Genomic DNA, 72,089 nt, shown 5'->3' on the forward strand with positions numbered 1-72,089 from the left:
CACATATTTATACTATATTAAAAGCTTTTGATTATTAACAATTTTCAGACAAAAGGGTAAAAACATAACCTAAAAGAGGTCAAATTTCAAAAAAAAAAATAATAATAAATCACTGCATTTAATGAAAACGAATCCACTCCATGACAGAAAGGGAAAAGGTGGAGCCAAAACAGGAAATTACATACAGCTATGCCGATTATGGTGAAAGTGTTTGTTCAGACGCCACTTAAGTGCACAGGTTCAGACAATTTTGTGTGGCTACTATACATAGTTAACAATATCATTCCTATACAACAGCATGGTGGGATTTCTTAGGCAGCAGTTGAACAGTCAGTTGTCAGAGGTGTGTTCCTGGTGCCTACAATATGTGCTCTATGAACAAACAGTGATGTGGCCATACAGTAGTGAAGGCTGGCCTGCCTGTGCCGATCCCAATACACTCAAAGTCTGCTCAGTGCAATGAGTGAATGTATGTGTATTTGGAATTTTAGTATAACGAGCAACACACACAAACACACACACACACACACACACACACACACACACACACACACACACACAGTGTAGGCCCATACTCAGTTCCGCAGCGAGTGTTTCTAACCAAGCTGTTGTGTGCAAGCTGTCGTTTATTGTTATGCATGAAATTCTCTTGTAGCTCTTTTCTCTTTTCGATGCTTTGTTGCTATGATACTGAGCTGAAACGGGTGAGGATACTGGCGCAGAGTTCTCCGGCTCCTCAAAATAGCATCACACAGAGAGCCTCTGATCTCTGAACGTGTCGACACAGATCTTCGGCAGATTCCTGCATCTGATCGTCACTACACAATCATTTCCTTCTCTCTGAGTCTCGGCTTCGCTTTATGGCGTTGAATTCAGATTAGGTGTAATGGAAGTAACCAACAGGGCTGGGAACAGCCAACTCACTCGACACGTCACAGTCTTACGTACGTTGGGAGAAGCTATTTTATTTATTTATTTATTTATTTATTTATTTTTTTTTATTATCACTTTCTTTGGCCTATTTTTTATTTAGTATTATTGAATTTATGTATTTTCAAATTTCAAAAAAAATATTTTGTGCACTTGCATTTTTTTTGCTCCTTCGACCGAACTTCATTTTATTTATTATTTTAAACCAGACCAACGAGTGAAGGCCATTTATTACCTTTGATTTCTGCATCCTTCGTATTTTGATTCTTAACATTTTAATAATGTTTTTATTAGAATTTGTCCTTTGAATGGATTAAATTTTGTTGCTCTTTGTTGTCTGTCATTGCATTATAGCGGTCTTGCATAAGTCTTAGTCAGTCTGGTCTCCCACGTAGGTGTGTGTGTGTGTGTGTTCCCACTTCTGATGCATGTTATGCAATCGCTTGGTCACTCTCAGCCTCGTGAGTAATTGCAGATCTTTGGAGATGTTGATTAAAGGCAACATGTTAGCGCTTCATCGTTTCTGAGGCATCAATAGAAAAACAGATCAAATAGAAATAGAAAAATACTCACAGGAGAGTTCAAAGTTTGTGTAGTTTATATACACTATATATATATATATATATATATATATATATATATATATATATATATATATAGAGAGAGAGAGAGAGAGAGAGAGAGAGAGAGAGAGAGTGAGTATTTTTTATTACATATTTTTAGACAAAACAAAAAAGCTTAAAATCGCACCCTGCAGAACACCATTGAAATTCATTGATTTGGTGCACTTTAAAAACAGGCCCCGCTCCTATCACATTAGTATTTCCCCTGGACTCCATGGGCTTTGATCTGACTGTGCCACCTTTCCCTTTTCACATAAAATGTGATCACTTGCATGACAAATCTGAGGTGCTGGTTTTTGTTTCTTTATTTGTGTTTTTTTTTGTTTTTTTTTGGCTTTCATATTTTTTTATTTACCTGTTTATTTTTAAAACATAATTAATTTCAGAATTATAATATTATAATTGTAGCAAATAAGAATTTGGCTTAAAAATTGTATTAATAATTTTTTTTTCACCTTGGATAATGATTGGCTAAGGTCATGAATTATCAATTAATATTTCTTTTCTTTTCTTTTCTTTTCTTTTCTTTTCTTTTCTTTTCTTTTCTTTTCTTTTCTTTTCTCATATCTTTTACAGTCTCTTTACCAAGTACTGGAGATGAAAGATCTGTGCTTTTGTTTGATTCGATACATTTGATAGATATTTACATTGAGATTACGGATCAGAGCATGGAACTTTTTAAAACATCACCCTGGAATTTGCAAAGAAGTACAGAGATGAGGCAGGAATCTTTACCAGAGTGATGAAAAATCTAAAACGTGGAGAAAGAAAGGATCATGATCCAAAACATACACGCTAATCACTGAAGCATGGTGGTGGTAGTGCATGGATCTTAAATAATCATGGAACTCATGATGGTTGGAGCTGAAAGAAAAACACACTGCCATAAACTATCGATAAAGAACTTTATCAGGGGGAAAAAGTGGAGGGATTTGACCGATCATGTCCATTAGCAGACCTTAACCTGAGGTTAATAACAAATAAGTTGTAGTAAGTTGTATTCAGGTTAATAACAAACTAATACTGGAAGATGTTCTGGCACCAGCCTGGAAAAGTAAACATTTTTGTGACAATTGGCGGGTTGCCAGATTAAAATAGCTATTTCAATCAAGGGTCATGTAACCAATTCAGACTATCCATTCCAATACTTTTCCACATCCCAAAAAATGGACGTTCTGACAGAAAAAGCTCTGTCATTTTGATCTATCGTTTTGAAATTTTTTTTTTTGTCATATTCATCTTTTAATCACATTTATCGTATATATCATTTCATTGTTTAGGAGTTGCCAGTTTATCTTCCATATAAGAAAAACCAAAGTGTGAGTTGTGAGATATGTGATGGATTTTTATGTGTGACTTCCTCATAGGACTTTCCTCGAAAGCGCTCTGTTACACGTTACCAATGACCCAGTGATATTTTTCACATTACTCAGAGGACTAGAGCTTCTAATCATCTCCGTAATTCATTCGGGCCTGCCTCGAGGACATCTTTAATGCATCCGGATGCTTGCAGTGACCCGTGCTTTGGCGTAATGATCTGTGTGTTATAGGTGCAGCGTCGCTAGTTTGGTAATTAGGCTTTATTATGGCACAATGTGTGGGTTAAAAGCGCTTATCAAGTGGAGCTTAGCTTAACGGCGACTACTACACACACCTAATCAGTGTTGGGCTTTATTCCGTGTATGCATTATTGCACATGAATGATGCTAAAGCAACTGACTCATTAGCCTTATTTGTTAGCACCGTTAGCGTTATAAAATTGCTGCTGCTTCCTGAATTCTATGGCTAATGTTTAGGAATTCTGAAAATAGCATGCTAATTATTAGACTCGTCAGTGCATGTTAGCTAATTAATGAAGTTAAACACCAGCAACATAACTGGCTAATATATGACTAATTACTATTTAATTAAGAGCAAAAATAATGCATCCAAACCCTGAGTTGTGACAGTTTGTGTAATTTCAAAATATTTTATTACATTTTTTACAGAAAATGCCTATGATCCTAACATGGCTATTTATTGTTTGTCTTTTTTTTTTTTAATTTATTGCAATTTTGTGGGTACTGTCAGATACTCAAAGAATGGATGCAAATGCAGGTTTCTTTTATCAGATCGCTTCACAGACTTATTAGCTGGACACAATAGAAGAAACAGCAAAAAATTGTTTCAATTAATGTGTAATTATAACCTTTTGAACTCTCCATTTTCTTCCTGTTAAGTGTTGTAAGTTTATTGAATTTCATTGCTTGTTTTTGTAGTCCAAGGTAAACTGCAGTAGAATAGATCACCCAGTCATTTGGATGTGTTTCATCGTGTCGTATCTAATTTGATTCATTCAAGTCACATCCAAGACTCTGTTCAAGACCTAGCTAATCTTATGCTAATGTGAATCTGCCAAATACCGTAAATGTAATCCGGCTAGAAATGTGTAATGTGTGACTTGAATGCTGCAACTTTGTTCTTGTCCCGTTGTTCCTCCGATATTGTTTGCCATCTTACCTTCTAATCCGTTTTGAAAGCTCTAAAAGCCACGGACATCGGCAAGATCAGCTTCAGCGTTCAGGAAATAAAAGAATTAATTAACACTCTTCCATTTTCACCCGCGTTCCACTTCATGGTGGTTTTAATTGCTGTGTTTTACCACTAATGGAGTGTGTTCCTCTTCTGATGTGTGTGTCTTTGTGTGTGTATGTGTTAATTATTAAAAAGCTTGTCGCACTGTGTATGAGTGGCACGGATGACTTTTGCAGCTGTACATGGAAGTAAAGTTCGATAAGTGTACTCATTTAGAATCCGTCAGATCTGTGGAGAGGTGACGATGTGACGGAGAAAGGAAAGAAAAAGAGTCCTATTAATATACTTTCTCCTGATTTATGAGCAGTGGAGTACATTGAGTATGTAACTGTTTGACTGTGGTCATTATCTAAAGCACTTTAGACCCAAACAGAAGCGGGCTTAGACTTGCTCCCTGTGGAACTCCAGCAAAATGAAAGCAATTGATCTGAACTCATCTTTTCATTCCCTCTTTTCATTAACTCATGTCCCTTAATCACTTCTTTTCTCAGACCCTGCATGCAATCCATCAGTTTTTTGTACCTTGTTGACTTTTTTTCCTTCGTGGCTCAGAATTGTGTATGAGCGATTAAACAGGAACATATGCTTTTGCCATGGGAATTTAAACAATTCAAGTTAAAAGAATATGGTTCCTTGGCAACAAGGGGAAATTATAGACACAGTGAAGAAGCTAACTGCGGTCTGAGGTTAACAATTTACCTAGAACATAACTGTTAATTCCTTGAAAGGGAAATATGACAGAACCATTTGGAATTTCTCTCAGACATAATATATAAAAAGAAGCCTTCATAAGTCTATGAGTAAGAGGGCAGCCAATCAGAAGGCTCAAGAGAGCACGGTCAATTATACTTTTCTATGGGTAAATGTGTTAAGGTTTGATAGATAAAAGCTTTTTAACTAATAGCCCTTTGACCTAGCTTGAGTGCCTCTAATCAGGTCAATGTATATTTCTAAGGTACCAAATCCAGATGCTATATATTTTTGTGATATTGTCAACTTTGATACTTATGTGGATGCTACCAACTGAAAACTTGTATAATTTTTATTGTCTTAATAAAAATAAAGGTAAGAGGTTGGGCAATCATGTCTGCCAAGAAGGCCTTACACAAATTTAGGGATCCTAGTGATATAAGAGACCAAATTTTCAAGAGATATAAGTATCCAGTGAGTCCGAGTATACAAGAGTTCCAAGCATACAAGGGTAATAAGCATCCACAGAATCTGAACATCCAAGAGTTCCAAGCATACAAGGGTGCCACACATACAACAAATATAAAGATCTAAGGAGTTTGAGCAGAGTCCATGCATCCTAGGGGTAAAAGCTTAGAAGTGTTCCAAGCAAGCAAGCCATGCATGCAAGTGCTCCAACCATTAAAGGGGTTCCAACAAAACATGGGATCCAAGCATCCAAGGGGTCTGAGCATACAGGGGGTCTAAGCATACAAGGGTTCAAAGCGAGCAAGTGGTCCAAGCATGCAAGGGGTCTGAGCGTACAATAGGTCTAAGCTTGCAGGGTATCTAAGCATACAAGCGGTTAAAGTAAACAAGTGGTCAAAGCATTCAAGGGGTCTGAGCATACAAGGGGTGTAAGCATGGAAGTTCAGAATGCTCAGAATGCAAGCGGTCCAAGCATGTAAGTGGTCCAAGCATATAAGAAGTTGAGTAAAAGGAAGTGAATGAAGAGTGGAATGATTGCAATGTTAATGTTAGCTTCCTAGGTTGAAAGGTCAGAATAGCTAAATGTGTTACTGTTAAAGAGAACTAAAGAAGCTAGATCATCATGAAAACAGACACTAACACTTTAGTTATGTTGTCCAATTGACTCCCGCCTATCTTCCACATGAGCTTTTCAGTTCTAATTAGTCACGGTTTTTGCCACTAACAGCTTGCTGGTTTTTTGTGAGGCATTGCTTGCTTGAAATGGCCATCAGAATGGGGAAAAAGCGAGTTTATTCTTTTTGATGAAGTTGATATGAGAGCTAGCCAGCTCACTAATGGTTTGTAACTCCATGATTCTTTCCAAATAAAGCAGACAGCTCAGTTGAGGCTTGGCAGAGACAACAGGAAGTCGACTGAGTAATGTTCTGTTCCTGTCAAACCCACATCATCAGCTGACGAGGAAATGATTGATTCCCTCCTGTCTCCAGGCTGATGATGGAACCCAGAGCGTTATTATTATGCGAGGGAACACTTATGGAAAGATAATCAGTATAATGGCTGACATGTTGCTTGTGAACGTTTAGAAAGGAACAGGTGATGCATGTCTTTAATCTTATTGGCTGTATAAAGATGGTCAAAGGAATTGAAGCAGGCTATAGGCAAGAATTCAACAAACTTGCTGTTGGGAGTCTCTTACAATTGTCAGATCTTTGATTATTATACTAATTAATTTAACAGACTGTGGAGAAGTTTTGCTGCCTGAAGACACATCTTTACTGAGAGCTCTTGAATATAAGTACCGAAACACTACCAGCACTGGGTGTGAGTGGTTGTCAGAGGGTAAATGTACTCTTTTAGCATTATCCAGATGGGTCACCAAGACCATAGTCATCACCTCTGTAACCACATCTAAAAAAAGGTCACTGTAACTGATCAGATATCAGCTCTTACTGAAATATCTCTTGAATCAATCAAACAACAGTTCCCATTCACAATAAAACTGTAACCAATCGTATTGCAGTTCCAACCAGTCCATGGCTCCAGCTCCTATCAGTCTCACTTAAAATGCAACTGTAACAAGTCAGACCAGAGAAATATACCAAGCTTCCTCCAGTTTCTTTCACAAGAAAATTAAAAAAATAGTGCATGCTGTAGTTTAAAAAAATGGCAATAAAACAACTTTATTAAATTGATTAAATTAACCATAAATAACATGACATGAAAAATGTGAATTCAAATAAAATTAATATGATAAATAACTTACAAATGTATAATTTTAAATTATAATATTAAGTAGTACATTTCTTCAACCTTTAGTAAAATTTCTTTTAGCCCCATCCGCAACGATGATGTAATTAAAAACAAACAAAATAAAAAATAAAAGTAAAAATTAAGAGTAATTCTGGGATTTAATGCCTTCTAATAATCTGTAAGAATTGCTTTGTTCTTTTGGTTTCGTGGTTTTTATAAATCCATACTCACAGGTCTGGGCTGTTAATAACGTTTCTATTTGTTAGACTGTAGAAAAATGCGTTGTTTGTCCATTATATGGCTTAAATTGGACACTTTTTATGGATTAGATTGGAATTGATTAGATCTTTGCTGTAAAGGCTTCCAGTTTCAGTGTCAGAAATGTCAGTTCAAAATCAATACTAGACTGTTAGTGTCCAATACAATGTTTGGAGAGATACAGGTCTCTTTTGGTCTCTTTTCTTTTCATTAGTTACTAGTGGGCAATCCAAAATTTCACGCTCTATCATTAGCTAGCCTTTTCTCTATGTTTATTGTTAGTTGCCTGGCAACACTTCAATTTTGTTTCTTTCAAGAAGCCTGTCAAGAGAATGAGATCCAAGGTTGTGAGAAATGTAAAAAAAAAAAAAAAAAAATTAAATAAAAAAATAAATAAATAAAAAATACCCAGTCTGTTGGAATCCATTCAGGGAAATGGTTCCTATGGTTGCTAAGGTAACAAATATCTCCTCCATTTATGGATCATTTTAAATGATTTAGTAATTAGCCCACTATTAGTCACTATTCTGCTTGCGTGGAGTTTACATGATCTCCCAGTGCTTCAGCGTTTTTTTACAGGTACCCAGTTTTGTTCCATTAATCTAAAGCCATCTAATGTAGGATGATTGGCATCTCTAAATTGTCCCTTGTGTTTTATTGTACCCTGAAATGGACTGGCAATCTGTCAGAGGTGTTTCCCACCTTGTGTCTCCAGTCCCCTTGGATAGGCCCTCTGTGACCCTGTATAGTGATGAGATCTACAGAGAATGAATGGATAGTTGTGTTACTCTATGACATGGCCTAAACCTCTATGTCTATTTATGCTCTCCGATGGCTGCTCCCCTCCCTCCTCCTGCTTTAATAAACCCCTTACAGGATATTAAACTCTGGACAACATCAAACATCATGCGGGTAAATAACCAGGCTGCCGTTTCCAAGGTTGGAGGTCCTTGATGAAACCTTGGAACCATCATAAATATGGCGTCATCTAAGTATTTTAAAGTTTGTTCAGAACTTTTGATGCAAAGTGCATAAGCAACATGTATATCAGTAAATGTCCTGTACTGGTTTCCAGAGCATCTCCAAATCCCATCAAGTCACATCTCACCACTGATTATTTTTCTGTAACAGCACAACACTGAGCGTTAATGAGTGTGGATGAGTCTCAGAGCTTACAAAGCTGGGTGGACTGCTGGGAGCCTGAAGGATAAATATTTCGGAGTCCCTGCAGTAGCTTCCCTCCTATCCTCTTGCAGATAATCCACCCCGGGAGAGAGACAGACAGCAAACCAGCCAGAGAGCGAGATAAAGATTAGCGATCAGACAATAATCGTTTCAGAAAGATGATTTGCCACCCGTCGCTGCGTCTGCTCAGAAAAACGAAAGCTTGTTCGTCCCGGTGCGATGGTGGAACAAAAGACTCTGATAAGATCTTTATAAATATGAGAAAGTAAACGAGGCTGATGGAAGGAGAACTTTTTTGTTGTTGTTGTTTTTTCCTCGAATGAAGGTTTAACAGGCATGATGATAGAAATATATCAGATTTGATCACATGAAAGCCTGAAGGAAGGTGAATGCACTCTGTGACTGAAAGAAAGGAAAGTTAGAGAAAAAGGTGTTTTTACTACATCATCATAGGACACCTGGTATTTTGAGATTAACTATTTTTTTTTTTATTTATATATACAATGATAAGAATGCGAGTAGTCAATGAGAAATTGTTGATCTCCTGAGATTTCCACCAATGTGAACGACTCATCCATCTCTACATTAATGTTTGTTCTGTGATACTTGGAGTGGCTATTTGAATTTCCGTCCACTTCCTGTTTGCTCAAAGCAGTGGAGAAGTTCTCGTCTAACCCTCTCTGATCAACAAGTTTTTCCACCCACAGGACCACTGCTCACTGGATATTATTTATTTATTTGTTAATTTTTTTCCACACCACTTTTTGAGACATATGCGTTGGAAAATCTCCAGAGATCAGATGACCTTGACCCAGAAAGCAAATTTCCTTGAAAATTATTTCTTGTACTTGGTTTTTAAGTAGTGCAAGCTGATTTGCTTTTTTTTTTTTAATCTAGGAGCATTACAATTAATTTCATGAAAAAATTCAATATTAAGTGAGTTTTTATACAACTTATTTTTTTTTTACTTTAGCTAACATGCATTTAATAAGAGAAGAAAGCAAATAAATAAATAAACATTATTTTGCAGATTTTTTTTGACTAGCTTAACTTTTGCAAAACATTTTTCTAGATGTTTTACTACACATTTATATAATAAACACACACACACACACACACACACACACACACACACACACACACACACACACATTTTTTTCTCCATCAAATTGTTTTCTTTTTGAACTTTTTATAGCTTTAGCAAAAAACTACATTTTTAACTAATATTTTTTTAACTTCTAATAGTTCATTTATTCAGAATAATAGAATTCTGTATCTTTTTTAGTAGTATTTTAGTAGTATCAATAAATCTTTTTAACTAAGTAAATACTGTCTTTTTTTTAACATATTCTGATTAGCTGAACTAGCTAGTTTTATAAATTTAATTCATTTAATTCTGATAGCGCTTTTAAACAATGGATATTTTCTTTCAGCAGCTTTACAGAAGAATGGAAACATTTTAAAGTTTAAAAATTAAATTACTATTTATCTCTAACATATACCAATAATGAGCAAGCTGGAGGCAATGGTGACAAGGAGAAACTCCCTGAGATGATATGAGGAAGAAACCTTGAGAGGAACCAGACTCAGAAATGAACCTCATCCTCATTTGAGTGACACTGGACAGGAAATAATGTAAATTATTATATCTTATAAATTTATTATAAGGACCTTATATAAGGTCCTTTCTACAACAGTTTGTAGTTGAATGGAATTGTGGAACCAAGATCTCCTGTGAAACTAACAGGTCAAGGTCATTTACTTAGCACTTATCCTTCCTGAAGAAGTCTTCAAATGTTTACTGATGAAAACTCGAGCACAAAGCTGATCAACTCAACGGCACTTCAAAGATGGTGTGATAGTCTCCAAGTGGTTCTATCACCACTAATCCCATTAGTCATGGACTGTTCATGCTGATGAATCCCAGCACCAAGCGACGAGACTCCAACCAGGAGTAGGGTGTCAGGATGGATCTGGTAGGTCCACAATACTGGGAACTTGTGAGTAGCATGTATAGTTAGACAGAGAGAGAGAGAGACAGACAGAGAGAGAGAGAGAGAGAGAGAGAGAGAGAGAGAGAGAGAGAGAGAGAGAGATATGCTTGTAATCATTCATCAGATTTGACTAGCTTAGTTTTAGCTAATGAAAAAAAAATATATAATAGTAAACAATTTATTATATACTACAAATATTTCATATATATATATGAAATGTTTTTTTTTTTTCTTTTCATCAGGAAAGCACACAAGAAAAGAGTTAGAGGATCTTTCCATCAAAGCACAAACACTTCTACTGCCTCATCGTTTTGCCACATTAGCCCCGATAACGGGGTCAAACAACACAAATGGAACCCATTAAAGCACCATGAAAGTCATTAATAATGATTAAGAGGCTTGCTAACATTTGCCCCATGTGTTAAGGCCCATGTTGGAGGAGGAAAAATAGCAGGAAATGATTTTTTTTCTGTCATGTTAAGAGATCATTGGGTCTAAAAGAGGGAGAAGAGAGAAGCAGGTGAGAGAGGTTTTCATGGTAAAGCTTCCAGCTCACGGCAAAATACATACCAGTTCATATGACTTTTAAGTGTATTAGTCTTTACTATTACTATTCTATTAGCTTGGGTAGCTGTTATTTAGACCAGTGATTGTTGTCCGAAATTTCAATTAAAATTAATAAATAAATAACTAGCCTTAATTAGCTTTAGCAGTTTGTTTAAATATTTGTTACTTTGACTACCTTAATCTTAAACTGGCTTATTCCAGTATATTTTTTTTTTTTTCAATTTTCATTTAGTTTAGTTTAAATATTGTGAAATATTGGGGAAGGGTTGTGATACTAAGGGGCAGTGGGCAGTGCAGTGGTGGCTCAACTGGTTAATGCTCTGGGTTGTTGATCGGAGGATCGGAGTCCAAGGGGTTCAAGGCGTTCAAGGCCCAGCACAGCCAAGCTGCCACTGCTGGGCCCTTGAGCAAGGCCCTCAGCCCTCCCTGCTCCAGGGGTGCTCTATCATAGCTGCCCCTGCATTCTGACCCCAACCTCCTCAGTTGGGGTATGTGAAGAAAAGAATTCCACTGTGCTGTAATGTATACTGTTTGTGGCGATAATAAAGGCTTCTTAAGGCTTCTAAAATAAACCCAGAGACTGAAGTTGTTGTTCTTGTTGCAAATCAACATGATTCTGGACAGACGTTTGGAAAGTCGAGGACAGATTGCAGTGTGAGAAAAAAAGAAATAAACAGATTAACTAGATGGGGAAGACAATTCGAGACAGAGCGATAGATGAGTGTTGGAAAAAATAGAAACAGTGTTTGGAACAAATGATTTTCAATACAGTGTGACATGAAAATTCCTAGTGCAGGAGTCGGCAACCTTAAACACTCAAAGAGCCATTTGGACCTGTTTCCCACAGAAAAAAAAAACACAGGGAGCCAAAAAACCCTTTTGACATCTAAAATGAAGATAACTGCATATATAATTTTTTACCTTTATAGAAAAAACTGTAGTGTGTTGCATTTATGAAATCAATGAACTGCTACCGAGTAAACAAAATTTTATTTCTTCATGCAAACAAAAATATTTTTAACAGTTTGAACTAACCTTAACAAAAAAAGACTCTGGGTTGAAGGTTACTTTCAAATAAAATGTTCAATGTCTAATTGAGTCCTCTTCTTATTCACGACATCAAAATTTTAACTTGCTGGCTGCAGAAAACCAAAAATGCGTCTGCTTCTGTGTGTCGGATTTCGCAAGTCGGCAGTTATGACGCATATTTTGAGCAACAAAAAAATTAAACACGGTTTATTTTAATGTTACAAGAGCATCATAATCTTAGAATTTCATTTTTTATATAACTATCTAACTGAAATAAAATAAATTTCAATTAAATATATATATTTTCCAAATCTACAGGGAGCCGCATCAGAGGGATAAAAGAGCCACTTGCGGCTCCGGAGCCGAGGGGTTGCCGACCCCTGTCCTAGTGCAAAGAGTTTCTCCTAATGATGAAATGTAGGTGTTTCCCCTTAAAAGAGCTCATAAGGTCAAAAAATGTTAGGAGTAGTGAGGAGGACTTTTAAGAGGCTTATGAGCTTCTTTATCAGAGAAGAAAATGGCCAAAAGGAGAAGAGGAAGAAGAAATGTATTGTATACAATATTTAATAATGATAGTGAGCTAATAAGATGATGCAGATTAGATTATTTTTGTGACCAATCATACAATATATACACATTCTCCTGCTATGTCATTTATAGATACTCTAACATCTCTAAAACAGAGCCGAAATACCATAGCGGCAGAAATGATATAATTTGTCTCTATGACATTTCTGCTCTGTCAGAGATGTTTACATTTATATATAAATTACATTTATAACATTTATAACATTCAGATGTTAGAACATCTCTAATATGATTGCTCATGAATGTAATCCCTACACGATATAGACTTAAGTATCTTAACATAGAGACAAAGTGAAGGTTTATAATATTAGACCAGATTTTCAAAACACTCCTATTTTTTATACCTAGTAACAGGTTAAGCCCCGCCTCCTCTCTAAGATAAAATTTACTGTATTTTCTTTGTTCAGAGTTGCTCTGAGATTGGTCCTGAATCACTCTCTTAAGTTAAGATTCCTAGTGAGAATTTTTTAAGCTAAATCTGAGATTATGCTTACAATCTTTGAGGGCTCTGATTTGAAGGTTTGAGTGTTTCAGAAACCTTTTTTTAAAACAATTCAATTCAATTCAAGTTTATTTGTATAGCGCTTTTTACAATGGACATTGTCTCAAAGCAGCTTTACAGAACATAAACATAGAACAGAAGGTAAACATAAGGAATAATATAAAGAATTAATATAATAAAAAATCGAGATATATAGTTCACAGTGTGTATGTATGTATGTATGTATGTATGTATGTATGTATGTATGTATGTATGTATATGTATTTATCCCCAATGAGCAAGTCTGAGGTGACTCAGGCAGCAGTGGCAAGGAAAAACTCCCTTAAATTGGTAAAGGAAGAAACCTTAAGAGGAACCAGACTCAGAGGGGAGCCCATCCTCATATGGGTGACACTGGAGGGTGTGATTATAAATATACAGGCAAACAAATGTTGTATTGGTGTAAGGATCACATGGAATTCAGATCTCCTCTTAGTATCCCAGAGTCCAACTGGAGCTGGTAGATCTGTAGATGTCTCAGGATTCTCACAGAGTCGGCCTCATCTCAGGGAGGTCCGAGATCTTCATCGCAAGGAAGGCCATTTTAGATCAAAAGCATAAGCATGAGCATCTGAACTTCTGTCCTTTTGTACCAATGTCACAAATTTGCTCCATTATTAACAAATACCCACAAATCACACAAAATCTTGAACATTATAGCTTATTTAAGATTTTAAAAGTTTCTTTTTTCTTTAATGGCTCAATTTCTTTAAAAAGTTCTGTTCATTTCCAGTTCTAAGTGAAAAAAAAATCAACCAACCAACCAAACAAAAAAACAATCAGAATCACAATTTTGTATATAATTTAAAATTAAAATTGAAACTAAAACATGCGGTTTTCAAATTGAAAACAAATAAAGCAAGTGATTGCTATTTCAAAACAAATAGAAAATATGAACAGAGAATCTGCTTTCACATTTCTATTAGTCTACTCATTTGACTCACATATTCTAAGAAACTTTGAAATTCATGTTTGTAAAGTAAAAAATTGTAAAATTTTAAAGTAAAAAATTTCTATATTCAACAATACATTTTTTAACTTCTATTTTTCTATTTTTAACTCAGTTTGCTGGAAAGGTCTCGCAGCAGTGGCACCTTGTCAAGAGGTGGGATATATCAGGGTTATAAAGCTCTAAGTGACATTTTTTTAAGGGCCAAATTGTAATGGTCTCAACTTTTGTCTCATGGTATCATTCAGCAGGATAATGCACCTCAAAAATTGTTGAGGAATGGTCTGAAGAACCGGGGTTGACTTGGCAACAAAATTCCCTGGATCTCAATCTGATCAAACGACCGAGGGACGTGTTTGACAAACAATCTGATCCATAGAAGCTTCATCTCCTAGCTTACAGGATTTAAAGGATCTGATGCTAAAGTCTTGGTGCCTTCAGGGGTCTTGGGAGACCGTGCCTTGACTGGTCAGAGCAAGTGGTTTAATGTTCTGGCTCTACATATTTAAATATATATAATTAATAATATCAAATTGAGTTTAGTTAAAATGTATTGAAATAAATAATTTTCATATTTTTGCTATTATTACTGTGAGAGAGGGAAAGCACCAAGCTTTACCTCTGCTTACTTCACAGAAGGACTTTTATAAAAGAAAAAAGAAAAAGAGGATTTAGATAGATGAGTTTACAGCACGCACTCCTCCGTGGCTCAGGAGGCGAATGCTCAATTTCTCCTCGGTTTGCGTGCGTGCATTTTCACGGCCCTCTCCAATAAAGCAAGTCGATCCAGCAGGGAAATCAAATGTGAAATGGTACAACCTTTGGTGTGGAGATGAAGCAAGCATATTGTTGTACCTAATTGATTTGAGCCTCAAAGGCTGAAGATGATGGAGAAAGGAAAAGGAAAGAAGAGATGAAGAGAATAATACATTACATCTTTTTGATCTGAATGGACCATGAGGGGGAAATTGGGTACTTTTTATGATGTTCGTAATAATCAGTGACCAAAAATAATGCTTACAAGATTACTTTACTAAATTATCAGAAGAAAGCATCAACTTCATGGTTAGATATATTTATTTATTTATGGATATTAATTTATTTTATCTTGGACAATAAAAAATATGTTTTAGCTCAGAATATACCGTACAAATGTAGAACAAAACAATAAACAAATATATTAAAATGTTTTGTTTTAGAATTTTTTTTTTTTTTTTTTTTTAAATCACATATTTCAGTTATTTTGTACAGTATCATTCATAAAGTTTTCGGTGTAGCAACAAAAGCTCAAAACAAATTTTCCTGAAAAATATATTTTCTTTCTTTCTTTCTTTCTTTCTTTCTTTCTTTCTTTCTTTCTTTCTTTCTTTCTTTCTTTATTTTTTTTTAACTCAAAAACAATTTGAATTCTAATTCATGGTATTTATAGTTTTCATTTCCTTGCCCAATTTTCTGCATCTCTGTATATATGAGCACTCTTATAGGGCCTTCCTGTCTTCTTATAAGGTAATCACCACAGGGTTGTACAGTACAATGTGTCACAGTTTTCTTTTTTGTTGTTGTGTTTTTTTTTTACTTATTTCTCCTTTAAGGTCAGAGCTTTGAGGTCCACTGATAAAACAATGCTGTCTTTCTATTTAAATTATAAGTAAAAGTTATTTATTATCACTTGGTGCTTTCTCTGTCAGGGAAGCTGTTGTGAGGTTTTTTAGGGTTTTTCAAGAACATTGTGAAGAACATAGAGGTTTCTGAAGACATCTGGTGTTTGCATGCTCTCCTAAGCTTCTGTCTGTGTTTGTAATATTTTTCATTCGGTATAATAAATCCTTAATATGATATCATGTTATCTTTTATGAAGTTAAACAGCTTGTTAAATGAACTATCCTACATCCATGTTTCACTTTCATCATAAAATTTTCTGCTACAGTTCCACCTTCAAACTATTGGAAGCCTTAGAGGTTTTGATATTTCCAGTAATGAGACTGACATTTATTACTTTTATAATAGAAGACTTTAGGTGCCTACTGTGATGGCGGAACATACACCACTGCACGCAATCCACACAAACCCGCTGTGCTGAAGAGACAGCTGCGTTTCAGCACCAAGGCCAGCGCAGCTGAGTGTGGCTGCAAGGCGGGGCAGCCAAAACCAATCCGGCAGACCAATCAGGAGCGCCTTCAAACTCCTCACCATCTGGGAGAAGATTTCTGGATAAATCCAGGCTCAGCAGTAGGGAAGGTAAGCTTTCAAGTTCCAGGTGGAAGTGAAGCTCTTCTTGTGTCTTTGACTATATTTTAAGTGTCAAAAATCTTTTCTTAATTCTTTTCATTCTACTACATTAAAGAATGAACAGCACTATTTTCCTTAGGCTTCTCGACTCCCAAATTAAAAAAAAAAAAAAAGAAGTGCACTTCATTTACGCAGACAATGTATTAGACAGTCCAAACTTAATAATGGACATTTATATCTGGTTGTGCTATCACCCTCGTGTTAGATATTCAAGAAGAGTTTACCGCAGGTTGTTTCCAGCACTCTGTGATCACCCAGTAATCGTTATTTTGAAAGTCCGCACTCGAGAACATCAGGACATCCAGCCTCATGCTTGGACACCATGAACCTGTGCTGTGTTTCTGCTTATCCTCAGAGACTCAAAGAGATTCTGTCCTGATGCACCATTACTCAGTCACCGCTCTGCCACTGACCTGTAGGACATTCGGGTCGTAATGTTGCTTGGAATTTGTTCCTGTTTTATCACGTTTTGTTGATCCATCACTCTGCACTGATTTTGATCTGTAATTACTTCAGCCTTCTCCCACACTCTTGTTCCACCATGTCTTTTTATTTGCTTTCTTTTTTTTTTTTTCTTTTGTCTTTTTATTTGCTTTCCTTGGAGATGTACCTCTCCTTGCTTCTTATCTGAAATACACAATACAAATACACAATAACCTTAAATTAGACATCAGCCAAGGCATGTCATCCTGTTGTTCCCTAAAGTTTGTTTGTTTTTTTATTTATTTATTTGTTTATTTATTTGTTTATTTATTTATTTTAAGGTAGTACTGAGTATTTTATTCCCATTCTGTTTGCATATACAAATCTGATTATGACATTTTTGGTGAGTTTCATGAAGTATTTGTAAATAAATAAGTAAGTAAATAAATAAATAAATAAATAAATAAATTCAGATATAATAGTAAATATAAGATTTCAATAATATAGATTTTAGAAATATTAATTAAAGAAATCCAAGGCTTGGGAAGAATATTATATGCAATTAATAAATATAAAAGTAATTGTTAGTAATGTTGTTACTAACAAAAAATGTCTGATATAGTTTTAACAATTAAATGATAATTATGTTTCTTGTTTTTATGTTAACAATTATTTTTTGAAAATGAGATAAAACATTTTTTTATTTCATTTTGTGTATTTATTTATTTTTTATTTATTACTGTTGCTATGTGCCATGTGCTACATTTCTAGCTAGCTATTTAGAAACATAAACAAACAAACCAAAAAAAAAAATCTGCTTTAAAACACAAACATGAAATTACCTTTTAGTGTAGAATTGATATCATGTTGTTAACTGGTATTTTAATTATATAATTTAATTTTATTTTGATTCCAGCTATTAATATCAGAAGCTAATACATTTTGTTTTCTCGCTATCCATGTTTGTTTAACACACGGCAACCTTTTATGCTATGAAGATTATAAACACACTAAAGATTATTGAGGTAATTAAGGCATGTTCACAAACTCCATATTTAGAAATGCACTTGTTTTGATTGTAAATTTATCTTTTTGCTTAAAAAAAACATAGTGTTTGGGATAATCCCTTCTAAAAAATGTCTCGTTTTTTTCTGGGAAAAAAGCCAATACAAAAATAACTCCCACTCAGCCATGTATGAATACGTAACCGCTTATGACTCAACAATAATCAGGGCAGCACTTCAGGCTAAATGTTAAACCTTTCCTTTAAAAAGGTTCATATAGGGTGAAAGCGAAAAGCTGCAACTTCAAAGAGACTTGATTTCTGCTGAAGCTCTAAAGCGTGAGAAGAAGCTATAAGACGATGGATGTGGAGGTAATCTCAGCACGGAAAAGTCTATGAAAATCCACACGCTGTCAGCATCTTCCTGCTGCTTTAGGAGAGCAGAAATTTGTCAGTGTTTGGGAAAAGGGCTGGTTGTGTGTGTGTGTGTGTGTGTGTGTGTGTGTGTGTGTGTGTGTGTGTGTGTGTGTGTGTGTGTAAAGACATTTCCTCTAGGAATGATTTTTCATGTTGTATAAATAAAGATATATCGTATATTTAGACATATGGATATGTTTATGGGTTCTGTCAACATATCACAGTGTCTAGTATCCTTTATGTTTTCAGACCAACATCTGTTTGATATCTGGAAGATTAAGCAAAGTAATTATGAAAAACTCCTAGCTTAGTTTATAACAACTCCAGGATTACTCCAAGTTTCCTGTGACTTTGTGTAAGACAGATCATGAAAATGGTAGAGAAGATGGATGGATGGATGGATGGATGGATGGATGGATGGATGGATGGATGGATGAATGTATGGATGGATGGATGGCTAGCTGGATGGATGAATGGATGGATGGATGGATGGATGGATGGATGGATGGATGGATGGATGGATGGATGGATGGATGGATGGATGGATCAGATGACTGGCTGGCTGGCTGGCTGGATGGATGGATGGATGGATGGATGGATGGATGGATGGATGGATGGATGGATGCACGGATGGAACTACAAAACTGATAACTGTAGATGAACTAATACACAGATCTGAACATACAGATCATAACTAGACTAAAGTTATGGACAGTGAATAGATGAATGGATCATTGGTACAATGATAGCTCTTTATTATAATGGATGGATGGGTGGATGGAAGGATAGGTGGATGGACATCTGGATGGATCTTAGATAAATTGATAAATCTATTCATTCTAATAAATAGTTGGATTGAAGAATGGATGGGTGGATGGATGGATGATGGAAGGAAGGAAGGAAGGAAGGAAGGAAGGAAGGAAGGAAGTATACAAATACAAATATACAGACAGAAGGATAGACTGATAAAACTGTATAGATAAATATTAGCTAATAAATATATGAATGTTGGATGGATGATGACTAATAGAATAGGATAGATGGATGGTGTGTCTTGGATGGATGATAGACGTTATATAGAGGAATGGATCATTTATTATCCATCACCCCTCCACAAACACATCCATCCATCCAATGATACATCTACCCACCCCATGCATCCATCCATCCATATATCCATCCATCCATTTATAAATCCATTCATTAATCCATCCATCGTTATGATTGATCTGTCCATCATTTATGTAGTTATCCATCAGGTTCTTCACGATCAGAGGAACAGTTCTTTTTAGTGTGCTCAAACTTCTGCTTCTCCCTGATGTCCTGTTGAACTTCTTGTTTTTTCCACCACTTGTTTCTGATGAGTTCTGAGTTGTGATTTTGTAACCCTTCTGTGTTTAACGACTGCTTTTCCCTCATGAAACTTTTTTTTTTATAGTTGGACAGCTTCATGATGGATTGCTTCATTAAGCTGAGAGGCGATGAGTGAGCGCCTTCATTGTGTTTGTCCTCGGTGGACGGAGGAGAAAAATTGATTGCTCTTTTAAGGCAACGCTTTTGTCCCCTCTGGGGAAATGTCTCTACGTCGTCCCAGCATCGTTCCGCCACAGTAGTGTAACCTGGAGGTTCTCACCGTGTCTTCCTGCATTGATTTGTATCATACTGGCGGGACATTACACCTTTATTTGCATACTTGGATGCGAGGAAGGTTGCGCTTGCCGAATCCCTCACAGCTCGGTAGAGTGTGATTTTAGAGCGAGACAATAATGGCATCGGATTTGGCCCTGAGCTTTTCTGTGTTTCTGAACAAATAAAGAACAAAATGGTTCTCTCACAGGGGCCTGGTATTTGTTTCCTCTTTCCTATTTCCAGTCTGATCACCATGCTGTTCTGTCTCTGCCTTAACCACACCCCCAGACTGCTGGTTCCTCCTGTTTCTTGTTATTATTTTGGTCCATCGCTATGGAACTTCCCTTCTTCTTTTGAAGGACATTGTTTACTGCTGATGTAAGACTGCATCTACCTGTCTCTCATTTCACTACAGGGTTCCTCAGGTGTTCTTTGGATGCATTACGGTTTGATCGAAACTGATTCAGCTTGGAAGGCTTGATGCCTGATGCTTGAAGCTATTCCAGGATGTAAAGACAAACTGAAAGAATTGAATTTAAAAGAAGAACCAGAAGACAAAATCACACCTAACTGTGCTTGTACACATTCTTTTTTCTTCTTTGTTCTTTGATGTTGTTATATGTTATTTTGGATCTTGTCCATATTTGTCTTTTTCTTCTTGTTAATTCATCAACATCATCATCATCATCTAGTTCTTCTTCCTCTTCTTCTTTTTCCTTCATGTTGTTTATCTTTACTGTCTTGCCCATCTTTGTCTTCTACTACTCCTTGTTCTTATTCATCATCTTCATTTTTGTTAACTGCAAACTTCTGATTTTACTTTTTCTAGTCCTTCATCCACATCTTGTTCCTCTTTGACTTCTACCACATCTAGTCATCTTCTGGTTCTTTTTAAATACTGATATTCTTTTTCTTCTGCTTCTTCTTCTACTAAATTTCAAAGATTTCATAGCTGATCTGCTCTTCTTTGTTGTGTTCTCCTTCTTCATGCTCTTCTTCCACCTACTCTACATAATGTTTTTCTTCTACAAAGTGTTGCTGTTTGTCCTCTTTCTTTTTCTTCTTCTTGGGCTTTATTGTAATTCTAGCTGACTTGTGTATTTCTATTATCAAAGCAACTTCTAAACAAATCAATGAAGTTGGAAATGAATGAGCTGTTTTTCTAGAAGCTCTAATAACATCATTCAGTTTTGTTGGGTCTTGTGAAAAGACCTGAATAACACCTGGACTACACAGCTGATTGTGAAGGTCAGATCACAAGCCACAAACGTGTTGTGTTCATTATCAAAGCCAGCGGCATTCTCGCTGCACCCAGGCCATCTAACTGGTGGGACATCTGATTTAATATAGCTGAGAATGTTGCACGGTGTCACAACCGGTTATGGAAGGAGACAGACCCGTACGCAGGATAGCTTCAAATGAAGGGGGTTTAATAAATAAAGAAGACATAGACAAAAATGACGATAAATGAAACAATACAACTGACGACATTTAACAGGGTCTAGACATGACGAGGGGTACACGCAACTAATGATTTCGCGCTGCCATCGGCAACGCGGCTCACTTAAATATAAAAGACAATGAAGACACAATGAGGAGCAGGTGTGGTGACAGGGAGGAGCAGACGAAGGCGGGGCAGACACGTGACGAGGAACGACAACAATAGCACATGACCAAAAGTCCGGGCTAAGTCCTGACACACGGCTTGTGCTTTTGTGGCACGTGATCACTACAGTATATGACATTTAGAAAAGCTGAGAGAGCACAGAAGCAGTAAGTCATTACATTTTATTAACTACTTTCCTTTGTGAATTGTTGTATTATGATGAATGGCACCATTTATTCTATTTGCTCTCTTCTTTTGCTTTTTTACATTATTATTTATTTTATACTTTAATTGAGGCAAGTGACACTGTAATTAACTTGAATGATTGATTTTAGACTGAGTTTTTCTGTAATTGCATATATTTTATTTAATTACTTATTTATTTATTTATTTTTAAGTGATATGCCACTGTCATTTTAATTAATTAATTAATTACACATTTTATTAATGACTTTGATTAATTCTCTGTATTATTGTTTATTATTATTCTTTTATTATTCTTGCAAAGTGCTGGCTTTTTCAAAGTAATTGGCTTTATTTTTAAAGCCAATTACTTTTTTGTGATTAATTCTCCTCCTTCCTCCCTTCCTCCATTCTTTCATTCATTCATTCATTTATTCATTCATTTATTTTAATTATCCTTTGTTTATATTTTTAGGTGTCTTTTTAATTATGCAGGGTTGTTAAATGTGGAATGTAATTATTATTTTTAAACTAATTTTAGGATTTTTTTTTTTAATCAACCAAATAGTTATGTTTTCAAGTCAAAATATTTTTATGACATATGTAAGCAATTCTTAGTGACACTGTGATTTCTATTTTATTATATTGCTAGCATATTTATTTATTTATTTATTTATTTATTTATTTATTTATATTTTTAATTATATAGAAATGAACACTTTCTCTAAGCACAAAATGTTCTGCAGCGACTTAAGAACTGATTTTGAAGATTGATGATCTTCTTGTTTTAAGTGATCATTTTACGTCTCACGCAGAACCTCAGTGCTTGAGGAAGCAGAGGCTTGTTTCTGAGAAGATAAACTCACCGTGTTCCTGCACCATGCAGATGATTCCCCGTCTGACGAGATTTGTTTGGCTTCAAACTGAGACTTACAGACATCATGGTGAGCGCGAGTGAACCTCCATATTCGCCACATGTCACACTTCCTGCTGAGGCAGTGTGATGGAGTTGGAGCTTTGTGAGACACCTCACTTTTTTTTTTTTCATGCAAGAGAAATTCAGGACAATTTAACCGTCATGTAGGAAGAGAAAGAATAAAAAAAAAAAAAAAAAAAACAGGAAGTGGAACAAACTGCTGGAGGGCAAAAGGCAGTGATTAGCCCTAATAAGCCTCAGGACTGGAAAGCAATCATCATCAGTTTTTGTTTTATGTTTGTTTGTGTTGTTTTATTTATTTATTTATTTATTTTTTCACACAAGCCTCACTGATTGCCATCAGGACTCGAGAGTGATTGCTTGATTTAAAAGAAATTCTGCAGTTTGTGCACATCACTCGAGAAAACCTGACCAAGATGGCGAGTATTAAAACTCTAAAATATAAATAAATAAAAAAATCAGTCGTGGCTGCATGCTCGTGCTCTGTTATTCCTTTGATCTGTCAACATTAATCATGTTCCAGTTGCACCTTCAGAGATGATACAATCCCCATATGTCAAAACACGTCATCTGATGAAGAACGTGTCAGTAGAGTCAGGTTTAATTCAAGCTTTAGATACAGCACACAACTTTTAAAATCCAGACAATTTAGGAGGAAAATGACAAAAATTTCCTACAGGTATTGCTGCAGGCGCAAATGGATGCCACGGTTATTTTCTACATCTTGGGTTGATTTTCCATTCTCCACATTTTCATTGACTGATGGTGAATCTAAACTTCTTTAACTGGTTAAGCAGTTTCTTATGTTGAGTAGGTTCTATAAATAAATAAATGAATGAATGCATGAATGAATGAATGAATGAATGAATGAATGAATGAATGAATGAATGAATGTGTGAATGAAGGAACAAACATACAAACTAATTAATTAATTAATTAATTGATTAATTAATTAATACTATTTATTTATTTATTTATTTATTTATTTATTTATTTATTTATTTATTTGTCTATTTATCTAATTGTTTAATTCTATAACGGCAATATAACTTGTTTATATATTTTTTATAATAATAATAATTATTATTATTTTGTTTTATTTTATTTATTTATTTTTTTGCAGGGGATTATTCCTGGGGGTGCTTTTTTTTCATTCTTTAATCCTATTCTTTTTTTTCTTTTCTTTAAATACACACCCCTTATAGCTTATTTTAGCATTATTGCATTTTTTTTTTTTTTTAATTAGATTTGTAATATACAATTTTTTTAATTATTTATTTCTTAGTTAATTAATTGTGATGTTTTCTGTCTGTTTTTCTAGTGGGTGCTATAATTTTGAGGATAAAACCTTGAGAAGGAGCGTAAGAGTCAAGCAAGCTAATACGTTTCAAAAGTAATAAAGACTCGCTCTCGGTGTGTGTTATTGAATTTTACTGATGCAGAAATTCATTCAGTCTGCAATCCAAAATAACCTTTCGCCCTAAAACACATTGTTTTATTGTAAACACTGAGACCAGTGTTTCATTTCCAATCTCATGTTATGTAACAGGTTCTTACACATTGCTTTAGGAAACTATAATTTTACACCTTATGAACTTCTATCTAGTGGAACAGGGGGATTTTTTTTCGCCTGCTTCTTGCACAATGAGTTTCTTCGTTTTTTTTTTTTTCTCCATCCACCAAGGGCAAAATGTTACATATAACAATACATAGAATAAATCCAAATGAATTTCCTTCTCTGTGATACAAATTTTTAAACTGTATATTTAAAACATTGTGCTTACTGTATATACTGCAGTTTATTTGAAAAGCTGCTATTGTTCCAAGCTCTTTCCTTCTTTTATCACATTCACTGAGCACTTTATTACTATATTTAGTACACCTACACATTCACGCAGTTATCTAACCAGCCAATCATGTGGCAGCAGTGAAATGCATCAAATCACGCAGATACGCACCAGCAGCTTCGGGTAATGTTCACATCAACCATAAAAATAGGGGAAAATACGATCTCAGTGATTTTGACTGTGGCATGATTGATGGGCTGGTTTGGGTATTTCTATAACTACTGGTCTCCTAGGATTTTCTCACAGAACCATCTCTTGAGTTTACTCTAGAATAGTGCAATAAAAGAAAAAACCTCTAGTGAGCTGTGGACGGAAACGCCTTGTTGATGACAGAGGTAGAATGGATAATGGCCTGACTGGTACAAGCTAAGAGAAAGGCTAGTGATAAACACTCTGTACAATTGTGGTGAGAAGAAAAGCACATCAAAGATTGAGGTAAATGGGACCATCTTGCTTTTCACTTGTCTTAACCCAGCACAAAAATCTAAGGCTTCAGTAAGCAGTTGGACCTTTGAACAGTGGAAAATACGTAGCCCGGTTTGACGCATCTGGATTTATGTTAAGCGAAACAGATGTCTCAGGTTTTGACGCCACTTAAACGAATCCATTGACCAAACCTGCCACGTGTCAACAATCCAGGCTGGCGAAGGTGGTGTTATGATGTGGGGAATGTTTTCTTCACACACTTTTAAAAAGTAACAGCCAAGTATTGAGTATTGTTACTGATCATGTGCTTCCCTTCAGAACCACAACTCACATATCTCCTTATGGCTACATCCAGCATGATGTTGCACCAAGTAAAAGTCATCTCAAAATGGTTTCATGAACATGACTATGTTCTTCAGTGGCCTTCCTACTCACCGGATCTGAATCATCTCAATACGGACCGGAAAAAGTGTTGTATTAATATGGTGTTCCTAATAAATTGTCCTGGTGAGAACAAATGTTACACTTTAAGCCTGTGTGTGGCTGGTTGTTGAGATTTATGTATATTTTACTCACCGAATAACTGCAAGTTAAAGAATGTGCGAAAATAAAAGATAGACAGAGAGAGAGAGAGAGAGAGAGAGAGAGAGAGTCAGTGATAGGCATATACTGTATAATGAAGGGTGATCAAAGGTAAACTCAAGCAGAGCCAAGAGTGGATAAAATATTTATTTTGTTCCTCTGATGCATAGTAAATATTTTTCCTAGCTGAGGCATCTCCAAAAATAAAAAACTCTAAGAATAAAAAAAATGCAAAAATTTAATTGAATAATTGAAATGTCAAAATGCAAACCCATCTAAATAATTCCAAATAATTAAGTTTCTAAGCTAATTATTCCTTTTTATTTTAATATTTTAGGTTTGGCATTAAATGCATCACAGATTTTTTTTCTTTGCTTATTTATTTCTGCATGAAATGGTTTTAAAAGTAAAACATATTGAACCAAAGTCATGTTATTGAGCCTTACTGTTTAAGGCATAGGGCACAGGGAACATGAAAGGGCACTTCATTTTCTATTATTTGTGAAGGCTTTTAAGCGCACCATTAATGGACACCATTAGAGGACAATTTCACATAAGGATGGATGTTATCTGAAAGAGCAGTTTACAATTTGCTCTTCTGACTGGTTAATGTTTTTGTCTCTCTAAACATTATCAAGGACAAATTTCTATCATAAATAAAACTCTGAAAATATATAGCAGCAGACATACAATGAAAGACAATGTTATGTACAGTATAGTTATAGACAGACTATAGCATTGGAATGGAGATTGGGACTGGTATAGGAGATGGAATGCTATAACTGGACATTTACATTTGACCTTACATCCACAGACAACAAGGGCTTCACTACCTGTGTATGGTCTGATGTGTCCAGTGACGCGCTGAAGGACTGTTTTGAAACAACTATGTGAGAGGAATTGTGTAATCCTCATAGGGAGGATTTCAACAGACTGTATTAAGACTGTATTAAGGACTATATCAACTTCTGTGTGGAGAATACTGTACCTACCTACTGTACGGTGTTTTCCCAACAACAAACCATGGATCAACCCTGATATAAAGACTCTTCTTAAAGAGAAGAAGATGGTTTTTAAATCAGGAAACAAGAAAGAGCTGAAAACTGTCCAGAGAGAACTGAGAAAGAAGATCTAGGAAAGAAAGGCATGCTATGTCAGTGGTGTGTGGAAGGGGCTTAAAACCATCACTGGTCATAAGGAGCCCAGCTCTCAGGCTGAGGGTGACCAGATGTGGGTGAATGATCTAAATCTATTCTTTAACAGATTTGATCAAGCCACCCTTCCCTGCCCCCATCCAGTCCCCTCTGCTGCAACCCCGCTCCTCTGCTTCCACAGCAAGCTGTTTCAGCCACATCTCTCTCGGCACTGCTATCAGCTCACAGCCTACACACAACCTAACACCCCACCTCACCCCCCGCCAATTCCCTCCAGCCCCTTACAGAAGCCCGGGTGAGAATGGAGCTCAGGAAGATCAAAGTGAGGAAGGCTGCGGGTCCAGACGGCATCAGCTACAAGCTCCTAAAGACATGTGCAGACCAGCTGTGCAGCACATTGCTGTACATATTTGACCTGAGCCTGAAGCTGGGGAAGGTGCCACAGCTATGGAAAACATCCTGCGTGGTGCCTGTACCAAAGACATCGCACCCAAAAGACCATGGGGACTACCGACCAGTAGCACTGACCTTGCATCTGATGAAGACATTGGAGAGGCTGGTGCTAACTCATCTGTGACCTCTGGTGAGCCCATCAATGGATCCACTTCAGCTTGCCTACCAACCTGGCATTGGAGTGGAAGACGTTGTCATCTCCCTCCTAAATCTGGCTATTTCGCACCTGGAAAAGGGATCAGAGTGAGAGACATGTTTTTTGACTTCTCGAGTGCTTTTAACACCATCCAACCTGTGCTCCTGAGGTATAAGATGGTGTACATGGATGTGGACCATCATCTGTGTGCTTGGATATTGGACTACCTCACAGACCGACCACAGTACATGAGGACTCGTGACTGTGAGTCTGACATGGTTGTCTGCAACACTGGAGCCCCGCAGGGAACGGTTCTGGCCCCGTTCCTCTTCACCATCTACACTGCAGACTTCATGTTCAGTTCAGCAACCTGTTACCTACAGAAGTTCTCTGATGACTCTGCTATCGTCGGTCTGATCACAGATGATGATGTCAGGGAGTACAGAGGACTGATCCAGAACTTTGTGGGCTGGTGGCAAGGGAGCTGCCTCCAGTTAAATGCGGGGAAAACCAAAGAACTGGTGGTGGATTTCTGTAGGCACAAACAAAATTCATTACCACCAGTGAACATTCAGGGAAAGGACATTGTGGGAGTGGACTCTTACAAATACCCGGGTGTTCATCTGAACAGCAAACTGGACTGGACAGACAATACTGAGGCAATCTACAAGAAAGGGCAGAGCAGACTCTTTCTGCTGAGGAGACTAAGGTCTTTTGGAGTGCAGGGAGAGCTACTGAAGACCTTTTTTGACTCTGTGGTGGCCTCAGCCGTATTCTATGGTGTGGTATGCTGGTGCAGCAGCATCTTTACTGCAGAAAGGAAGAGACTGGACAAGCTGATCAGGAAGGTCAACTCAGTCCTGTGGATTCCTCTGGACACTGTACAGGAGGTGGGAGAAAGGAGGATGATAGCAAAACTATCATCATTGCTGGAGAACGACTCTCACCCCCTGTATGAAACGGTTTCAGCTCTGAGCAGCTCCTTCAGTGACAGACTGTTACATACTGTGTTACAGACTGTTACATTACAAGTGTCTGAAAGACCGATACAGAGAGTTGTTTCTCCCTGCTGCTATTAGACTGTACAATCAAAGCTGCTCCCAGTGAACCAGTAACCATAATACACACTGTTATTACTGTTTAACTGCAATAATAAACAATAACAAAGTATTTTAAACATGTGCAATAACAGAAATTTTGAAAAATGTGCAATATTACCTATGTGCAATATGTCTTTCAGTGTAACCACTACTCTTTTTATATATTTTGTGTTTTACAGTATATACTGTATATTATATTATGTCCCTATTCTTTTTATATATTTTGCTGATGTAACAGAGAAATTTCCCCATTGTGAGACGAGTAAAGGTATATCTTATCTTATCGTACCTAACTTCTTGATTGGGGTTGTATCTCTCATAGTCCAGAGTTCCCACAGGAAATAGACCTCAGATGGTTGTAGGGATACCCACCAGTTCCAGGTTAATGGCCTCAAAGTTAACATTTTTCCAAGCAGACAAGAGGATTGCCTACATAAGTTTTCAATTCTCCAGAAGGAAAGCTCTAATGGCTGCTTGTCCACATGCCCTGCATAGCATCTCAGAGTATTCAGCTTTCTTGTACACAATGGAACAGGTCCTTGAGAGGGTATCTCCTATAACTCCATAGTGGTTCTGAGCAGATTCAACATTTGGAGCGCCGTGATTAATGGGACTAGGGGATCTTAGTGTTTAAGGCAGAAGGTCAAATCTCAGGCCCACTATTGGGTCCTTGAGCAAGGCCCTTAATTTCTCAGTTGTACTGTATAAAGATGATATAAAACGTAAGTCACTCTGGACAAGGATGTCTGCCAAATGCCGTGAATGTCTTCTAGAAGGGAATAGCATTAGAATCTTAAATGATGATGAAGTTTTCAGACTTCTGTGGAAGCAATGAATTGTCGATAATATAAGGTTGCTATTAATTAAGACAATGATCAGTTTTGTGATAATCATCAACAGGCCATAGGTTTTGGACACTCAGGTGATGAGCAAAGCAGAACTGTCCATTTGATATGTTGTATTAGGTGCAGAGGACCCTGGCCAGATTTAAACCCAGGAGAGTCTCTGGTTGCCTTAGAGAGCCTGGTAAAAACTTCAGAGAGAGAAAAATGTACAGTGTCAGAAAAATTGGAATAATTGGTGTGTATTTGCAGAAAGTTATTGGAGAAGTTTGGTGAGGCCATATGAAATGACTTTTAGAAGGCCCCAGAGATGTTCTGGCAAATCATTTTGTGCTTCAGGAGGGGAAGAAAACACCATGCACAAGCTTTCTTAAAAATTTGATGACTACTCAATAGTCAACTCCAAAAAGTTATAGTGAGATGCATAGCCTGAACTGGCAAACCGGTATGGTGGCCCTTATTTAAAAATCCCAGCATTTCAGGAACAGTCTGTACTTGGGATCTGGACAGGAGACTGTATCCAATCAATAAAAAATGCGAGTTCCACACAGGTTTTTGCTCATGCACAACATCCTGAAGAGTTGTGGGAGTATACTAATCCAGTCTACCTTTGCCTTGTGCATTAAAAAAAAAAAAAAAAAAAAACTTTTGTTGTGAGAGGGGCTGGAAGAGCATGGAGAACCTGGATTAGGACTTTGTGTGATGCATTTTTTAAGTATAGGGTACTAAGGATTGAGAGGTGTCTAGTATGGGGAGCTGGAAGTAACATGCAGATAATGTTCTGGCAGCATATGAAATGGATTGATGTGCTTGGGGCACGAAGGCTAGCCCATCTAGTACAATCCCATAGATGTGCTACTGTAGCATAAATATGTAATAGAAAGGAGTCACAGCACACAGTGCTTCACAAGATGATGTCTATGGGGCTGTGTAGCCAATGTTCTGCCCATGCTGACCCATGTGCACCACCTAAAGTAGCCTCAATGTGCACAGAAGCATCAAAACCAGACCATGGAGCAATAGAAGAAGATGGCCTGGAATAATTATGTTTTCTTACACAGCATGTGTTAATGTGCCAGAAATCACTTAACTGGGGAAGAGAAGAGGCACCAGGATGCACTAAGGGAAGAAGGCAAGCTAGCTGAGGCAGTACTCTATCCAGGTCACCAGGTCCCAGTTGAGCATATGTGGCATTAACAAACAACCCCGATCTATGTAGGCCCCAGCTCACAACTTACAGGACTTACAGGATCTACAGCTAATGTCTTGATGCCAGATACCACAGCACATCTTCAAATGTCTTGTAGAGTCCGCACCTCAAGGAGTCAGAGCTGTTTTGGTGGCATACGGAAAACATCTACATGATATTAATATCTGTAATGTTGTTCTACCTGGTCTCTGTGCTTGTTCTGTCATTTGTGTGTTGTCTGACTACTGTCTGTCTATTACTTTAAATCAAAGCTCTGTTCTCCAGTTTTGTAGGTCTTTGTACTTCCTGGTTTTGACCTTCATTACCTGATTTACGATTATGAATTTACCTTGTTTAATGTTGTCTGCCTGTTGTTTGACCCCTGCCAGAAACTTGGAATAAGATTTATCAGGGACTTGCCCTAATAAATCTAACATTAATCTTTGCACACACTTGAGGTAGAAATAAACATATAAGCTTAGGGGGCATTGTTTATCTACACAAGTATTTAAAAGTAAAATGAAAGTGTTCACTTGGAATTTATCTAGGGAATCCGCAAGCTGTTAGAGAGAGAGAGAGAGAGAGAGAGAGAGAGAGAGAGATGTAATAAAAGGTTTGGGTTACAGAGTCTTGGTTATTGTTGTCTCCTTTTTCCTCTCACCTGCACAGCTCTTTCATTTTCTACCTGGTGAGCAGCTGGCAAAATTAGCAGGTAGTAGCCGCGGGTGACTTAGCCTGTCCTCACACCTAGCCAAGTCTATTTTTTGTGTGTGTTGTGTTCAGCCAAGCACTTTCCCTAATGCTGGCTCTGACTACAACCACAATCATGTCCATCACAATCCCAATTTAGGAGCATGTTATATATCCACACCATGTTAAGCAAGGTAACAGACATGTTGCCGAAGTGGGGCATGTGTTTATTGGTTAGGATGTGCAGGTCTAAAGAGATTACGAGGGATTATGTTGTAATTAAACACTCTTCTATTATACATGAATGCAGTCAATGGCGAGTTCACAGAGGCCATTATTCATTATTGAATTTCTGACAGCAGGAAGGCACAAATCTTTCAGTTTACTGGACAAGCTCGATAAGATTCTGTCAGAAAACACACAAAAATACAGGGGTTACACATTTAGACACAGTTAATGGAATGTTTGCAAAATAATATTCTCAGTACTGAGGGATGAAAAAACAACAAAATGTGAGACTTGGACAGAAATAATCATGGCTTGACTTTCTCAAATTTTCCTACAACTTATTATGCATCTTTGTTTTATGTTCACTAACATAACACATTTTAGCTGATTAAGTGAAATAGAACCGGACCCACTGTACACCCCTGAGGGACACCGCTGACTCTAATCAGCTTAAACAGCATATGTAAAAGTATAATTTCTTTATTACTACTAGCAATTAAACAGATGTTGTTTTGATATCACAAACATATTTCACAAATTGCTTGATTTTAGCTGGAAAAGTGAAATTGAAATAAACAATATACGTATACGCAGACAAGGGATACATCAGAAAAAGATTTAGCATAAAAAGGCCATTAAAATTAAAACCATCATAATTTAAATAAGAAGTTATAATTACATTATACATATTATAGACGATTGACAAGCTTAAAGAAAATAAAAAATAAATAAAATTAAATTAAAAAATCACATGTACACATAATTTTCTATGTTTATTAAGATTATTAGGGTTAAGATTTTTTCCATGGGTTGGGGCATCAAAAAGTGAAAGTAAATTACACTAAAGGCCCTTGAATTATGCCTAGAGCTGAAGCTGATGGAACAAACAAAATAAATATTTCCACAATAAATTCTAAGCAATAAGCAGAATTAAATGATCATCATAAATTATCATTAAAGAATGAATTAAATCAACCAATAAATCAATCAATAAACTGTTAAATAAATTAATTAAATAAATACACTAGAAGCCTTAAAAGCCTTCTTATAATCTATAATTTTGTATTTTAATGTATATAACTTTGTATATACAAAATAATAATTTTGCATTATGTAATAAAAAATGCAAGTGAAATGCAAGTGAATTGCATTGTAAACGCCATAAAAATAAATAATTCTACAAAAATGTTGTACATAAATTGAGTGAATAAAAAGACTTTAAAAATAATCACTGAATGTAAAATTGTAACATTTATTTATTATTATTTTTATTTTACAGTAGAGGCCTTTTTTGTGAATTAGAATTTAAAGGCATGATATGAAACAAGAAAAAATCCGCCCTTGATGAATGGATGGAAAAATTATTTAAGGTATTTATGATAATAAATAGCAAGTTAAAATAGATGTAGCATCCTGGGGCATTCTAGTAAATAGTCAAAAGAAATAGAATCAACAAATATTAGTATTTGGGTCCGTGAACTTGTGACTGAAAGGATGTATTTCAGCTATAAAGATGTAAAACTGAAATGGATGGATCATCCACACCTGTGGGACTGCATTGTAGACAAATTAACATCAGTCTTAAACCTGAAAACCAAACTGTTAGGGTGGCAAGTTGTTTGTTGAGATTAGCAATTTAACAGAGATGTCGAGTGTTTATTATCGGTCAGGAAACGCCATTCCCGGAGAGATTAAGAAGGATTACGTTTGTTGATAAACACTCTTCTATTATACACGAATGCAGTCAATGGCAGGTTCACTGAGGCCAAACGAGCACTCTGAAGTTGAGACTTATTGAATTATTGACTGAAGGAAGGCTTCCTTTGAGCCATAGTTCTCTCATCAGGAAGACTGTGTATCTGCCAAAGATACACACACACACACACACACACACACACACACACACACACACACGCGGGTTTTCAAAACAACCGTCTCAGAGGTTGTACCAAAGGCACGTCTGCCATTTCACACTCTCCTTGTCTTTTCCAGTCTGGCGCCGTCTCCTCTCCCTCCATCTCTCCATCATTTCGAACGATTTTCCCACTTCTTCCCATCAGCCGGGGCCCCATAATGCCTTGCTTCCCGCTGTTCATTCTCCGGCGAAAAATGTTCCAGCTTGACGATGAATAAAAAGACGTGAGACGTTTGCTGCCATACAGCGGTTATTTACTGCATCTATTCGAATGTGTCATCCATTTCTGTCCCTCTCTGTCATTCTGTCTCTCTCTCTCTCTCTCTCTCTCTCTCTCTCTCTCTCACACACACACACACTCTTTTGCTTTCTCTCTTTCTCTCTCCTGCTCTTTCACTCACTCCATCCTCTGCTCAAAATGTCACCCACGAGCCATCTGCTCTCACAGCTCTGTAAGTCATTCATACTGGCGGGAGAAAAAAAAAAACAGGCCCACACAATCACAGCTCATCCACTCAGTCCATGTGTGTTGTGTGTGTGTGTATATGTGTGTGTCTGTGTGTTATGTGTGTGTGATTCACTCGTAGGTCCTGTCACTAAGAATTTGTATGGAGATGTATTCAGGAATGTTCGTTAAACTGCATGCGGCACATTTGAAAGAGGACAATTGAAAATTCACCAGGTAATCAGAGAAACGAGTGTGTGTGTGTGTGTGTGTGTGTGTGTGTGTGTGTGTGTGTGTGTGTGTGTGTGTGTGTGAAATTCAGGTTAAGTGCATTTTAAATATAAGTATTAGGTTTTTTACATGATTTTGATTGTTTTCGACCACTCACACTATCAGAGGTGGGTGCAATTTATCATCCCTAACCTCGACCTTATCTAGCAACCAAGGAATAATAAATAAGTAAACAAAAGTACAAATAAATAAATGAACAATAAATAGATAGATACCAAAAATGATTCCACTTCTGATTTGGGTCTTTTAATAAATTATTACAAAAACAGCTATGTACCATTTTTCCCTTGAGAAAAGAGGACTGAACACGCACCCTAAGGATTCACTGCAGAAATACACAAGGGTAAAAACAAACAAATTGAATTAAATCAAATAAAATAAAATCACCAACCCTTGTTCAACTGCCACAGGAGCTTGACATTTTAACATCGGAGTATACTATTAGTAATTGTTCAAAAAAAGCAGTAAAAGAATTCCCTCAAATAAAATCTGGAATGATTGACAGTTATGTAGGTGATTTGATCTAATCACTGTATACGTGGGTGGAGTTTAAACATGACGCTAAAATATCTCTAGAGCCCCTAGTGGCTGTATGAAGTAAAATGTTAAAAGTTTTAATTCCGCTTATTTCCATGACAAACAAACCTTTTTTTTTTAACCCTGCTATACATGTTAGGGAATTGGAAATGAGCCAAATATACATTTTAGTATTTTACATCTCACAGATCTTTTTGGGACAAGGATTTTGTCGTTTTTACAAGTTCATATTTTGATGATGATTTCTACTTCCCATCATGCAGCTGAAGCTCTGGAGTTCTGAAGTTCTAAAGAAAAGTTCTGTTTTCTGAAATGTTCTGTTCTGCTTTAAACTGTTTAACCCATGTCTAGCTTGATGTTTAATCTGAGTGAAATGCTAGCAGTGTTGTATAAAGTATTAGTAAGCAAAATACAAGAACTACTACGTACTTGAAAAAGACTTTGGTAGAAGTGAAAGTTACCTTTTAGAATATTACTCAAGTAAAAGTCTTAAAGTATCTGATATTTACTGTACTTAAGTATCAAAAGTCATTTTCTGATATTTAATGTACTTAAGTATTTGAAGTAAAAGTAAAAAGTAAAATTTCAGTGATTTTCGGTAGGCATAAGAGGCACTTCATCCGGTAGGAAGAATCTTTCATGCCAATGTACAGAAACAGTTCTTGCAAATGGGCTGGACAGGGGGTGGCCAAGGCAACTTTAGGGGGTCCACAGACTATGACACAAATTACCCTAACAAGGAGCATGGATAAATCCAATAATTGCTCATTAGAGGTAGAATATATCTCTCATAATCTATTTTATAATTTATAATATATTATGTTATAATTTTATCTTGTGTATGTCACACATAATTCAACACCTAATTACATTTTTATGTAAAGCCTAAACTGATTAAACCATCTATAACAAGCTAAACTTAAATTCTGAACTGTACATGTGACTAACTTACTGACTGCCTGGTGGGTTCTCAAACCTGTTGGAGGTTCTTGTGAAGTCTGACTACTAGCATCAGGCAGAAAGCTGCTCTGGGGTATTGTGGTGATGTAGGGGCTTTAAAAAGAAGTCTGATATCTCTGCCTTTCTTTTCATTTTTTTATTGACCCTATGTAAAAATATGATACATGGATATCATACATTTAAGCATCAAATACAGATTTTTTTTAATTCAAACTCAGCTCAACTGATGTTTAATCTCAAAACCTACCGAAATTTGATGTTTTAGTATTAGTCTGTTTCAGTATTCTTCTCTACATCTCAACTCTTTCTTGTCATTGATTGATGGGGTCGCGCCGCCACCAAGCATCAAACAAAGACTTCTTTTGATAGGTGAAATGAGATGTCAATCATCACCAAACTTCCAATGCTATCAAATAGAAATTCGGGGTGGCCAATCAGATGTCAGGGGTGTTCAGTGCCACCCCGGACACACCTCTGGCTCCGCCACTGCTCCTTTGACAACATTATGCTGAAATAGAGCGTGCAGTGGGGCAGTGATTCGCCAAACCTCCCTTATTGCTGTAACGTGTAACAAAGATGCTTAGGGGAAATATATCGGAGTAAAAGTATACATTTTATCTAGGAAATGTAGTGGAGTAAAAGTGAAAGTTGACATAAATTTAAATAGCGAAGTAAAGTACAGATACGTTAAATTTCTACTTAAGTACAGTAACAAAGTATTTGTACTCTGTTATATTACAACACTAAATGCTAGCACCAACATAGGAACCTAACACTAGCTACATGTAATTTTAGCTACATGTAAGACTGTAAATCTTTAGCAAACATTCACAAGGCTTTCACACTGGCACTTACTTACATACAGTATACTTACTACATAGCAAAGCAAGGTCTTCATGTAAACTTGGTAATATGAAAGGTTTCAGGATAGGAAACCAAGGAGGTGGTTGGGTCCAGACTTTTACTGAATAGGTCCACACTAAAATAACCTGTGTAGCTGGAGAAGGGAGCTTCCATGACTAATAGTGGGAGGCAAGAGGTGGACTCGCCTGTGTCTCCTGTGCATGCTCTGGCAGAGAAAGAAAGAAAGAAAGAAAGAAAGAAAGACAGAAAGAAAGAAAGAAATGTGCCACATAGTGCTTAGGAACAGATGGAAGTGTTGGCTTCTTCGTTACTAAGAGACACAAGAAATTAGCGAAGACAGATGACAATATATGGTCTTGCTGACTCACGTCACTACATTACCTGACCTTCTCAGTCAATTTAATTGGTGTGTGTCCATACAAGCTTCAGCACTGTTTCTGCAAGGACATTCCCATAGCATCAAAACATGACACAGCGTTGAGTTCCCTGGAAAGAGAACAGGGTAAATCGAATGGAAGAATAGCAGAAAGGTGAAAAGGAAAAAAACAGGCTGCCTTCTGTTCGAGGTTGCCAGAGCGGATCCCTTAGTCTGCATATTAGATTTGGCACAGGTTTTACGCCGGATGCCCTTCCTGATGCAACCCTCCCATTTTATTCATGCTTGGTACTGGCACTGAGACTTAAGTCTGTAGTTGCTGGGCTAGCCTTCTGCCCATTAAATAAACCCGGACAACGGCAGTGAGAGCACAGGATCCTGACGCTGGACCACCAGGAGGCCAGGCTCAGGATAATAATCTAGACTTCCAACCCCTGGTTAGGCCACAACAAATCAAAACAGGAATATGGAAAATAAGAAATAGACATCAATTTATGAATTTTGATGATAATTCAATAAACGAGAGCCCATGTGACCAAAAAGTCTTCTAATTTTGTTTTATGCCAGAAATCAGACAAGGAGTCATGGCCACCTTGTCAGGGTTAGACAACCAGAGCAGGATGTAAGACAAGGCCAGGAGCAGAGCATTTGACAGGGCATGTTGGCTTCTGGAGAGCGGTCAGTGCAGGATGTTGCCCAACAAGCCTCTTTGTGGAATACAGCTTGAGGCTCTGCATTAGAGCTTGCCTTGTCAGCTTCTGTAGGCCACCTCAATAGCCCCCGGGGAGCGCTTGAGGTCACAGGCCATCAGATTGGCTGTCAGATTGGCCGTGAAGTAAAGATGAAAGGTCGAGCTGGCCTGCCCTTCATGTTGGCTTTCCACAGATGCTTCTTAAAGTTTCTACCAGGATCCATAAACTCCTGGTGCATGACTTGCACAAATTCTTCCACCCACAACAGACAGTGGCTTCCAGCTTTGGTGAGAATGATAATTTTGCCTGGAGCAGGAGGTCTACTGTATATATCCACATACCCTTGTAACCCTTGACTGAAGGCAGAGGTACCAGGTGTATCCTAGTCAACTGCTGAACTGCTGCAACTGCCCTTATCCGTGTAAGGGTCTTTATTAAATAGGGTAACCCCAAGGCAGGAATAACAGAAAATCCAATATGTGTAAAGAAGCCCAGGAACAGAACAAGCTTGCGATACGTAACTCTGGCTAGGCTACTACAAATTTAAACAGTTTCAGGAATATAAAAATAAGTAACACATAAGACACAGGCATCGAAATATAATAAACATTATGGTGACATAATGGACAAAGACTGTGAGAAAATAAGGGAAATCCTAAGTCTGGTCTTAATTATTTGTTGTGTTTGTTATGGAAAGTTTTTTTTTTATTATTTTGTTAAATGTTTGTAACATAAGAGCTTTTGCTCTTCCTTTATTTATAACATTTAGGATAAAAAAAAAAAAATAAAATAAAAAAAAAGTGTTTAATGAGATGTATATTAATAGTATTATTGCACTGTTTTATTTATCTTCTCTATTTTCTTTTTTCTTTGTCTTTCCATCTGTAACCTTTGTGCCTTCTTTCTTATTTTCTACTATTTTTCTATTTATTTATTTATTTAATTTTTATGTATCTGGTCTATTTGTAGTGTTCGTGAAGGCTATTTATTTATTTATTTATTTATTTATTTATTTATGTATGTATGTATGTATGTATGTATGTATGTATGTATCTGGTCTATTTGTAGTGTTCGTGAAGGCTATTTATTTATTTAGGTGTGAATATTATTGGTATTATTGCTCTAGGTTTTATTTTTATTATTATTCCATGCTACAGAGATGCAGCAGGTCCTTTATCTGCTGTACGTTTGGAGAAACACATCAGTGTTGATGATACATGGATGATTCAGAGGTAAAGTCGCCTACACTAATGACTCAAAATCAAACTCACGCACACAAACACACAAACATTATCTTCACATTCAGACAGAGAACTTCTTTTCTTCTTCTTCTTCTTCTTCTTCTTCTTCTTCTTCTTCTTCTTCTTCTTCTTCATTTAGAGCTGAATCACACCTATGAAACTTTCCTACTGAAACTCACTGATGCAATTTCAATTCCAGCTGACAGATTATGATGTCATAATGGGCGTTCCAGCAGCTGACCAATCGTTCTGTGCTCTCTACAATCCTAACAGACACTCATTCTTTCTTTCTTTTTTTCTTTCTTTCATTGCCATTTCTATAATCTTTCCCTTTTTTTTCTTTTTGTTTTCAAAACAAAGTGAAAGAAAAACAAAGAATTTTTTTTTTTTCAAAATATAAATTTTGTTTATTATAGTTAGATTTTTTTCTGCCCTCCAACTTTTTTATTCTTTTTCTTACTTCTAAAGAAAAGGAAAAGAAAATGTTTTTTTCCCGCAACTTCCCTTCCCTTTCCTTTCCTTTCCTTTCCTTCTTTCTTTCTTTCTTTCTGAATGAATTATGTTCACAAAAGAAAGAAAACAAAAATGCTTTTCATTCTGCTTTATATATTTTCATTGTTTTTCTCTTTTGTTCTTTTCTTTGTTACTTAATTTTTAACACACCAAGCCTTCCATTTTTGTTTCAATCCATCGATACTTTTCCATTATTTCTTTTTCATCCACCTATATTGCAATGTTGCTTGACTCTTGTATACAGAAAGTGAATAGAACAGAAACTTTGCCTTTGACTTTGTCCTCTGATCTGTGTGTTGTGTGTGTGTGTGTGTGTGTGTGTGTGTGTGTGTGTGTGTTATCTCAGATACAGACTGTATGGAATACAGAATCGCACACTCCCTTTTCCCTTGGCCGATAAGTCCACTTTCATTCTCGCATAAAGTCACAAACACACACACAAACACACACAAACACACACACACACACACACACACACACACACACACACACGTCCTCTTTGCTGTGCTTTCACTTATCTTCTTTGCAGACTTTTGTGCAAGAAAGTTTCGGACCCCGACTACCCACCCTCGATTTATTATCATTTTCTGTCTGAAATATTCTGATGCAATTTGTTCCTTTCGTGTGAAATAAATTAAAATAAATAAACCTCTCAGACAGGAAACTCTGTGCTTTTTTTTTCCCGGAATGCTCAACCCTAAGCTTTTTAAAACCTGTCAAATATTTACTGCTTTAGAAAAGTAAATACAAAAAGAATCACCTTAGCCTGAAATAAAGAGAATATTATGGAGAATAAAGTTTAGAGCTTTCGATTTAGAGGTTAGCATATTTGCTACAAACCTCTGAGGTTGGGGGTTTGATTCCCTCCTCTGCCCTGTCTGTGTGTATGTGTGTGTGCTCTGTGATTAGTTTGCACATTGTTTGTCTTGTCATCTGTCTTGTGATATGATTCCCTGGGTTTGACTCTGGGTTCCATGTCTCCCTTAATGGTATAGATGGCCTTTACTTTAAGACCAGCGTCAAAATCCAAAAGAGATATTCACAGGCAGTGTTGGGCAATAACTCGTTACTGTAATGCCGTTACTTTTGACAGTAACTAATACTCTAATGCACTCACTCTCACTCACTCACTCATTTTCTACCGCTTACCCGAACTACCTCGGGTCACGGGGAGCCTGTGCCTATCTCAGGCGTCATCGGGCATCAAGGCAGGATACACCCTGGATGGAGTGCCAACCCATCGCAGGGCACACACACACTCTCATTCACTCACGCAATCACACACTACGGACAATTTTCCAGAGATGTCAATCAACCTACCATGCATGTCTTTGGACCGGGGGAGGAAACCGGAGTACCCGGAGGAAACCCCCGAGGCACAGGGAGAACATGCAAACTCCACACACACAAGGCGGAGGCGGGAATCGAACCCCCCAACCCTGAGGTGTGAGGCAAACGTGCTAACCACTAAGCCACCGTGCCCCCTACTCTAACGCATTACTTTTTAAATAAATTAACTCCGTTACCGTTACCATACGGTGCGTTTGTCCGTTACTTTTTTAAATAATTCATTTTAACTGAAGTGTAGCCTACAGACTAAACTGTTTACAGCAGCGACGCATTGTAGGATTAGTGGATGCCAACCTGTAAACACGAAGACGCCGCACTGTGGGCGTGTTTCTGTTTATTCATGTATGTGCAGCAGTAATGGTGAGTCAAGGCGAGAGCAAGAGGAGTTTCTCTAAGTGGAAAATGCTCATTATTTCACTTTAGTTGAGCATAAAGACAAAAACATTTTAGCCAATGTAAGCTGTGTCTTTCTGGTTCGAAGGTCCGATCTACTGCGATAAACAGCAACTCCAATCTGGAGGTAGAAACTACATGCCTTGATGAAGCTAGAATCTAACCCTGTGTCTGTGGACGCACTCGAAGTGAGTCAAGCCCCTCCAGCCAAACAACAGCAACTAGATTTTCACCGGACTGTTATCCAGGGACAGACCAACAAACAGTGTTGTGTTTGTATAGACCATAACGCATAAATGGGAACATTAAAGAACGTTCTTTAAAAAGGTAACTAAAAAGCTACTTTTAACAGTAATGCATTACTTTTTGGTGTACAGTAAGTAATCAACAAAGTCATTGAGTTACTTTTTGAATGAAGTAACTAGTAACTGTAACTAGTTACTATTTCTTAGTAACTAGCACAACACTGTTCACAGGTGGTATGAAAATCTCTTGACAGGGGAAATAAAAACGTTTTTGATATATAGGGGATTTTAATTTAGAGAACTGCGTCCTAACTGTGAAACATGGTGTTGGCAGCATCATGTTACAGTATGAGTGTGTTTTGCTGAATGGTGCACTTCAGAACCTGGAATCATGAGCAAGGAGGATCATGAGGCTGACATCAGTGAAAAAGTTCAAACGTAGGGATTGAAATGACTTTTTATAGAAATCATGTAAAAGTGTTTAATATGACATACATATAGGCCAGAACAGAATATGTTCTTACTGATGCTGAGGCTAGGAGCAATCCATGTAACAAGTGAGCCTAAACATTTAGCCCTGATTGCTTGGCTTCTCTAGTGAGTTCTCCACAACTCAAGGCTTCTAGATCTTTCCACCGAGTAAGCATAGATGAAAGTTCAAGCCACCCAGGAGCAAAATCTCCAGCATCACCATCTGGAAACAAGGCCTTGAACCATGATGCAAGGGATTCTGGGAGTTAACTAAGAGGCAGTAAGCGATGAGCAGGGCAGAGAGAGAGCAAGGAATGAAAAGAATGGGTCTGACATAGTGATGAGATCCTGGCTTTGATTCCAAATGTAACTTAAAATGAAAAAAAAAAAGGGAGCAGATGAGTGAGTCGAGTCAAGAGGCAGTCTGGGGATATAGTCTGTGATTCCCAGCCGAGGTGGATGTAACTGCCTGTAAAACCAGATACAAACAAAGAAAATATATATATAAAAAAAGAATAAATAAATCTAGCAGACTAAAAAGGAGAAGTAATATAAACAAAAACACTGAAAGTATAAAAGAAAGAACAAAAGGAAGAAACAGACAAGCAAACAATGTACAGTAGATATGAAATCGATGCAATGAAGTTTTATTCTAATTATATTTGAAGAGCTCTTATCCAAAACGCGATAAACGCCAAAATAACAAAATACTGCTCCATCAATGTTTCATGCCAAAACGCTATATTTCCTTGTTTAAAATGTACTGCAAGATGCAGTTCCTTTCCAAACCGCGATAAGCGCCAAACCTGATTTTGCCAAAACGCTATATGTCCTCTCTCGACCAATCAGAATTCGGTGAGCGTTCGACGCAATCCAACATGGCAGCGGTCTGAGGCGAGAGATGTTTGTGCGTAGTCTTCAAAATGAGTGTAGGAGATTATGTCTAAAAAAATTTAAAAAAATTAAAAAAATAAACATTTTTAAAATAAAGGATGGATTTATAGCGTTTTGGAAAAAAATAAAAAGAAACTGAATTTATATTCAACAAAATTGTTGTTTCATTTAACAATCACTGTTTAGCATGTTCAGACTGAGCCAACAGACCATTTTAACAGGATAAATTGAATATAAACAAAATGTGTGGGTCTAGGTAAAAAAGTCATTTTCATAAAAACTATTAAAATGGATTTATAGCATTTTGGAAAAGCTTTAGTGTCATGCTTTTGACATGTTTATCAGTCTCAGTAGACTACAAGTGTGACTTCTGAATCTGTCTGTCCAAGTGGACTAAGTGTAGCTAATGTTCCTGTCAGTCCCAGTGGACTAGGTGTGGCTTCTGTACCTGTCAGTCCCAATAAACTAGGTGTGGCTTCTGTACCTGTCAGTCCCAGTAAAATAGATGTGGTTACTGTACCTGTTAGTCCCAATAAACTAGATGTGGCTTCTGTACCTGTTAGTCCCAATAAACTAGATGTGGCTTCTGTACCTGTCAGTCCCAGTGGACTAGGTGTGGCTTCTGTACCTGTTAGTCCCAATAAACTAGGTGTGGCTTCTGTACATGTCAGTCCCAATAAACTAGGCGTGGCTTCTGTACCTGTTAGTCCCAATAAACTAGGTGTGGCTTCTGTACCTGTCAGTCCCAGTGAACTAGGTGTGGCTTCTGTACCTGTCAGTCCCAGTGGACTAGGTGTGGCTTCTGTACCTGTCAGTCCCAGTGGACTAGGTGTGGCTTCTGAACCTGTTAGTCCCAATAAACTAGGTGTGGTTACTGTACCTGTCAGTCCCAATAAACTAGATGTGGCTTCTGTACCTGTTAGTCCCAATAAACTAGGCGTGGCTTCTGTACCTGTCAGTCCCAATAAACTAGGTGTGGCTTCTGTACCTGTCAGTCCCAGTGGACTAGGTGTGGCTTCTGTACCTGTCAGTCCCAGTGGACTAGGTGTGGCTTCTGTACCTGTTAGTCCCAATAAACTAGGTGTGGTTACTGTACCTGTCAGTCCCAATAAACTAGATGTAGCTTCTGTACCTGTTAGTCCCAATAAACTAGGCGTGGCTTCTGTACCTGTCAGTCCCAATAAACTAGGTGTGGCTTCTGTACCTGTCAGTCCCAGTGAACTAGGTGTGGCTTCTGTACCTGTCAGTCCCAGTGAACTAGGTGTGGCTTCTGTACCTGTCAGTCCCAGTGGACTAGGTGTGGCTTCTGTACCTGTTAGTCCCAATAAACTAGGTGTGGCTTCTGTACCTGTCAGTCCCAGTGGACTAGGTGTGGCTTCTGTACCCGTCAGTCCCAATAAACTAGGTGTGGCTTCTGTACCTGTTAGTCCCAGTGGACTAGGTTGGCTTCTGTACCTGTCAGTCCCAATGAACTAGGTGTGGTTTCTGTACCTGTCAGTCCCAGTGAACTAGGTGTGGCTTCTCTACCTGTTTAGTGTAGTAATTATTTAGTGTGTATTGTGTTTAAATGACTTGTCCTAAAAGTGTGCAAAGTTTCTGTACAATGGCAGTCGAACAAAATCAAATCAGTTTATTGGTTGACACTAGAGTGCATGCATTCACAGACAAAGTATGTAGTGCAATGTAAACTCATATCAAAGAGAAAACCACATAAAATTCATATATTTTTTTCCCTCCAAATTGACACTACACACCACAAAGTAGGTCAAGGTTATCAGTGTGAGGAGAACCAAACTGCACAATGAAGAGATCCAAAGAGTGTAATTGTTCATTTTTATTTATATTTATTGATTTGGCCTCAAGCAAGGCTGGGGGAGTGTGTATATATTGACTTGCTGTCCTATTTATAATATAAGATGTTTGTGGGGGATTTGAGCTGTGTGGGAGTGTTTAGTTGTGGTTTTCAGAATATATATATTTTATATTCAATCTGTATTCATATGGCTGGATGTAAAGGTGAAGGTTCAATGCAAGCAAAACTACAGGAAGTTCAAGAATAGAGATAGAAAAACCTGCACTTGCTGTTCAATGTGTAAGTATGTCTTCTTCTTCTACAAAACAGCAACAACAATCCTCTTCATGATGTCTCTGGATTAGACCACAAAAATAATTCTTCTGACTTCTCAATGGTTTTATATCCTTCACTTCTGTCGCACATTCTTTCTTTTCTCTCCCACGAACAAAACATCGCAGGTGGAGTGGTAATGAGATCCATTTTCTCTCCTGGAGAGGAGTGAGATGTAATTCGTTATTTAGCTCACCCAGGAGGCCAGAGAAGAGGAAGGAGCTGATAGCCCCCCTACACACTAAGACAGAGAATGAAGAGAATGTTCTATGAGTTCAATTTTCAAAACACAATTTTTTGCCAGTTATGTTACGTTAAAAATGAATAAAAATGTTTGTACTTGAGAAGTTGAGATTGTGTACCAAACTACTACTAAGTGTGAATTTGTGTTGCATTTGTGTAAATACCCGTCTTTTTTCCAGGGAGAATTTTTGTGCTGTGTTACTGGAATATTTTTTTTTAACCAGAATAAATCAGTTAGTAAATGTTGTCATTTTAGCAGAAGACACATTTACATTACATTTACAACATTATCCAGAGTGACTTACATTTGAATTTTTATACAGCTGAGCAAAGTGCGGTTTAAAAAAACCATCAAGTATTTAACAGATTTTTATTTGTTAATGTGGCGGATCCCTGAATGAGATGTTACTCTAGAAACCGTACGTATTTCAACGAGTGCATTAATATCATTTAAAAAGATAATTTAATCTGCATTGTTGTACTGTTGTTGCAAAAATTATTACTTTCTGGATAATGGAATTGAAGCCTCTCACTTGTTGCTGTGGATGTTTTCATGTCCAGAGGTCTAATGATTTTCATTAACCATTGAAAGCATTAGATAGCAATAGAAGTGTTAGTGATCATAAGTGTTTTTTTTTTTTGTTTTTTTTTTAATTTTTATATCAGGAACCATTAACTCGGCCTGAGCACATTTAAAATTAGAATCGGAAAGAAACCTGAGATATCAAATTAAAGACATGGCCTAATTACGGTGCTGTACTTGAGAAAAGCCATGAATCCGATCCGGTTGCTTGAAGAGGGTTTTTGTCACCTCGGGTTCAAGAACACTTACGGTGGAAGCTACAAACAGCTTTAAAAGCAACAATTAGGGTTTGAAGAGTGCAAAAGTCTGAGCCTTAGGAGTCAATTTACACAAGGCTTGGAAAGCAGAGAGAGCTCATAGCAAGAAATTTATACAGCAAGCAGTAAACACAAGAATCAAAGGGCAGGGATAAAAACAACGCTATAAGCCTAAAAAAATATGATATTCTTCAGAATTTGAAAGAGAGGGACTTAAAATGTCAGGATGTATTCTTGGCAAAGAGCCAACAGTAAAAGCTTTTTGTAGTAATTCAAGAGCAAATGCTTTTAAGCCTTTACCAAAATGTCCAATATCATAATAAATATCTTTCTTCAGCTGCAAAATAAAATAATTTAGAAAATGGCAAAGCCTCTCATTGTTTACTCACATTAATAGTGAGCTTGGAGTAAAATATAGAGATATCGATAGAGATTTATAGCTCTCACCTGTTCAGGTGTGTTTATGTTTTAGTTTTCACCTGTTCAGGTGTGTTTATCTTGTAGCTCTCACCTGTTCAGGTGTGTTTATGTTGTAGCTCTCACCTGTTTCTGTGTGTTTGTCTTGTAGCTCTAACCTGTTCAGGTGTGTTTATCTTGTAGCTCTCACCTGTTCAGGTGTGTTTATCTTGTAGCTCTCACCTGTTCAGGTGTGTTTATCTTGTAGCTCTCACTGGTTCAGGTGTGTTTATCTTGTAGCGCTCACCTGTTCAGGTGTGTTTGTATTGTAGCTCTCACCTGTTTCGGTGTGTTTGTCTTGTAGCTCTAACCTGTTCAGGTGTGTTTATCTTGTAGCTCTCACCTGTTCAAGTGTGTTTATCTTGTAGCTCTCACCTGTTCAGGTGTGTTTATCTTGTAGCTCTCACCTGTTCAGGTGTGTTTATCTTGTAGCGCTCACCTGTTCAGGTGTGTTTGTATTGTAGCTCTCACCTGTTTAGGTGTGTTTGTATTGTAGCTCTCACCTGTTTAGGTGTGTTTATCTTGTAGCTCTCACCTGTTCAGGTGTGTTTGTATTGTAGCTCTCACCTGTTTAGGTGTGTTTATCTTGTAGCTCTCACCTGTTCAGGTGTGTTTGTATTGTAGCTCTCATCTGTTCAGGTGTGTTTATCTTTTAACTCTCACCTGTTCAGGTGTGTTTATCTTGTAAATCTCACCTGTTCAGGTGTGTTTATGTTGTAGCTCTCACTGGTTCAGGTGTGTTTATCTTGTAGCGCTCACCTGTTCAGGTGTGTTTGTATTGTAGCTCTCACCTGTTTCGGTGTGTTTGTCTTGTAGCTCTAACCTGTTCAGGTGTGTTTATGTTGTAGCTCTCACCTGTTCAGGTGTGTTTATCTTGTAGCTCTCACCTGTTCAGGTGTGTTTATCTCGTAGCTCTCACCTGTTCAGGTGTGTTTATCTTGTAGCGCTCACCAGTTCAGGTGTGTTTGTGTTGTAGCTCTCACCTGTTTAGGTGTGTTTGTGTTGTAGCTCTCACCTGTTCAGGTGTGTTTGTTTTGTAGCTCTCACCTGTTCAGGTGTGTTTATGTTGTAGCTCTCACCTGTTTAGGTGTGTTTATGTTGTAACTCTCACCTGTTTAGGTGTGTTTATGTTGTAGCTCTCACCTGTTTAGGTGTGTTTATGTTGTAGCTCTCACCTGTTTAGGTGTGTTTATGTTGTACTGTAGCTCTCACCTGTTTAGGTGTGTTTATGTTGTAGCTCTCACCTGTTTAGGTGTGTTTGTGTTGTAGCTCTCACCTGTTTCGGTGTGTTTGTTTTGTAGCTCTCACCTGTTCAGGTGTGTTTGTGTTGTAGCTCTCACCTGTTAAGGTGTGTTTATCTTGTAGCTCTCACCTGTTAGATGTGTTTGTGTTGTAGCTCTCACCTGTTTATTTGTGTTTATGTTGTAGCTCTCACCTGTTCAGGTGTGTTTGTTTTGTAGCTCTCACCTGTTCAGGTGTGTTTATGTTGTAGCTCTCACCTGTTTAGGTGTGTTTATGTTGTAACTCTCACCTGTTTAGGTGTGTTTATGTTGTAGCTCTCACCTGTTTAGGTGTGTTTATGTTGTAGCTCTCACCTGTTTAGGTGTGTTTATGTTGTACTGTAGCTCTCACCTGTTTAGGTGTGTTCATGTTGTAGCTCTCACCTGTTCTTGTGTTTGTGTTGTAGCTCTCACCTGTTTAGGTGTGTTTGTCTTGTAGCTCTCACCTGTTTAGGTGTATGTACTTGTGTTGTAGCTCTCACTATCACCTATTCAGGTGTGCTTTACCTAAGTAAGCTTAATTCAGTGATACATTTTGCCATACATATTCAAGGGAGGAAGAGTTTCCTTTGAATTAAATATCTATTGAGAGTCAATTGAAAAACTAGACTATTTATTTAGGTAGGAGTGTGTGTGTGTGTGTGTGTGTGAGAGAGAGAGAGAGAGAGAGAGAGAGAGAGACTTTGAGGAAAGTCTTTCCTTGGCAGAACTTAATATAACCATGGAAATATCAAAGGGCTCAAGGTGCTTTTTAATTTGCTTTGAGGATGGAGCAGCAATAAAGCGTGGCTCCTGTTGATAAGCCCGAACTGTTCAGGCTCCTCAATCCACTTAGGAAAAAAAAACGCAGAACGTGTTTAAATATTTCATTATTAAACATGTGTTTTCATTTTCCGTCTCGAGCAATGTGAGTGTGAAATAGGCAGAGTGAATCACCAAGCATTTTCTAACCAACATGCAATTTTATGTGATTTCTCTAATTAACATAAATAAACAGGTTTTTAATTTATATTTATATGACAGAGATGATGTTTAGTATTTGTTAATTAAAAGATTTCCAAATAAGAGTTAGATGAAAGCTTCTATTCTAGGGTTCTGCACAAACCTTTTGTCCTAATGGGGATAAACAAAAAAAAATAAAAAAAAAATATATTTTTTTTTAATTAATGTGAAAGGCAGAAAAACTGTACCACTTATCAGATATGAACCAAATAAATAAGTAAATAAGTAAATAAATAAATAAATAAATAAATAGTACTTTTTTGTACTTATTTAGCTTTGAAAATGTCAAACAAAATAGACCCCCCAATACACACACACACACACACACACACACACACACACACACACACACTCAGACACTTAATTTAATTGTATTCAGTTTCATTTTATATCCACTGCTGTCCCTAGTTTTTATTTCCATATCAATATTTTGATTTTTACATTTAAATCATTTACATTATTTGGCAACATGCTTTGAAGTCTCTGTATTGAATACATTGATACAGGAACATTAAAACAAAGAATCAAAAGTTTTTATAAGTATTTCAGAAAGATGTAGCTCTTCAAACATCACTTGAAGACAGCTAGTGACTTGGCAATTCTGACATCTAGGGGAAGTTCATTCCTCCACCTAGTTGCTAGCGAAGATTACGAGAATCTTGTGCAGAAGCTTCAAGCTTTTTCTTGTAGACGTCAATCTTAGCAGAAGTCACTATTAGGAAAGAAGAGCACAGGAAGAGGAGAGCTCTGTGACGAGTAGTGATTTCTTTCACTTTGTCTCTGTTGAACTTAGGTCTCACTGATTGCTGTGCAACACATTTGACAACCAAAGTGTTGGGCAAGAAGTCTTCCTGGGTTTAGTAGACAGAGGACAGAGGAGGTCAATGGTTGAGGAAAGAGAAGATGAAAGTGTCTGTGGATAAGCCCAAGGGTAAAAAGGAAAACGAGTCAGGGTCAGGAATAGATGAAAGGGTGCACGAAGCTACAGAGGAAGTGGAGAAAGAGCGGAGGTTTCGACAGGTTTAAGGTAGGATAGGAAGAGTGATGGTGAAAGATTTCAGGTGATGATCGAAGATGTTTAGTGGAGTAGCGGTCGTGTCTATAGCTGGCAAAGAACAAGGGAAGACCAGATCCAGGGCATTTCTTCTCTTATGTGTGGGTGGGAAGTTGTCGAAATTCAAGGAGAAGGAATTCAGAAGAGGCAGTAGAGGCAAGAGGACTGTAGCTTGTCAGAGGAGAGGCTGAAATCACCAAGGACTGTCAGAGGGGTGCTGTCAGTAGGGAAAAGCCTCAGGAGTGTGTTCATTTCTTGCAGAAAGTCTCCTAGAGGACCAAGATGGCAGTAGATGATGATGATGATGATGATGATGATGATAAGATTGACAACAGAATAGATGGTTAGATGAGGTATGAAACATCTCTGTGACCGAAGCAGTTCTGTATCATCAGCCCTGTCTGTTTCTCATGGCATGTGAGAGAAAGCATGAGCACAGAATAGCGCCGCTGGTGTTCTGTACAGACAATCAGAAATTCATAAGAGTAGTAGGAAATCAGCTTTCCTTACAGCAGACTGGCAATCCCAGAGCCCGCCTACCACCACTGTTTAAGACTGAAACAACAGAGGAGGGCAGATGAGGTAACTGTCAAAAAAGGTGACAAGATCACCTCTGTCTGTAAGACATAACCAGAAAGATACAGTAGGCTTTAGGTTTGTGGGAACAATGTTTAAGTTTTTTTTTTCTTTTTATTTGTTTATTATAATTTAAATCAATTTGATATTGTGGGAATTAATTAAATTCAAATTTTTGAAATGTAGTGCATGTATTAAAGTAGAAGATTTAAATATTAAAAGATTGTTTTAAATGTAGGGGGCATGGTGGCTTAGTGGTTAGCACGTTCGCCTCACACCTCCAGGGTTGGGGGTTCGATTCCCGCCTCCGCCTTGTGTGTGTGGAGTTTGCATGTTCTCCCCGTGCCTCGGGGGTTTCCTCCGGGTACTCCGGTTTCCTCCCCCGGTCCAAAGACATGCATGCTAGGTTGATGATTGGCATTCTGGAAAATTGTTCGTAGTGTGTGATTGCGTGAGTGAATGAGAGTGTGTGTGCCCTGCAATGTGTTGGCACTCCGTCCAGGGTGTATCCTGCCTTGATGCCCGATGACGCCTGAGATAGGCACAGGCTCCCCGTGACAGGTAAGGTAGTTCGGAAAGGTAGTTCGGATAAGCGGTAGAAAATGAGTGGGTGAGTGGGTGAGTGAGTAAGAGAGTGTTTTAAATGTGTGTAATAATTTCATGTGAAATTCTCCAAATGTATTTATATACTGTATTTTACTGAATTTCTATTTTTTTAAATATAATCTTACAATAGTACAAACTTATAACACCTAATTTTAAATAGTGTATTGTAATTTATATGGTGAATAAACACAATAAATGGGGAGAAAACATTATAACGATCTATCATTAAACTGTACAAATTTCTTCAAATATTGAAATCCTTTTTTTTTCTTTTTAGAAAGTCTTAAAAAAGACAGAATGTACCTTAAGTCTATTATCGAGCTCTGGCTAAACTGATATATAATTCTATTAGCAGTAAGAAAGTGTGGTATGTAAACACTACGCTCTAGACAAAAGGCATAATTTATTTTAGACCTCCATGTTTTTCTGTGAAAATTTTCCTGTGATTATTTTCCAAATTCATAATTAATCGAGTTATCCAGACTGCTGTTAATGCGGTGCAGCGTTAGCTTCCTGTGAAGAATAAATCAGCACCCGCTCGTGACTGATTGCCCACCGAGGTGTTTAATAAACAATAATTCAATTACAGATTTTTTTTTAAATCCCGGAAAGACCTCTTTAATTAAACTTGCCGCAAGTCACATAAAGGTTAGTGTGCAACCTGAAGCATAAAATTGTGACATGATTGTGCTGCGATTGTGTTAACATCAGCAATATCTCTGTTTTAAATGCATGCTATAGACGTGTATTATTCACGTAGCATAAACATTCTTAATTCTCCACTATGCTAATATCACACTATTTTGCCATCTTATTCAATCAAATTTAAGATCGATTCAGGAAATGTAAGAATGAACTATCTTTCTAGGCAATTACAGAATAATATTTAACTTATTGGTAACCAGCTTGCAAGCAAACTTTTATGCTAGTTTTAAATACAAAATAGCTAGTGTTAACATTAAAGACAAAAAACGCAAGAGTAGAAATTAGAAATCCTGTCAGGTTACCTAGATTGCTATCAAACAAGGAAAGCAGATTTTATTACACATTGAATAGTACAATACTTAAGCTAAGCTTGGCTACTTTAGCTTATACTTGTCATATAGATGCTTCAGAAGAGGAAACGTGGAAGTAAACAAAAAGGGGCTCATAAGTTTGTGACCAGCTGATGAACTTTAACATAAACTCCACCCCTGTACATTGTAGCATTTATTAACGTGCTACAATGCTTTTCATCCCGAAGCTAATTGAACGTGAGTCACTGAAACTTCGCATTCCATTAGCAGCTTTGTCGTGTTTTTAAATGTCAGCCTAGCATCAGCATTACTCCATCCTTTCATTACTCTCCCTTTTAAACCTTTTGTGCTTCCACGCTAAGCGAGCTAATCTCAATTAAGCACTGTTTACCAGTGCGCCCTCAGCACTCCTTCAACAAGAGGTTCAGCATGCTAACCATTTACTCAATTCCCTCATGACAGTGATTTAAAGAACCCCATTTTTGCTTTAAGTAGACCTTTTTGTTCTGTTTCCTTAACAGTGTAATGATGCATTATCAGTTAGCGATGTAGAAAAGCAATGAAAAACCGTGCTGTAAACACAGGTCAGCTGTGTTTACTTTTCAGTTAAAAAGATTAATTCAATTTAATCAAGTTGAGTTTAAGCATGATTCTCTTTACAGGTGTTTTAACAGATAATTAGACACACTTGTTTATATTTTCATGCTTCCATTTAACCTTGTTAGTTAGTAACTAAAAATAAAAATACAAAAATCTATACATGCAAGGATTTCTGAGAAGTTCCTTGAGAAGCTGACATGAGCTACATTCTACATAAGCTACATCTACAGCTAGCAAACATGGATGAATTCAGGAAGAGTTATATATAATCATATTATGCAGGTTCAAAGCAGATTTAAGCTGGCTTGCTAACATGACAGAATTTCTCCTGGAGTGTATTTTCAATTCAATTTCAAGAAAATGTTTTATCTCTATTTCATATTGTTTATATTCTTTAATGCTAACACTAGCTATACAGTTAGACAGCATGAGCTAACCTGACAAAAGCTCATAATCTTTGCTGATAGCTAGCTAGCATGTGCTAACCTGACATCATTTCTGAAAAAAAAAAATCTATTCCTTATTGCTTTTATTCTTTAATGCTAACATTAGATATACAGCTTAACAGCTTGGGGTAACCTGAGAAAAGCTATCTGCTAGTCAGATAGCATGATCTAACCTGACAGAATTTCTGAGGATTTTTACCCTTATTGTTCATATTCTTTAATGCTAACCCTAGCAATACAGCTAGATAACATGAGCTAACCTGACAGGATTTCTGAGGATTTTTTTTTTTTTTCGATTCCTTATTGTTTATTTTCCATTACAAGTGGCCAGAAATTCTCCTGCTGCTTTTCTAAACTCTGAAAATGAAAATTCTCCACATTTATTCTCTTCATTACTGGATGTAGTTTGTCATGAATGCAACACATTAGACAATATATTGACTTCTGCATTGTTTCCGAATCTTCCAGAATTTGAGTAATGACACACAATAAAATAAAATAAAATAAAATAGAATAGAATTGAGATATCTTGGTTATTTTCACAGGTTTTTTAAAACTTGTGCCATTTTCCTCGTTAAATCTGAACTCGTGTTTGCCGAGCATCAAAGCAGATGAGTCAGAAGCCAAACTTTTTTTTTTTTTTTTTTTTTTTTTTTCCCTGCAGGAATTTTATTTGTGCGATGATGGATTAGAGGTGGTTTGCGATTTTGCAATCCTATCTGGATTCTGGCCAGATTACCTCTTCACACACACACACACACACACACACACATACACACTCACACACACAGAACCCTCCCTCTGCAAGCAATGCTGATAGATTTTTCATGCATTTTATTCCTTTGATCGTCTAACATGGCTGAAGGGGCTTCTGGGTAAATAGGAGTCCGGACCCCTTTTTACCCTGATGTTATGTTGAAGGTCAAACGGATGAGATTGGAATTTTAAACGTTGAGCTGGAAAAGAAGGACAGGATATTAATTTTGAGGCCAGTCAATAATACTTAAGTGTGATGCGTGTGTTATTCTCAGCTGTCGGTGGATCATGATTATATGGTACAGTACAATATTTAATTTAAATAATTTATTGACAGATTCTTCCCAGAGAGATAAAGCCTGCCTTGGTCACATAAAGACAGGCAATAATCCCATAATTCTGACTAAGGGACAAGGGTCTCGTGGTTATAGAGCGTATCGGGGCTGGGAGGTCAGTCCTGCATTCAGTATATCATCGAGTTTAACAGTTTTATGGAGAAACAAATACAAAAAGTATCCTATGATTTGTGTGTAGCGTCATATTGACCACGTACTGTAACATGCAAATGGAAAGTATAGTGTAATGACTTTTCACCAAACTTAATCTTTATTCTAGTTTTCAAAACAGCCAGGAGCTGGACAGATGGAGCTTTTTTAAAAGCCAATAAGTATACAGTAAAACACTGTGTGTGTGTGTGTGTGTGTGTGTGTGTGTGTGTGTGTGTGTGTGTGTGGTTGATTGTTTTCCCATAACAGCACATCCTGTGGATTTTACACCTAACATTCCACATCAAATTAACTTTAATGTGCATTATATTACATATTGTGGGGGGTGTTAAATAAATAAGTATTCATTAACCCTGCTCCCTTTTTCTTCCGCAGTCACAAATTTTTGCCTCTAAAACTTCTAACTTCTAAAACTACAGAGCTACCGTGAGCTAGGACTGTTATGATGTCACTTTCATGCACACTTTGCTATTAATTTTTTTTACAATTAACTTACATTAAAAAAACGTTGCTTTCACCTCATGATGCTTAATTAAGAGCGATAGGGGCGTGTCTATAAAATGATTGACGAGAGGACTGTATGCAAATCCATACACACAACACAATTTCTGGACAAGAGTGCACCACTTTTTTTTTCTTTTGTTTGTCCTAATAAGTAATGAAATGAAAAATATTGACTACAAACCTTATTGCAATCCATATACATTTTTTTTTATTATGGAAAGCTAGCAAAACAAGCTCCTTACTACTCTTGTTATAACAATTTAAAAAAGTCTTGATACTTTCTCTTCTTTATTTCTTTTGAAATTAACACGACATCTCGTCTGTGACTAACCTTTGTCGAAAAGGTTACCGCTTTACCTCGGATCGTTTCAATGCACTGACACCGGAGACTTCCATAAATGTTATATAAACGTTTATTTAAAGAAAGTATCACCATTTTTACCTCATTTTCCATCATGTGAAACGTCTTGATGTGAAGAGTCTCTGTAAATGAGCTATCGCTTACAGAAACAAACTGCACTAATGTCCAAGTTCCCATCCTGCCTCATATTCTCCACTCATTGAAATCGGTGCTAATTAAAGCCCAGTCTTGTTTAGTAAACCGGAGCGTCTCCATATTGTTACCACTTTGCTTGACTTGAGGCATAATATCATCGCTCTGTTCCGCTATTCATTCGATCGTGTGTAAAAATAAATTTAATTATGTGTAAAAATTGCTTGTAAAATGAATTACATTTACTCACTCACTTTCAGTAACCGAGTTATCCTGGTCAGGGTTATGGCAGTTTCCCCCCCCCCCCCCCAAACACTCCCCCCCACACACACACACACACACACATAAACACACACACACCTTCACACAAAGTGTGGCAATTTACAGTGGGAGGCACCCTGAGCTCATGAGCAAACCAGAGACCTTGGGGTTTTGAGGCAGCAATGCTATGTATATTTAAATATTTAAACCGTGTGTAAAAATGTGAAAATAAGTGAAAACTTAAAATTCAAATGCTCAGTACAAGTAAGATATGTGTGGAGACACAATTCATAACAGATACATAAAGAAAATAAACTAAACAATGTGCATGTTTGCTCACGCTCTGTTTTGTGACCCTGTCATTGACAAACAATGTCCTTTTAACCTACGCCAGCATTCATAAAAGCGTGCGCTTAGTTTTCTATCTATGGAATATGAGGGAGGAACAAATAAGAGCCATAGTATAAATTATCTCATTTATGTGTATTTGAAGAGAGATTATGAGATTGAGGAGAAGCGACAGGGTCACAGGCGTGATTGAAGCTTGAAGGAGCGATTGTATCCAGTCTGCGATGATGAGGGTGAAGGGTCCTGTTCAAGGGCCCTGGAGTGATTCTCTAGAATACTGACTCCTTACACAAGGGGTTATAACCTTCATCTGCTCATCTACTATTTATGGAAACATAATAATGGAGTGTATCTAAAATATGCATTCTGAATCTCCTGCATATTTCTGAACACAGTAAATAACCACCTATAGAAAATCTTCTCAGGGCTGTATCTAGTGGGCGGGGCCTAATGAAATCTAATAGGGATTATTACAAGGGAATTTTTCAGACTTTGAGCCCATTGCTCCTGACCAAACTGGTGTAAATAACTTCAGTTTGTCAGGCTCCTTGCTTTGGCAGCATGCTTAGTATCATTGTTCGGCTTGAAGGCTCAGCAAGACTTTTTCCAGGAAACCTCCCCTCCCTCGACAATATGATGCTGCCAATGCCATCACTGTTTCTGGCGATTTTCCAGTAGGTGAAGGGGACGCCAATACTTTCTGCACAACAAAACACAGATGTGGAAGTAGAGCTGAGCGCAGCACCTGTGGGAAGAGCCTCTGAGTGCAACTACATTACATGTCAAGCTAAAATTGTGTTAAAAAAATGATTTATAACATTGACGTACATTGTTGTAAAATTGTTTCGAATATTTTTTTTTAAATCGTTAGAAAAAAAAAGACAATATTACACTGACAAATAACACAAATTTAGGAGCATGAAACAATAAATGAGAATAACAAATCTAAAACCAAATAAGTAAACAATCTACCCACACAAATGAGTCAAAAATAAGCTCTAACAAAATAGTCATTATGAACAAATTACCAAGAAACTGCTATTAACAAAACAAACATGTAATAAAATATTGACTTACAATAAAAATACTTAAATAGTCCTAATATAGTAATAACATGGTAATAGCATAGTAATTATACAGTAATTACATAGTAATGCAAACATAGTAGATTTTTTTGTCAGAGAATTTGTTAATATTATTATTAATACTAGCTTTGTGCTATGAATGATAAATGACAGACAGAATTCAATTAATTTCAATTGTCACAAAGATTTACAGAAATATATAAATGTGTGTGTGTATATATATATATATATATATATATATATATATATATATATATATATATATATATATATATATATATGTATGTATGTATAGCAATGTATGTTTGTATGTATATATATGTATGTATAGCAATACAGGAGAAAATAAATAAATAAATAAATAAATAAATAAATAAATAAATAAATAGAAATTTTGTGGGGTTTTTTCAGTTTGAATTTTTTGTTGCACAGAAAAACAAAATAAATAAAAATACAATTTATAGGAATATATACAAATATATTCTAACTAACCCTTATAAAATTGTTCTCTGAACTTATGCTTGTGTCTGGTTAAAATTTTTGCAGAACAAATCGATATTTCTTCTCTCTTTATTCTTTTTTTTTTTCTCTATAATCTAACAGAAAGCCACTTTTGTCCATTAGTGGAGTTTCGAAGTTAACGGTCTCTTCAGGCTAACAATAACGGCTGCAATTTTACATTTTATAGCGGCGCTAACTCTGCGCAGCATCGCTTTCGGACATCCTTTCTGTGATTGGATTTGTCAAATCCGAGCGTGTGATTTAAGACTGATGGGAAATAATTAACGTTGAGTGGCAAATCCTTTCGCCAAGGTCACATCCAGCTAAACGCGAGGGAACAGTGCTAATGGCTAATTGAATATGAGTGGTGAAGCAGTTAAAGTTTAGCTTGGCACCCGAAATCCAGTGTGTGTGTATGTGTGTGTGAGAGAGAGACAGAGAGAATTCGAACGCATTGATGTGACATACAAAACTAAACTTACATCAGCTACATTTGGGGAAAATGGGACACAGATTAAAAAATGTTGGTTTTTTTTCTTTTTTTCTTTTTTTCCCAGCTTTTTTATTTATTATTCAACTGATACTTGTAAATTTTTAATCTTACAGAACAGAATTTAGGACAGAGCTCAGTGTGAGAGAACATTTACAGCTCAAACTGTGATAATCTTCCCAATCATTAAGGTTAACACGACAGGGATGGAGTCTGTGCTTAAGGGACAAACAGTAGACGTTAAGATGACGTGTTTTTTAGTGAAAATGTGACACTGTGGATATTGTTTTGAACCCTTTGGACTACTTTTACTCACCTTGTGGCGAAAATGTTCTGTCTTTCTGCTTGTTTTATTCCCTGAAGAAAGCAACACTGGATTGAGTAATTATGAATGGATTTAGGACAAAACTCAGTGTGCGCGAGGCAGCAGCGTGTCGTTACCCAGTTTACTGTTCAGTACGACACGCTGCACAGAGCTGACTCTGTAAATAGAGACTCAAATGTAATAATAACAGATACCAGGATTAAAAAAAAAATGTCTACTCACCCCTGATAAAATGGAAGGTGAAATCAGGTGAAATCCTGTTGGAAGGTTTTCCAAGCTTGGCGTAAATTTAGAACAGGATTAAGTGAAAAACAGTCAAGGCAAAAAGTGAAGTACAGTAGAAGTGTGCAGACTAAAAGAAGCATCTGAGAAAGCGAATAAAATCAAAAGCTGCTTCCACAAAGTAAGAGATAAATGATGTGCACATTTCTAAACGTATGGAATTAGATTTTTTTTCCCCCTAACAATTTTCTGATTGTTTTTTTTTCACATTTTGTTTATTTTTTTTTAAATACGATGAATACTTTTAAAATCAATCAATCACATTATTAGTTCATTAAATGATTGCTTTATTCATTTATTTATTTATTTACTATATTATGATTTTTTTTCTAGAAATGTTTTCTTATTTAAACACATTTATTGTTAAATCTTTCATTTATTTATTTATTTACTTATTTATTTATTTATTTATTTATTTGAATACTTTTATTCTATATTTAATTTCTAGATTAATTGATCCTGATAATATCCTGATAAAACTATTTGGGGTATATAATTTATTTATTTGTTTGTTTGTTAAATATAAAATAGATTTTTTTAATATTTTATACAACCTACTCTTTAGTCGTAGAACTGAGAATTCACAAGTGGTTTTCCTGTGAGATTCTACACTCTTTATTTCCTCCCCTCATACCTCATGGGTAAATCTCCTTCAAACACACACACACACACAGAGGAAACAGATGGAATTTGCTGACAATAGCTCTGTGATCGAGCAGCTGTGTTCCTGTGTATACAAGCAAGTAATGAATAATCAGGGCCTCGTCTCCAACCGGCTCCCATTAATACCGAAGTGTTCTAATTAGCCCTCCAAACTGCTCGGCTCCCATCGGTTGACTCAATTTCACCTGATTTTTTACTTTTCCAGCCTTTCAGTGGGACCAAGAGGAGAGCTTTTTTGTAATGCTGAAATATTCATTGCTTTCCTAGTATATGGTGTCATTTTATTTCTACAAAAAGTTTCCGTCCTGTTAGAGAGCTTCGATGTTTAGTAACTATCTAAAAACTCCCAAAAAAGCCATTTTTTTCTATGTGTGTATGACAACATGACATTCATGAACCTTATTTGTTCATACCCACTGATTAGGGAAAGTTTCCATGCATCAAGTTGACTGTCTAAGATGTTATTGGAACTTTAAAAGCTTCTGATTGGCTGATTGTCATAATTAAGTTATACAAATATCCAACAAATTATCATCAAGTCTAACAGCACCTTCCCAACTATGAAGCATGGGATTGGCAGCATCATATTTTCGGGGGGAGGGGAGGTGTCCTGAAAAAGCTTGTGGGCATTTCAGTTCGGACTCGCTTGCCACTGAGCCTTCAAGCCAAACAGCAATACTAAACATACTACCAAAGCAAGAAGCCAAACAAACCTGAGTGTGTTACACTAGTTCTGTCAGAATAGACTCAAATTATGAAAATTTCCCTTGTAATAATAACTATCAGATTTTATTAGGCCCCGCCCACTAGACCACCACATTTCAAGGTGGAAAACATGACGTGATGTAGATGAGCTTTAATGAGTAAATATTCTACTTTGCACATTTATTAATTTATAAAATGAACATTTTTAATATTAATAATATGCATATATAAATATATTGTTTATTCTGCATATCGTCGCTGTCAGGCGGAATCCTCATATCTCCAAAACCGTTATTTTTCAGGAAATTAAAAAAACGCCGTACCTTATCTGCAGTGCACAGGGTTTAGTCCGCGTTGCAGTGGATTGTCTTGCGCTAAATTCCTGTCCTCAGACGAGCACCAGAACTAGCGGGGGTCAAGATTTTTTTTCTTTGAGCCCAGTGTTTTGAAGACATTTACCTCAGAAGACGTGTTGATTTGTTGTGACTCTTATTAAGGAGAAATATGCCGCGAAGCTCTCCCGCGGAGTGAGGAGGGGGTGGACAGTTGAAGTGTCCAATGAAGTTATGAGATTTGTGCTCAAGCTATTTTCAAGACTTTAGATTGGTTAATAACTTGTAAAAATAACAGACCCACGTGGGGACTGACCAATAGCATCGATATGTGAAAAAATATGAAATTGACCAAATTTGGACATACAAGGTTTCCGCCCGACAGCGACGATATGCAAATTAGAACAGCGACGTGTATGTTTCTTTAAGACATCATTAAAGTGTGAATGGGTGTGGTTTGAGGTATTGGTATGCAAATGAGAGATGGTAAGCAAGAATGTCTTTTGGAGCTGGATTTGATTTGTATATATGCAAATTAAAACAGCTGAGTGGGTGTGTCTTTAGGACCATATTTGGGAATGCGGGTGTTCCTTTTAAACTTTTATACTTTCATACTACATATGCAAATGAGAGCTGCTGAGTGGGTGTGTCTTTGTGTCCTTTTTAGCATGCATATGTAAATGAGATCAGATCGGTGGGTTTCTTTAAGACTTTTAATGGGGTGTGGGTGTGACTTTTAGACCTCATTTGCAAATTAGAGCAGCTGAGTGGATGTGTCTTTAGGACCAACTTGGAAATATGGGTGTGCCTTTTATTTTGCATATGCAATTGAGATTCTGCTTAGTGGGTGTGTCTTTTGGATTCTAGATTGGAATACGGGCATGCCTTTGAACCTCATATGCAAAAAAGGTCTTTATGCAAATGAGTAGCTGTGTATTTAAGATGCAAATGAGAGCTTCTAGTTAAAAAAAAAATAAAAAAACTCAGAAACATCCCGAGGTGTTACCTCCTGTTGATTTGCGTTTAATGGAAAATAAGCTTTAACCCCTTACTGTGTCGAAGAATTATTGAAGGTTCTGGGGTTTGAGACGTTCACACAAGAGCCCGGCATGAACCGTGTGACAGGAAGAAAAGACTGTTAAGTCTCAGGACGGAGCAGCTGCACATCTAATTATTCTGTTTGTGAAAAACTCCACAGTGACACAGGAGTTAGATATCAGCTGGTGTGTGTGTGTGTGTGTGTGTGTGTGTGTGTGTGTGTGTGTGTGTGTGTGTGAACAGGTGTTGGATGCATCAGGAATGTCACTGCCATTTTACCATCTGCATATTCATGGCCACACACACACACACACACACACACACACATACACACGCACACACACACACACACACACACACACCTCCTACTTAATCTCCTTTCAAGAGAAGCGACACCTTTAGAGTTTGATGGAACAACTGTTTGGAGCAAAATCCACTAAATGCACCATGTCACCCTGTTTTAATTAAACTGGAATAAAATAAATTATTCCTTAAATTTATTAGAAAATAAATATTTCAAAAAATGAAATAATATATATATTTTTACTTATTTTAACCCTTCTGTCTTCTTTCCTTTTTTTCTCATTTTATTTATTCCTCACATTATATTTTCTTTTATTATTATTATTATTATTATTATTATTATTATTATTATTATTATTATTATTATTATCGTCCAATTTTTCTTCCTTGTGATATTTTGTTTTCCCACTTTTCTTTTTCTTACTACTGTATATATTTTCTTTTTTATTTTCCACACAATGTTTTCTTTTCTCTCTGTTTTCATTTAGCGTTCTTTACTAATTACTTTGCCATGTTCTTTCTATTTCTTTCTTTCTTTCTTTCTTTCTTTTTTTTCTTTCTTTCTTTCGTTCATTCGTTCGTTCGTTCTTTCTTTCTTTCCACATTCATAGATGGTGCAAAATCCTTTTCCTTCACATCACTCGCATTTGTTGCTGCATTTCATTCATTTGTCTTTGTCTCCTTATATCATGTAATTTTCTGACCTTTTTTCCTGAACTTGCGTCTCCTAGCGTGTGAGTTCTTCACCCGAAATGCTAATTGACATTCACCCATCCTGACCTTCCTTTTTAACATCCTGTGTAAAATCGTGTGATTAGCATTAATTAGCATTGTGCAGACAATTGTATGTGTGTGTTATTTTTTTATATAATTAACAGACTTTGTTGTGCATAACTAGCTGTGCTGCAAAGGCAAAATATCAAGCTCTTGCAGAGATATTGCATCATTTCCTGTCTACAGCAGCACCCCAACTTCATTTGTTTGTTAAATAATGCTAACTAACCAAGAAAAGCCAAAGAAAAAAGAAAGAAACAACATTTGCCACAGAAAGACAAAACATTCCAGTCCAATCACAGAACATATCTTTTGGGCTAGAATTTTGAAGATGTTGTGTTTTATCCACAAGAAACTAAATAAAAAATATAATGGGACTAAGAATAGAACCTAGAGGCACACCACATTTATTTCCTATTAGACAAATGAAATAAAAAAACAGTTAACAACAATCTCTGAAATGTCAAGTGGACTAATCGAATCAATCAGAATGCCATGATCAATAGTATCAAAGGTCAAACAATATCCGGATAAAAACCTCGGCCGTGTCAGCATGTGAGAAAATGTCAATCGGTGATACTCACAGTCTTGAGTTTTTTTACAACGGAAAAATAAAATTGTCATATTCCTGTTCTCATCTAACATGGAGATGGTTTTCTGAAGGGCTTATCACTAAAATAAACTCTTCCTCGGTCAGTATTTATCATGTTGTTATAAACTGAAAGATAAAGCATGGCTGTGAGGAAAGGCTGCATGCTGATCCAAATTCCCAAATGTTTTATTTATTTAAAAAAGATTTAGAAGGCAAATTTGACATTTTTAGTCAGCACTACTGTTTTTTCAGTCAGTCAGAATCCGTTATATCTTGCCAGGTGCAAAAATGAAGGCGTATGAGCTCCTGTCACTTTCCTGATAAAGTGTGAGATTAGCGCTGTCGCTAAGCTACAGTAGCTATTTTCAGCTCTGGGTCGAGGTCTTAGCCTGTCACTGAAATTAGGTCCAAATGTCCTAACTGCATGGCTCCAGCTGCACCGCATTCTCAGAAAAAATTTGTTTCCTTTGGTTCGCTGATGAAACCTTCTTATTCAGACTCGGGGAAGGGGGCATGCCCTAAATTCGGAAGGTGGAATTACTTACTGATATAGAAAGCAATATAGACATTAATTAAGTATTTATTTATTTATTTATCTATCTATCTATCTATCTATCTATCTATCTATCTATCTGTCTGTCTATCTATCTATCTATCTATCTATCTATCTATCTGTTTGTTTGTTTGTTTGTTTGTTTGTTTATTTAGCATACAATTATTTCCAAATTTTATTGATTATTTTTTGGGCAAAAATATTTTATTGCTATTTAATATGCTACTCATTTCTTACTTGTATATTAGTGATTTAACTTTATTTCCTTTTTCATGTCACTTAAAAAAGATATCGGTACTGCACATTAATCATTCAAGTTTCATTAATAAATGATTGATTATTTCTTTGGGAATTGAGAAAAACAGAATTAAGGTTAAAAAAAAATTAAGGTGATACAAGGTTGGCTAACGATAAGATTTTTAAAAAATTCCACAGCTCTAAAATACACAAATTCAATAACAATTGTTCACAATATTATTGTTTTTTAAATTTTTGAAATAAATTAATTCGTTTTTGTGATATTTCATGAAAACCTATTAGACAATAAGACAATATTAGACATATGATGAAGCAAGTAAATTTACTATTTTTAGTTAAGGTTAGATTGAAAGGTGAGGTTAAGGTATAGGGTGTGATTCTGGGAATGTAAAGGATATAAATCTCTAACACTTACAGCTTTCACTAGAACTTTTTTTATTGAATGTCACTATGTTCTGATTCCTTCTCCATTTTCCTTCACTCTGATTCGATCTGATCATCATGCCATAGCACGGTCAGATTTGCTTCTGTAGAAGCTGATAAAGATGTCATCTTGCTCTTTACCACCAATTTAGCATTGCAAGTGAGGAGAGTTTGTACACGAGACACGATCAATACAATGTCATGCTGCTTTAGAGCATTACGTTCTGGTGTAGAACAGAAAAATGTGATATGTTTAGTGTGGATCATGGCAACCTGTTTGCTCAAGGAATTTTCTTGACTCCTTTTGGTGTAATTCTATGTTATTTACTTTATTTGTAAAGAAATAGAAACTATTGAACAATGTATATATTTACAGTCAATGCTAGCTAATTGTTTTTAAGCTAGAACTTGACTGTGTCACAATAACTCTGTCAATGTTGCTTAACAGCAAGCTAACACAAGTTATTACTTCAGTATTTCATGCTAACAGCCTTATTTTTAGCTAGCTAGTAATTTATGCTAACACTACTGTAGCAAGCAACCTTGTGTAAAAACAAGGCATTAAAATCTAGCTCGGTTTATTCCTCATTAATGATTAAAGAAATCACTTGATTTATTTCACTCTATCATGAGTGTTTTTTAAATAATAGAGGCTAACTTTTTCATAACGATTACTAATCTCCCATAATGAATTCTTACTGTAGCTGTAGTTAATATGCTATTCTGTTCGTTTTAGCTAGCATATAGCATGGAGAGCACCTTGAGGTAACACCAACTGCTAGCATTATTTGTGAAAAAATAAAAATAAGCAAAATGCATACTAGTGCAACCAAATTAGTAAATAGTTAATGCACACTGCTAATATCAGATGGCTGACTAGCTTAGCAAAAGTTGCTAGAATTCTAGTACTCTATGCACAGCATTAACATCCTATCATTTTTGAGATGTAGCTTACATTTAGATTGAACCCCAAATTATTCAACTACATTATAAAAGGTAAGGCTTCACAGTATTTGGCTTAGTAGCTTATTTTGTTTGCTGAACTCATCAAGGCTTTGCTCTCCTCTGAAGCGATTACTCTTAATTAATTCAGTCCATTTCTGTCTGCTTGGCCTAATCTGAATGGACATCGTCCTTAGGTGGAGAGAAATTTCCTGAGACAAGCTGCCAATAGCTGGCAGCACCACTCTGACATGTTGACCAACTGCGTGCCTCACAGTTCCACTCGGTATGCAGCCATAATTGGGCACGTTATTGGCGACTGGAATTAGTCACGACATTATTGAGATCTCCGAAGGTTCAAGGCACGAGGAACATTGTCTGATCTGCAGAAAGAAAAAGGTCAAATTACAGTACAGTTTGTACGATGCTCTACTTTGACACTCAGCTTACGGTGTACTACATTCCTTTTACAGCAATATATTGTAGCTGTACTACAGCACTACTACAGTTTTACTACAGCACTACAACAACACTACTAATTTCATATTCAATTTATTTGTATAGCGCTTTTAACAATTCACATTGTCTCAAAGCAGCTTTACAGAAGTATAGAAACAGAAAAGGAAAAAAGAAATAAACATTTAATAATAATAATAAGAAGAAGAAAAAGAAGAAGAAGAAGAAGAAGTAGTAAATGAATACAGACATTTAAAGTTATTTGAACATATTATATATAATTTATGACACTATATATCTATACCTATCCTGTGGTGGAAAGTCTAATCTCTTCTTGAGGAGAAATATGCCGCGAAGCTCTCCCGCGGAGTGAGGAAGAGGTGGACAGTTGAAGTGTCCAATGGAGTTATGAGATTTGCGCTCAAGCTATTTTCAAGACTTTAGATTGGTTAATAACTTGTAAAAATAACAGACCCACGTGGGGACTGACCAATAGCATCGATATGTGAAAAAATATAAAATTGACCAAATTTGGACATACGAGGTTTCCGCCCGACAGCAGTGATATGCTTTGTCCTTCTATGCTTTTACCTTGTATCTGTAGTAACTAGAGTCTGACATTGTCATCAGTTGTTTTCTTAAGATTATGACAGGGCAGTAGGGACTGGAGACGAGTTGTCGGGAATTAGGCATAAACAACATCCAGTTAATCTTCTAGTAGGCCTTCTAGCAGACCTTGGCCTGGTCCAGATTAGCTTGATCAGGAGATGACCATGCAGTGATTTTGAGCCAATGATTGATGACGTGTTGCTTTTACATATCTTCTTTACTTGAGTTCTGTCTATAAAATCTTGATGTAATCAATGATGGTGGCCCTTTATCTCTCATGCTATATGTAGAGTGTTGGGTCCTGCTGCGCAGCGGAACACAATAAATTGTGAAACCTTTTTTACTCTTGCCCGTGTCTACCAGTGTGATACTTTATACAGTACTTTAAATCTGTCAAACCTCAGAACTTCCACAACAATCCCTAATGAGCAAGTCGGAAGAAAAACCTTGAGAGGAACCAGGCTCAGAAGGGAACCCACCCTCATTTGGGTGACACTGGACAGTAAATAATGTAAATGTAAATAATGTCCTTTCTACAACAGTTTATAATAGTGCAACCTAGAGCCCCTGAGGAACTAATGGGTCATCGTAAACTCTGAGTTCAGCACAGACACAACACTAATTCCTTCCTGCCAAGTAGGTCCGTAAAAAGAGATGATCAGACTAGGAACTCGGAACACTGGGAGCTCAGGAGTGGCATATATATATATATATATATATATATATATATATATATATATATATATATATACACTGTAATATGTACACCTCAACAGAGAGAGAGAGAGAGAGAGAGAGAGAGAGAGAGAGAGAGAAGAAAATTGTTAGGTATGATTGTAATCAGGTGATGGACAATGTAAATGATATGCAAAGTGCAGACAGGGACTCTGGCAAGACTAGCTATGACAGCATAACTGAAAGGCAAGAGCCAGAAGATGACACAGACATGAGGGTTTCTTGGGACGTAAAGCGTCCCACCAGTCCATAGTCTGCAAACCCGAGTGACTTGCGAGCGTGGTAAGGAGACAGCATCCAGACATCCTAGTTCACCAAACACCATGATCTATGCCCATGAACCCTCCAGATCTGCTCCATTACTGAAGAAAAGCTATTCATAAAAAGCTAGACTAAACAACTGGGTTTTTAGCCTGGACTTAAACACTGAGACTGTGTCCGAGTCCCAAACACTAATTGGAAGTCTGTTCCATAACTGTGGGGCTCTGTGAGAAAAAGCTTTTGTACTTGAGGTACTACAGCTGTACTTTAGCACTACTACAGTTTTAGTACAACAATTCTACAGTTTTACTACAGCACTACTACACCACTTTATTGATGCACAAATTTTCAAAAATGCTCTTAATTTGGAAAGGAGATATTTTCTATAAGCACTGTTGAGGTAGACATAGATTTAATATTTGATTGGGTAGATGGATATATTTCCAGAAACACCTTTCTCTTGTGAGCTCTGTTTGTGTGCACAAAAAACTCTGTTTGTGTTAATAAAGATATTTTCGAGAACTCTTAGTGTGAACAGAAATATTTTCAAAAAACAATGTTCCTGTGCCTGAAAATATTTTGAACACACTATCTGTCTAGATGGAAATATTTTTCAAAGAGGTTATTCCTGTGGTGGAAAGAAATATTTCCCCATTGCAAAAAAATGAGATATGTTTTGAAATCGGGAGAGTTAAAACAAAATGTTCACGTACATCAGATTAAAATGAGGGCATTTCAATGTTTTCTTATTTACAGTGTAAGAATCGCTCTGATGAGTACATTAGCAAACATATATCTGGAGATTTTACACACAATGCACAGGAAGTGATGTGTAAAAAAAAAGTTTTGATCTTTTGGGAAACTTTTTCAGGACTTCTGCGAGCTTGAAAAACTGAGACGTTCATTAATTATGCTGATGAAATTTGCGAGTCGATCATTTTGAAACGTGATTAACCGCAGGAGGAGGTGACGACCCGCAGTCTTCCGCGGTAGGAATCCCTGTGCTGATCGAGCTCGTGCTCCGCATCTGCCACGCGATGACTCATTTTCTTAATGGGACGACTGCGTGGATCGCTGCCACGCGCCGTCGCACTGCGGAGCAACTGAAATGGAATAATGTTTCATCTCCAGAGATCTGAACACAGTGAACATCCTGTTCATGTGCGAAACATGCCGTTGTTTTTGCACCAGATGTCTCGGTGGAAGCAACAGACTTGTTTCATTCCCTTTCACTTTAACATCCTTCAGTGAGATGAACAGCAGTTTGAAACAGCACCTCAAAGGAAGCACCTTACACACACACACACACACACACACACACACACGCACAAACACACAGTATATAGGGGAACACAGTTATTAAAAAGAAATCAAATACTTCAAATTACAAATGCAATTAAAAAAAAATTATATTTAATTGAATCGAAACCCTTTTTTTTAAGAATTAAAAAAAAAACATTTATTTGTTTGCTTGTTTACTCAGTTTTCATAGCATGAATCTGAATTTTGGGAATTTTCTGGGGAGAAATTACTTAATAAGAAAAATACTACTACTACTTTTCTACTACTACTAATAAGAATAAGAGATCATATGGAATCTGTGGCAGTGGATCACTTGTTACCCAGAATGCACTACAACTACTGGTTGTAAATGACTGTGTAATGAATGGAGTGTAAAGTTATTTAAAAGATCTGTGCTTAACTGTCAATGCTGTGTTGCTGTGTTGAGGTGCGATTTTAGATGTATAGAATGTTTTTTCACATATCGATGCTGTTGGTCAGTCCCCACGTGGGTCTGTTATTTTTACAAGTTATTAACCAATCTAAAGTCTTGAAAATAGCTTGAGCGCAAATATCCTAACTCCATTGGACACTTCAACTGTCCACCTCTTCCTCATTCCGCGGGAGAGATTCGCGGCATATTTCTCCTCAAGAAGAGTCGCAACGAATCAACACGTCTTCTGAGGTAAATGTCTTCAAAACACTGGGCTCAAAGAAAAAAAAATCTTGACCCCCGCTAGTTCTGGTGCTCGTCTGAGGACAGGAATTTAGCGCAAGACAATCCACTGCAATGCGGACTAAACCCTGTGCACTGCAGATAAGGTACGGCGTTTTTTTAATTTCCTGAAAAATAATGGTTTTGGAGATACGAGGATTCCGCCCGACAGCGACGATATATATATGGAGGTGTGAGGTGAACGTGCTAACCACTAAGCCACCGTGCCCCCCATATATATATACACGTTTTTATGGCTGCTGACACCTGTTGCAATTAGTAATTAGTTTACACATACATCAACAAATATCTTTTGACATGGTCTTATGTCAAATCTGACTTAGGCAGTTGCAACAATACATTCACAGGAATACTATATGTTGTCATGACAGGTAATAACTCTCATACCTGTATGTCACATTTATCAAAGGACAATAATACATTTTGATAGAAAAATATATAGAAAAAAAATCCGAAAAGCATTAATTCTATAGTGTAAAAACATGTAATTACTACCATATGTCAAGCTCACTGTTAATCCCAAAGTTGTCACAACAGCCTTATGTAGGCTTATTTTTCTTTTGTCATAGGTCACATTTAAAAAAGCAGACTTTATTACAACTGCCACCTGTTGCATTACGCCTTTAAAACTTTTGTCTTGCTCTGTTCAAACATTACCTCACATAATCTCGTTTCCAATTTAGATAGTCATCTCATTCAGCCGTAATTACAGTGAATCCAATTAAGGAAGAAATTGCGTCGGGGAAGTGCCTCGAGTTGATGAAACAATAATCACCTTCTGCTCCTTAGATAACCTTCTTTTTTTTGTACTTTCTGAAACCCTGCGTTCCCTGACCATCTGCGTGCCGCCGCTTTATCTCCAGAGAACCCGAAGCTGGAAGCAGTCTGGATTATATAACACGTGCTGAAAAAAACCTCCACTGTGTGTCAAAGCGAGTGGTATGTCTTAACATTCAACACCAACGCACACGTGTTTTCACCCTCTCAGCAGGAACCCTCGGCTCATGCGTACTAGACAGTGACACGCTTCAGTCCTGTTGTTGGTCTGTATCCCTGAGTGATGGGCAGCAGGTTCCGCGTGTGATTCGATTTTATAGTAAATACAATGACTTAAACAAGCTGACTGTCACTTCCTATTTGCCTGGTTCTCCGTCTCTGTGTCGTCAGTCAACCTCATGTTTCATTTCCACCTCTACGCTTCTGAGAAACAAATACAGCTCAATTTGATTACAGTGCTCCAAACTGACTCCATCAGACCTCTCTATTATTGGGCCAGTACGCTGAGCTCTGATTGGCTGAGAGCTCAGGGACAATAACTCATAACTCAGGACAAGTGTAATGAGTGAGTCAATAGCAGGCGGGGTTTAGAGACAGAAACACTGTGGGGTCAAGAGCACAACTGTCAATCAAATACACAATAATGGCGTCTTCCCCATCTGTCTCACTTTATGTCTGTCTGCATGTCTCTACTTCTCTCTTTCACTCCAATGTCTGTTTTTTAATCTGACTATCAGCCTGTCTTATCTCACAACCTTGTCTGCATGTCTGTCCCACTTCATGACTGTCTGTCTGTCTCTCTCTCTTGATTCCTCAATGTACTTGCATGGCTCTCTGTCTGCCTCTCTCTCTCTCTCTCTCTCTTCTTTACTTTACCTGTCCATCTTCTAGTTTTTCTGCCTGTCTGTCTATCTATCTATCTATCTATCTATCTATCTATCTATCTATCTATCTAGTCAGTTATAACTACAGTATATTCAGATAGATACTGTATTATTAGTTTGTTTGTGTGTGTTTTTAGTGAGATTTAATTGAATTAAGACAAAAATAAATCCAGAGCCTCAGAATGCCTTACTGAAACCTCTTTCACTGTGTTCTAAAAAGAATAATAAGTCTGAATAATAGGATCAGCTGGAAAAAAAAAGAATTCTGACAACAATTCTGTGTTTCTGTTTGCCAGCGAGTGCCTTGTTCCAGCTGAGTTCACCGCAAGTGTGTGTTTTGCCATCAGGAGACAGAAAATCCACGCTAAACCCAGCACGATTGACATCTCAGCTAAATCCTTAACCAAACGCTCACTGAGGACCTGCAGCAGCCATGAATTCCCTCCGTGGTTGTGCTGCGAGTCTTTGAATAAAGAATAAATATGTATCTTTTTTTTAGATTAGCTTATTTCATGCTAGCAAGCTTGGATTTGTTTCTGTGTCAAGCATAACACAAGAAACAGCTAGCTAAATAAAATGAAAAAAAAAAATCAAAAAGAAAAGTAAAGGAGGTAGACAATACTAGAGCTAGTTTAGCTAATATTTCTAAACTAATTTATGTTATAATTAGCAACTTCACATCAAATATTGCTAGCAAGGAATCACTAATGCTAGCTTGTCAACTGGCTAAATGGCTTAGCTAATATTACTAAACGTGACTAGCAGTAGCTATACAATGTCAATGTTAAAATGTCTGATTTTAGCCAGGATGTAATTTCACAGGCATATTAGCAAACAATCACTAAACCATGTTTGCTAGTTGTATTGATTATATAACCTACTTCACAATTAGCCAGTAAATTTAAACATGTTAAGGAAACAAATTTTCCTGGACACAGCTTTCATTGCTAATTGTTAGCTAAATCATTTAGCACTTCAATCTTGAAATGGGATTTAATGCTATCATAACAGAATGTTATGAATTGAATGATAAGATTTAAGTATTTGTGTGAAAATCCAGCACACAGATTAATACCGCTATCATATACGTCTTGTGTCTTGCATCAAAATCCTTTTTTATCTCCACCTGGAATAAAAACCTTCTTATTCCGCCTGTTTCCAAACCTACATCTAATAACACCTTTAACTGATTTAATGTGATGGATTTAAGAGATGATTAAAGAAACTCTTCCCCAAGTGGCAGCGATGATTATAATTTGAAACATATTATTTTCTTTTTTTTTTTTTTTGACAGCTACTCCCACTCACCAAGCAGCTCCGGAGAGTATAAATTAATTCTTCCTGAACTACATAAGAAGGACTGAAGGAAGCTGTAGTGAACAGAGTTTTTTTATATTTGTTTTTTTTTTTAAAAAAAACATGCTAGGGGATTGAAGTGGGCGTTAAAGGGGCAGAAAGAAGAAAAGAAGACTTTTTGTTGTTTTTGGCCATCTGTCCATTTAT

The sequence above is a fragment of the Tachysurus vachellii genome, chromosome 24 (assembly GCF_030014155.1).
Source record: "Tachysurus vachellii isolate PV-2020 chromosome 24, HZAU_Pvac_v1, whole genome shotgun sequence".
NCBI lineage: Eukaryota > Metazoa > Chordata > Actinopteri > Siluriformes > Bagridae > Tachysurus > Tachysurus vachellii.